This window comes from Grus americana, chromosome Z (assembly GCF_028858705.1).
Source record: "Grus americana isolate bGruAme1 chromosome Z, bGruAme1.mat, whole genome shotgun sequence".
NCBI lineage: Eukaryota > Metazoa > Chordata > Aves > Gruiformes > Gruidae > Grus > Grus americana.
This window is the reverse complement of record NC_072891.1, coordinates 65296979-65359145: the sequence shown is the minus strand read 5'-3', so window position 1 is coordinate 65359145 and position 62167 is coordinate 65296979. Positions and strand designations below refer to the sequence as shown.

At 43.4% G+C, this 62167-nt stretch overlaps 1 protein-coding gene across 2 annotated transcripts; it reads left to right on the top strand.

Moving 5' to 3' along the window:
- Positions 1-3704: 3704 nt before the first annotated feature.
- Positions 3705-36616, top strand: TRIM36 (tripartite motif containing 36). 2 transcript variants are annotated; one of them, XM_054810221.1, is made up of 10 exons: positions 3705-3767; positions 12680-12914; positions 21521-21864; positions 25082-25228; positions 26286-26381; positions 27291-27544; positions 28197-28321; positions 28894-29187; positions 29479-29776; positions 31303-36616. In XM_054810221.1, the coding sequence occupies exons 1-10, from the start codon at positions 3705-3707 to the stop codon at positions 31655-31657; spliced, it is 2211 nt and encodes a 736-aa protein (XP_054666196.1). In that variant the 3' UTR covers positions 31658-36616. The 2 variants fall into 2 exon arrangements, with proteins under 2 accessions (XP_054666196.1, XP_054666195.1); XM_054810220.1 differs by lacking the exon at positions 3705-3767 and adding an exon at positions 11536-11665.
- Positions 36617-62167: the final 25551 nt, after the last annotated feature.

The window sequence follows — 62167 nt, the reverse complement described above, 5'->3', positions numbered from 1 at the left end:
CAGGACGCAAGACGGCTGCCAAGGGTGTGTGCTTGAGTGAATTCCCTATATAATGGAAATGGGAAAATGCCTCACCATCCTAGAAGAGCAGAAAGAAAAGAGCATCTGAGTAGGCTTCACTGCTCAGATTTAGTTCAGAAGTAGAAACTAAGACAGAGAAGGAGATCAACCAGAAAATCTAGAGCTGCCACTGCTGTTCGGGGAGAATCAACGTAATTCACAGGTCAGGAAACAAAAATTTCCTATATATTTTAATTTCTATAGCAGCGTGCCAAGACAGAGCCCTGCATTGCATGACATTTCAGGATTGCAATACAGAGCCAGTTTTTCCACTGGTATAAAATTATACAAACTAGTTTATATCAGTTGATAATCTGGCTGGGATCCTTGCTTTTTTGGAGACATGCTTCAAGTTTAAGTGATAGAAAACAAATAAAATACTTCTATTGATTCATTTTAACATGCTATGACATGCTCTGAGATTGATAATTTCATGACAACCAAAGGTTTGAATTAATTTTCAGACATTCTGGTTCCACAGAAAGGAACAGACCTGAGAGACGAAACAAAAGGAGGAAAAGTGTGAAAAGCAATTGCATATCTGCAATTTATGTGGAACAGATGAGGAGCTCCCAGTTATTTCTGACACACAGCCTACCTCAGTAAAGGTTGTGTAAAACACAGCGACTGGTTACCAAGAGGGGTGAAAGTCCTTGGGCCACCAGCTGCAACATGAAGCTTCTCCATCTGTCTCTGGCCTTCCAAGTGCACATTCCCCTGTCAGCCTGCAGCCACTCAAGGCCAGCACAAACTGTCTTCCATCTGAGGGGAAGTAAACGGGATCCCTCAGAATGGCTACAGGAATCTGTATCTCCTGCAGAGAACAGTCCCAAATTCCTAGCTACTCTGGATCTATCAAGACATCTCATGCTAATGACATTGAACTGTCCACAAGGCTCTGCCCAGCCTCACAAGGCTCTGCAGAAATACACTCTTCTGCAGGACTGATGGCAGAGGCCGCTGTCATACAGGGGGCAGGATCATCCCAGCAAGAGCTGCTTGGGAGGATGCCATTGCCGAAGTAAAATCAATGCAAAAGTGGTTTGTGGCATCCTCCTGCCTGCCTATCACTTGCAGCCACCTGAACCTGGAGTGTTAACAGAGCTAATGCTGAAACAAAACCACTCCGAAAAAAGAGCATGAAAGAACCATCAGCTTCTGCTGTCTTCTCCTGTATCCTTCTTGCCCTGGTTGACTTCATGACTTGAGCTACATTTACATCTCTTACATATATGGAGCACTCTAATGAGAACCACAGCACTTCTGTGCTCTGGAGGACAGCACAACTCAGCTATGTTGTTGATCAATTTATGGAAGCAGGACATGAGGAGGTGAAGGGAGGGGAACCAGGAATCATCCTTTCTATCCCAAGTCCTTAATTTTCAGTCCAGGCTGGCAGAAAGGGAAAAAAACAAAACAACAAAACCTAATCACACTCATGCAGCAAAAAAAATAATCTTAAGACGGCAGACAGAAATTCAGAGCACATAATTCAAAACACCAGTGCGACTCATGGCCAAAGAACGCCAGACAAAAGCATTGATTCAGAGCAGGCGCATGTTGGGAAGACCCTTGTCTCACAGGCTTTGGGAGATAGTTGTTGGGGGTTGTTTTACATGAACATAACAAAGCTGCAATGAGATTCGGGTGCAGACATGCCTCCAGCTGAAAGGTTCTAGTGGAGTAAACAGCTGCATGTTGTCATCTTGCACTGTGGAGCAGAAGGGGTTGTAAATTCCTTGGCTTTTCACCCAGCCTGTCATTACTGAGCAGTAAGGTCAAAGGTATGTTTGCTGCTTGGTGCTGGTTATTGTTTGGAGATTCACACCAATATTGTGGTATAACTTTCCTCGAAGCTGGAGCACCGCTGTTGCTGAGGCTACTACCAGCGTGTTGTCCTGCAGATGACTACTGGGCTTGAGCAGCTTGGCAGAAGCAAGGCACTCCTTCAGGCTGTCCCTTGTCCCAGCCTCGGCCAGCCACACTCTCTGATGGTGCTCAACACTGACCCGAAGAAATTACAGTAGTGAATATTTCCTCTGTGAGTGCCATTTGGTGAGCTGGAATTAGATCAGAGAAGAAAAATATCTCACATTGAGTTAAATTATGTATTGAGGACCTGTCAGCTGGATGGGTGATGACAGCTGACTGTCCCCTGCGCCACTACCCATTGTTTATTCCTGAGCTGTTTGCACAAAAGCAATACGTGGAATGCTGAAAGCCTCTCCCTATCCCAATAACAAGCTATTTGATTAATGAGTCATCTGATATATATAATTGTACAGTATCTAGTAACAGAAAAGTCTGGAAGCTATTCACGAGTCCCGTTTCCTGAGCAAGAAAGGGTATATTGTTTCAGTGAGTAACCTGTAGAGAGAATCTGGGATAACATTACTACTGTATCAGTGCACTTAGGAAATACAGCCTCCGAGGGGATATGTTATACTGTTATAAAACACCCTTTGGTATGTTTTCACCACACAGGGCTGATGTGCTCCATGGGCGACCTGATAGCTCCAGCGTAAGGGTGGCTTGTCCTCTTCCACCTCTCAGTTTGGGAGAGAGCTGATGAGAGAGCAGCACATTGGCCACTCACCTGCCCCCCTCCCCCAGGTCTTGGGGGAGCCTGGGACCTTTGGGTTTGGGGCAGTTTGAGACCAGAGGAGGGAGAAAAGGGACCGCTACAGGCTGAAGTGACCTGTGGTGCCTCCAGCTATTGCAGCAGCGTGGAGACAGGCACAGAGCAGGGGTGCAATGCATGCCATGTCTCAAACACTCTTCCCCAGCCATCCTGTGGGGTCCCCTTGCCCACTGTGTCTGGGTGGAGTTTTGCAGTGCCTCTCTTGGTAGCCGTCCCTCTTGCCTGGTGTGAATGTTCCCCTGAGGGTTCCCTTCCTCAAGCAGCGCAGGGTACTTGACTTGCTAGGACCAGTTTTTCTGCCACAGTTCTATACAGGTATGTTGTATCCATTTCGAGTGGCATCATCAGGCCTGGGATGCAGGAAAATAGATGAGGGAAGTTTTCTTCCTGTTGGAATTACCCCACAGACATGCCACCAGCCAAGTGCAAGCACGAGACACAATTATGTACATTACATTAGTAGGTGCTCTTCTCTGCAGATGTGTTTAGACTCATTTTTTCATCTAAACAAAAGCTTGGATGTCCCCAGATGGAGCCTGGGGACAAAAGCATCGAGCTGTACCTCAGCATGCATCCCACTTCAAGCTGTGCTTTCAAGTCTCTTTGAAAAAAGGTGTGCCCACCTTGGGTGCTGCCCTGGGCAGACCTGGCTGTGGCATCAGCAAAGACAGTGATTTATACAGCAGCACTCAGATTTGGGGAGACCACAAGTAGGTATAACCTCACTGGCTTTAAACCAGGTCTCGCGGCCATAGCATCCGAGCAGAGATGGTGCCCTGAGAGTCCATCCACGCTGCTGCTGGGTGGGAGGTTTTCACAGGCATCCACGGTCCCGTGAGCATCCTCCACGGGGTGGAGCACAGGCGAGTAGACTACCTCTCACACAACGTCGTCTCCCCACCGGAGAGCACCGGAGGAGGCCGGGGCTGCACTGCGGGGGGCGGAGGGATCGGCGGGGCGGTGCCATCCCGCGGCACGGCTACCCCGTGTGAAGCGTGAGGCCATGGCGGTGGCCGGGGACGGCAGCCGCTTCGGCTACATCCTGGACTTGCTGAAGCGGGACACGGTAGGGGCGGCGCGGCCGTGGACCCGCCCGTGCCGGGACCCCGGCGTTGCCGGCGGGGGTCCTCAGCGGCGGCGTGTCGGCGGGGGTGCGGTAGGGCAGCCCCGGGAGACCCGTGCAGGTCCGGGGCGGTAGCAGCGCCGGGACCGGCGAGCCCCAGGGGACGTGCCTGGAGGGGAGAGTCCGTTCCCTCCTTAAGTTTTTGTGGAGTGTTTGTTTATTTGTTTGTTTGTTTGTTTTTTGGGGAGGGGAACGACCGACTCGTCTGTAGAGCTGATGTACTTTGGAGGCTCGCCAAGTATTTGCCGCACGCTTCCGAGGCTGTCGGATGAAAAAGTTAAAAAATGAAAGGCAAAGTGTCACTCAGCCGGCACAGTTGAGTATCTGGCATTTTTGCAGCCTTCTGCTCTGCGTGTGGCAGTTTGTCCTTCTGCTCATCTGTGGATGCGGCGCGCTAGCGCGGGCTGCGCCCATGGCAGCCTTTCACCGGGGGCTGCTTCTGTTACCTATAGCTGCATTGGCCGTGGGTAATGCTGGCGTGAAAAGTCTCGCCCCCAGGAAATGATTCAGAGTTTGCAAACATTTTGAGGGAAACTAGCATATGCGTTTTGTAGAAAAAGGAGCGGGGAATCCAACTTCTTGTATTTGTGAGCTGCTGATACATATAAAAACCAGGGAGCGCTTCTTCTGCCCTCTCTCCAAATACGCTGCTGTGGTGAGTTTAAAACTATGAAGTAGTCACGGTATTTTTAAACTTAAAAATAAGAATGGCATACAAGGGCGTTATTTGAAAGACTGACTATTCTGAACGCATCGTGAAGACCTTCCAGCTCATCTCCAGAGGCTGCCCTCACACCCCATTTTTTGTGCCCACCCTTCCTCCCCCACTCCCTCTTCTAAAAGTTGTGGATGAACCTTTAGAGTGGGTGAGAGAATGGTTTCCTGGGTGATTTTGTGCTTCTCCTTGCCTGTGAGTAACCATGCCTGGGGCTCAGAAGGAAAATTCAGATGGCCAAGTCTTGTTCCTCTCCATTTTATGCAGTGCACGAAATCATAGAGGGTTTCAGGCAAGAAACTTCTTTTTCCTGTGATTTCCCTGTAAGGGAGTGATACATCTGTCCCTTCTCTCACAGTTAAACAGTGTGTGTTGGTAGCTTGAATCAGACACTCTCTGCAAGAGCATATGCTTTGGTAGACAGCCGAGCTAGCACATTGGTGTGAAATATGCATGTTTATTACAAACAGTGCCATGCTTATACATACAGCTTCACATTGCCAAGTCTCATCCTCAGAGACACTTGACGTACCTGACGAAAAGATGAGCAGTAGCAGTTGTCTGACCTTCACATACTTTCCATAGTGGCAGTCACTGCTTGAGGCTCACCAAGGGCCAGCTCTGAGACCTCTCGCTCTCCAGGTTTTCCTTTTGCATTTCTTTACTTCCAGACCAGGGTTTTAGATTACAGCTCCTTTGTAATTTATTGATGTTATCCAGCAGCTTGTAGATATTCTGCTGAGATAATTAAGCTTTTTTTTTTCAGGTGACATAAATCATGCCAGCAAAAGGACTCTTTCTGCAAGGTAAACTGTATTTGCTTAGGGGCAGGGTATTACTGCTTAGACATCCCAGCCCTCCAGTTTTCCCTCTCCTGTTCTCTGACATCAATAAATCTTTTGCAACAAAGCCTGAGAGCATTAAAATGCTCTGAATTAACAAAAAACTATTGGAGAAACATAATAATACTTTACACTTGCTCACTCTCGCTGTGTAGGGCGCAAACAGGTAGGATACATCAGCTTGTAGACCCTGGGCACATGTCCTCTTTCGGCACTCATGCTGTTTTTCCACTGAGCTTGCAATCTCTGTCAGTCCTTTCAACAGGGCACATCATTATATATTGCTTTTCCCCGGGGGAATGTCACTTCAAAAACCTGTTATCTCTTTTAATGATTTGTACTAATTATTCCCCTGTGACTCTGTTTCACACACACAACTTGCACGTTGTACCTGGAACAGAAAGATCCATGTAACACTTTTAGCCCCAATAAGACAGTTCTTGTGTAATCCATATATCCATAACATCTGTTTAGGCTCACTACAATACTCTGTGAGATATTCTAGGCCTCCGAGACACCTGTCACAAACATCACAGTAGCATCTGAGCACCCCAAAATATCCCTGTGAGACAGATTAACAATTAACTGCATTTTGTAGTAGAGGCACTGAGGCAGAAGGAGATTGTATGACCTTCTTTCAGGACTCTGAAATCCCAGTTCAGATCACAGCAAGGATGGACACTCAACTGTCTCAGAATGACTTAATATTCTAGAAATGTTTTCAGGCTTCTTTTTTCTCCTCTCTCTTCTTCATTGTCTGTAAGTTTCCTTCTTCAGCAAACACATGAATATCCATACAATTATTCACCCTCACTCCATTCAAAGTTGTTTTATTTGCATATTTGTATGTTTTCTTCATTGGAATGCATCTGCTTCTCTTGTAGTATTAACTTCAAAGAATTTGTAGAAAATTCTATAAAGAAATATTTATGTCTGGTGGGGTAACTGATACCAATACTTGTCATCTATTTTGTAGAACCATTTTTGGGCATTTTCCTGTAAGTGGAATAAAATCAATAAACCAATATAAACTGATCTGAATTTCAGAGGGAGGCTAGCAACACTAACACTGTCCTTGTGCACTAGCTGTTGATTTTGTTGAAATAAGGATATGACATACTCAATTTTTTAATCAAATCCCTAGTTCTGTCTGTTTTTTCCCCTCACTCATTTGCTTTGCTTTAACATCTATTCCTGTCCTCTGGTTTGCAGAAACTGGCAGTTTGTGATTCATAAGGAACAGCTTTAAAAACATTTCTCCAGAAAAAGCATTTAGAGAAATAGTTACTACTAAAAACAAGCCCCAAACCCAGTATGATGTGAACATGAGAAATTCATAAAAATAATTTTAAGAGCAATTGAAATTCTGCATGCTCTCCACCTGGACCCTGCAAGGTGACACCAATTTCTGTCCCTCCCTTCTGCCTGGTTTCATACAGCGACTGATGTACACTTAGCTCATGGTGGCATTTCAGCTTTTCTCCAGGTGAGAGCAAGGGATAGAGCTACTACACAGGGGTACAAAAACTGAATCGCCTGAGGAACTGGAGAGAGGAAATACAGTGAAGTTTACTAGTGGCTTTGGGGGCTGGTGGGTTGCTCTGGGCTGCCTGACTCAGTTGAACTTAAGTTCTGCTCCTCATCTTTCAGAAGATAAGGCTTTACATATTTCTTGCTTATGTGTAGGAAAGCGCTAGTTTGGGGTTTGGGTCCCTATGAGGAGAATACCCCTTTACTGTAACAGCAATTTCATTCTGTTTACAGACTATCCAGAAACTGTGCCAGATTATGTCTATATTGTGAGGGGTACTTGCACAAAAAAGGTGACTTAGGTTAAAAGAGCATGTAAAGATAACTTGGACTTCAATGTCAGGTAACAGCTTAAGTTAGATGCTGCAGAGGAGTCTGAGTTTGAAATACAGCAGCTAAGAGGAGTTAAAATCCAATTTGCCTGTCTTCACAGCTTTTAATCTGAGTTACTTAGCTGGGTTAGTCAGCCTGTGTGACAAATGTTTTTTTCCGCAGCTTAGACATGTCCTCATGCTGCAGCAGTGGGTTCTCTGAAGCACCTACAGGAGCGTGGGATGTGACATGGCAAGGGCGAGCTGCCAGCCTTGCCCTCTGTGGCAGGGGTAGCTACAATCACAAGTGAACGAGAGGAGGCAGTGGGACAGAATAGTAATTCCCCGTGTGCTACATGTGTATTGCTCATAGTTTTCGTGCCATGTCTTTATGGTGTCAGAAACTGAGTCTGTGGCTGGGCTTCCTGTAAATTTGATTTGATTTTTTTAAAATGCAAACCTTTTATATTCCAAATCCTTTTAAAAGTAACCATTGCCTTTCATTTCTGCTGAACAGTAATAATTTGTTTACAGGTATGATTCTTTTCCAGTTCAGAGCTGGAGAGTATTTTGGTTTGAATGTCACATATTTTTGGGAAGCTTTTTCATTATAATTCTTTCATTTGCTTTGCAAGTGATTACAATGTGTGGGGGGAAACAGCATGCTGAGTCCTCTGTGTGGGCTGTCGTCTGTAGCTGCTGTTTGGATCCCCTGCAACTGCTGCTTTCCAGGTGTCCAGGAGTGAAGCAGAGTACTATACACGTGGCACTAAGTGAATGAGTAAAGGTATACTGAGCCAACTTATCACACTTTGAGATGTGCTAGCTACAAATGCTACCCAGAGCTGATTGCAGTCCCAATATTCTGGCAGTTTGATGAGCATAGTCTTTATTGGAATAGAGCTCGTGTGCCCTTCCAAACTTGTTTGGTCCAGCTTATCTGTGAGGAAACCCATCCAACCGTGAGGGTTATGGACCTGTAGCACATTTCCGCAGAGCAGATAAACAACCAGAATAAAAGGATTACGGTTTGATATTTTTGTTTTATGACAGGAAATCCTCAAGTCATCGTTATTTTCATTTTGAAACACCCAAGGTCTATAGGCCCTTGCTGACTGTTCAGGGTGATGCAATTGGAGGGTAACCATCAAGAAGACAAAAATGAACCTGTATTCCTGAGCCAAAACAGACACATTTCTCTCAGGCAGCATAAATTCCTGCCTTATTGCTGAGTGAACAATATATCTTTCAGCCTGCATGACTGAGAAAATCCCAGGGAAAACAGTGATCTTCAAGGTTCAAGTTTTCAGGGCTAAGTAGAGAAGTAAATTGTAGCACTGACAATTTACAGAGAGGAAGATGCAGGCTGAAAGCCCACTGCATCCATCCTGGCAGAAAAATACTTGCATTGCACAGGGAGAAAAGTTTCTCTCTGGTAACTCAGTCCCCAGGACAGTCACATTAGCACAGGAACAAATCTCACTCTTCACCCTGTGTATCTCTGCATTGGCTCTGCTTTGATGCAAGCCTAGTGCAAGGCAGGTAGCAGCAGTTCAGTCAGAGGAGTGCAGACCAGCAGGGAACTGTCTCAGGATCAAGCTATGGCTGCAAAAGCAGCGTGAAAAAGAATGTCTTGGAAAGCTTTGGTCTGAGAACTTGACTACTGAAGGCAGGGGAGGTGTTGCCAGACTGTCCTGAGTGTTTTGGGGAAGGGCTGTGTTGCTTCATGCAGGAGAAGCCCAATTGCTCTGTAAACCAAGTGTAGGATTTTTATGGCTTGTTGAAAACCAGTGCCGCATCCTTCTTTGGATTGTATTGATAGTTAATGCAAATATATGCTTGGGAACTGTTGTGTACCATTGATTAAATTAACAAGCACATCTAACCTGAGGTAGGAGGGAAAATAAGATGACACCCCCCCCCGCCCCTCTCCATTTTCTGTCTTGTGCTGCTGTCTTGGGAATGCAAGGCATGCCAGCAAAGTCCCGACAGACCCTGCCTGCTGAGGGGAAGGAGCAAATTTTGAAGGATGTGTTGAACTATCTCAACACTTTCCAGGAATTAGTTGATGTAAAAGGAGTCCCTCGTTAGCAGAACAGGTGTCCAATCCACGCACACATGTGGCTGGAAACAAAGCAGAAGTGTAGGTCTAACTTCCATGGCCACACCGATCTTAGCCTTCTGCAGAGGCCAACAAGAGGAGTCTCTTCTGACAGTGATTTGTGCTCTTACCTTTTTAATATACCAGTGGTTCCTAACCATTGGGCTTTTTTCCCTCCCAGTACCTTAAAGCTACTGCGGATTTTGGCACTGCAAATGCAGTCATCCTAGCTTGAGGACAGATCAAAAGGCTAGTAAAAAGGGATGAGTGCAGAAGTGGCAGTTTTGCCCTTTGGAGGCCTTTCAGGACCTTGTCATCCATGTAACATCTTAATGTGGTGGAGGAGGAGGTGGTAATTAAAATCCTGCTCTAAAGTACCCCGAAGCCAGAGCAACCAGGCAGACAAACAAGCTAATACCTTAATGATCTATTAAAGGATTACCAAAGAGTCACTCACAGGTCCTGGCCGTAACAGTAGTTGGCACCGTGGTCCATCTGAAGGCTGTGGGAGGACAGGAGGAAAATGTGTGCTCCAGGTTTGTCCACGCTAGCAACACCCACCTCTACTTGGCACCTACACCTCCGGCATGAAGTGCAGAACGGTTTGCCTTGCTGTGCTGCCAAAGACAAAATTTCTTCATGTTTTTTCAAAGGTGGCAGCAGAGCCAAAGGGGCTGTGTTCTGGTCTGCAGCTGATAGTTTATTTGGCCCCAAATCAACCACATCGAGTGTCAGCGATGGGTAGTGTGCTAATGTAGACAAGGGCTTATTAAAAGCTACATCCTTTAAAGCCTGCCTGTAGCATCAGGAAATTGGGGGAGAGTAGAGGTGGTTAAGGTATAATATAGTGTGCTGGTTATTCAGATGCTGGCAAATCATGACTGAAAACATGGTTGGAAGGCTGACAACTTATGTTCTTACCAACCCGTTCTCCTCCCCTGCTCGGTTAAGTGACATGTTTCAGTTTGAATATACATACTGTGCATTACTGGCATTATTGGAATCATTTCAAGCACAGTACTCTGTATTTTTATGAGAGTGATTTCTAAAGTAAATGTGAAATAACCTCTTTACATGCATTCTCTAGAAAGTTCTTTGTATTACTGGACATGCAGAAACATCACGTCTGTCTTCATAATTTCTGAGTGTAATTTGCCATTCAAATTTCATGTCCAGGCCACTGAAGCCCAGATGTAAATAATGACCAAAACCCAAATAAGACATTTCAAGTGTGTTTGTTTTATTGACTCATATGAGGGGTAATTCTGAGGGGAAAAAGGAACTTCCTATCCTGCTGTTAGTCTCTTAAATAGGTAAGTAGGTCAAATTTAGCGTTTGTCAAACTGACAGCATTTCATCATTGATGTAGTCCAGGCTCTATCTGTTTTAATTAACTAAACCTCCTTATGTTGCGTAATGTGAGGAAACTGTATGCTTTCACTCCGAGTTTCCTAACCAGTGATTTTTCTCCCTTAGCCTAATGCTGCATTAACTACAGACAGCGTTGTGCCTGCAACGGGTTCCATCTGCACCCTTGCCAAAACCTGAAGAAGCTGGAGATTTGAAAGTATTTTTTATTTGTTCTGGCTGGTGGCGAAAAGGGTATTTGCTGCACCTTTTCCAACGGAAGCATGCTGTAAGGGGAGGGTGGGAGGTGCAGGCAAGCAGAACCACTTCCCCACCTCTTTCTCATCGTAGCTGCCAAGGACCCTGCCTGGTGTATGCCTACTACGCCGGTCCGGCTCGCTTTCCCTGTGCCCGGCGTATCGTGATGTTGTGCTCTCCGGGGACAGACACACACCTGTGCGACATCTGTCACCAGGGGAGGTTATGAACGGAACGGGTTTGAGTGGGAAACTACTAAATACTCCCCGCCGCTGGGATGGGTGACATTTCCGGTGCCGCTTGGCGAAAGAAAAAAATAAAATAGTTTTTTAAAAAAGCCAAACCCCCCCCCAAAACAAAACAAACGCGCCAATTTCCCCTCGGGCGCGGCGAGGCGCGGGCTGGTGGGGGGCGGCTCCCCCCGGAAGCGGCGGCTGGACAGCTCCGGCGGGCCCGGCCCCGCGCTGCCCCCTGGCGGCCCCGCTGCCGCTGCGGGCGTGTCCGCGCCGCGCCGCCGGTGCCCGGTGCCGCGCCCGCTCGCCATTGTGCGCTGGGCGCCGTCGTTGGCCCCGCCCGGCGGACGGCACTCCCCGCATCCCCCCCGCCCCCCCCCACGCCTCTCTCGGCGGGCCGCCTCCCGCCCGGCTGGACGGCGCCCCGCCGGGTTGGCAGCCGCTGCCGCGGAGCCTGCGGGCGGACGAGGCGCGGGGATGGAGGGCGATCGGCTGGACAGCCCGGTGAGCGCGGGGGGAGGCGGGGGAACGCGGCTGCCGGGTCGGGGTTTGTCGTCCCCTCCGCTGTTGCGGCTTGTGCTGCGGTGGTGCGGCGGATTGAAGGGGCGGGGGGGAGGTGTGTCCCCTCCGGTGCACCCCGGCAGGTTTGTCCCTGCCTGGCGGGGAGCGGCACCGGCGGCAGCACGGCGGTGCTGGGGCGGCGGGCAGGGCTCGCACGGAGATCTTCCGACGGGGCTCGGTGCGCGCTGGGAAAACGCTCCCGGAGGCACATAAATGAAACCGGTCTGGTCTCGCGGCGCGCTGGTCGGTGGAAACCCCAGAGGAGACGAGCGGGCGCTGGGCAGCCGGTGTCTGCGCTCGCCACTTGATGCTTCGCTGGGTTTTCACTTGCCTTGGCTTTCCCAGCAGATACTCCGGCCTCGGAGCGCAGTGCCAGATGGCTGTGGGGTCATTAAATTGCTGAAGAGCTGCATAGATCCACGGGCTGCCCTTTGTGCAGGAAATAAATAAGCAATGTTCCTGACTCGAACTATTAGCCTAATGAAGTCAAGGCAGTTTCAGTCCTTAAATGTGAATTGCACGGCAGGAAAGACTGTTGCTTAACCAGTCTGACAATTTTTTCTTCCCCCCACCCCCTCGAAAAGCAAGCGAGCAAGCTGAGTTAAACGTATGGATTTCTATTGTTAAGAAGTATGGTTGCTTTCGTTTCAGTAGGTCCTTGACTGAAATTAAGACTACTCCCCTCCTCTCCTTTCCTCCCCTGCAATGCAGACATGACCTAAACATGAACTGAGTTTGCCTAGTGGCGGTGTTCATTTCAGTTGAAATTAATGTTGTCAGTGCTTTCATAAATGTTAATTGAGATTTGTTTGCAGTGCTAACCAAAGGAGTGCCTGAAACCAGCTAAAACTGTGTGCATTGATTTTTAGCAACATACACACATAGAGCTGTGCAGCTAGTCTTGCTGGCTCATGTTTTCTGCGCTTACACTTGTTTTTCCCTCTTTCTATTACAAAGGTTACCATTAAGGGTATAGAAAGAGAGCTCATCTGCCCAGCATGCAAGGAATTATTTACCCATCCACTGATCCTTCCTTGCCAGCACAACGTCTGTCACAAATGTGTGAAAGAAATACTCTTCGCATTTGAAGACTCTTTAGCTGATGGAGGCTCTGAATCCTCTAATCAGAGTAGCCCTCGAATTAAAGTCTCTTCTTCTAGCATGGACAGAATTGACAGGATTAGTAGATCAGGTACGTATCAGATTTTTTGCACATTTCCCTAATCTTACGTATTAGACTGACTTGAGCTGAATGGTATCTGCATTGGTAAAATGTCTTCCCAGTACTCCTGACGCAGTTAAAGAGATGACTTAGGGACAGTGCAAGTCTTGTTCATTCTGTGGCAGGAACAATGGGAATATTTTTAAGGACAATGCACTTTATTTCATATATAATAGATTTGTCTTTGTGGCATCCTGTAAATTTTTGTAACCATTGTGTTTGTTTATTCCTGTATTTCAGTTACATCGAGATGCAATAGCATCATGTTCAGTAGCGTCGAGATGTAGATTTTTAGCCTGTCAGTAGTATTGTTGAGGTGGTTCTCTCAGGTTTCGGCCAGCCTAAATTCATTAGTTCCCACTTCCTTCTGAGCCTCTGCAGACCTTGCAAATGATAGCTTTGTCCTACCCACTTCATTATGCTTACAATAAATCATTTTCCATAGATGATGATCACTGCACGGTGGCAGAATTGGAGGACAGATGACTGTAAGAAGACTGCACTAACAGTCTCCTTCAGTGTGGTCTGCTCGAAGCTTTAAGGAGCACTTAGCTGTAGGGCTTCTCATGCTCTTTGTGATATCACACCAGAAAGATTCTCACAGCCATCTGTGTAATCCACAGATGAGTTGATCTGTTTTTACACAGATACATCGAAAGTACTCTGTGCATGTTATACTTTGCGAAAGAAACCTCATCTTGGCTTTTAGCCTTCCTTCTGACATAATTATCCACTTAGAAACCACAGTCCGCAATGCTATGGAATAGCCACCCACAAGACAAACCCTAAAGCTGTATCTTGCATTTCGTATGTTACTAATGTTTCGTGGTGGGTTGACCCCGGCTGGAGGCCAGGTGCACCCCAAAGCTGCTTTATCACTGCCCTCCTCAGCTGGGCAGGGGAGAGAAAATATAACGAAAGGCTCCTGGGTCGACATCAGGACAGGGAGAGATTGTTCACTAATTACCGTCATGGGCAAAACAGACCCAACTAAGAAAAAAATTAATGCAGTTTATTACCAAGAAAACAGAGCAGAGCAATGAGAAATAAAACCAAATATTAAAACCCCTTCGCCCCCACCCCTCCCTTCTTCCCGGGCTCAACTTCACTCCCCATTTCTCTCCCTCCTCCCCTCACAGGGGGATGGGGAATGGGGGTTGTGGTCAGTTCATCACACGGTGTCTCTGCTGCTCCTTGCTCCTCAGGGGGAGGACTCCTCACACTCTGCCCCTGCTCCAGCCTGGGGTCCCTCCCACAGGAGACAGTCCTCCACCAACTGCTCCAGCGTGGGTCCCTCCCACGGGGTGCAGACCTTCAGGAACAGACTGCTCTAGCTTGGGTCCCCCACGGGGTCACAAGTCCTGCCAGCAAACCTGCTCGGGCCTGGGCTCCTCTCTCCACGGGGCCACAGGTCCTGCCAGGACTCTGCTCCACCGTGGGCTTCCCATCGGGTCACAGCCTCCTTTGGGCCTCCACCTGCTCTGGCGTGGGGTCCTCCACGGGTTGCAGGAGAATCTCTGCTCCCCATCATCCTCCATGGGCTCAGGGGTACAGCCTGCCTCACCATGGTCTTCTCCAGGGGCTGCAGGGGAATCTCTGCTCTAGTGCCTGGAGCACCTCCTCCCCCTCCTTCTGCACTGAGCTTGGTTTCTGCAGAGTTTCTCACATCTTCTCACTCTGGCTGCAAAAGCTACCGCTCCTTTTTCTTCCCCCTTCTTAACTGTGTTATCCCAGAGGCACTGCCACCATGGCTGATGGGCTCAGCCTTGGCCAGCAGCAGGTCTGTCTTGGAGCCGGCTGGCATTGGCTCTATCGTACATGGGGGAAGCTTCTAGCAGCTTCTTGCGGAAGCCACCCCTGTAGCCCCCCCATTATGAAAAACTTGTCATGCAACCCAAAACGTGTTCATTCCTCCCTTCCCAGTTGTCAAAATTCAAATGTTTTATTTCACCTGCTTCTTTTAAAGAAGTCCTGACTTGTTAGTACTGGTACTCTTTCAAATCAGTTTGATGAGCAAATGCTGTGTTTGCTGTAGCTTTGCTGATTGAGGGCTACATGATTTGAGGGAATTCTCAAACCAAATGACTAGTTATCTTCATTACAGTCCTATTTTCTGGATATGGGCTGCACAGCCGCACAGTCACTGTTTAGCTCTATGTACATACATCTCAGCCCTCTCTGACTGCAGTGTTACATGAAGTTTGAATGAAGAGAGCCCACCAGTGACTGTCCTCTCCTAAATCCAAGTCTCTTCCCTTTTTTCCTCAGCAAGCATAATGTTCTGGCATGGCATTGTACACATGGACTGAAGCAGTCACCGGTTTCTGCTGCAGCTGTCCACTTCATGTTTTTACAAGCTGGACATCAGAGTGCTAGGCTGGGTGCCTGGGTGGTGGTGGAGGCACTGTGGGCAACCTTCCCTCACAGTGAAACCTGCGGCTTGCCAAGTGTGGGAGTATTGGACAGGCTGTGCCTGGGGAGCAGCTCCCCCCTGCTGCCTTCAGCAGTGTAAGCCAGGAGGTAATCCTTTATCTCCCATCAAAAGCTGCCCTCCAGCTTGCTCTCTGTTGGGCGGTAAACAGTGATCTAGCATGACATGGCCCGCACGCCGTGCCGTGGCACAGTCCACCCTGTGCACGAAGGAGACAGAGCTCCCTTGGGAACCTGACGTTTAATTACTAATAGATTTGGAAAGCTCAGTTGGCAGTGCTGCCATAGTTGTTGGCTGCCCTTCTTGCAAGGTTTAGCATTACTGCTTCCTTATGCCCTTAAGGACAGGGCAAGAAAGACCCGTTCTTGGCACTCATGCCCCCCGACATACATGCATGCAAGTTGTTGCGGGGGTTGTAATCTTTAAATCCATAGCAGTCTGCCACCATCCCAGCAAACTGATGGGAAGTTATGTGTGTTATATCATCTGACCTGCTAGTAGAGGGAGACAAATGCTTTTCCTAAAGACTTCATACCTGTTTGATGAGTACCAAGATAGTACTGAGACTTGGAAATAATGGGCTTCCCCCCAAAGAGCGTCGGGCAGATGCACATCACAGGAAAATTATCATCTCAGACAGTTCAAATTTGCAAAATGAAAAGCATATGGAAATGGGAGCTTTAAATAATACATTTGGACATTCAGGTTATACTGTCTTTGCTTCTGATGTTACAGGCATTACAGCTCCATTGCTATGTGGGGTGTGAGATTTGTTCTCAGACGTTTGATACCAGTGATGTTCAACCAGATTGCAATTTGTATGATTCTTGTCTTGCATTTGAAATACCCCATGCTGTGCATTGCCTTGCCTAATTTGTTTTGTGATCCTTAGGGGAATCTGTAATAAAACAACTCCATAAGAGAGAAAAACATACAAGAAAACATCCAAAATGGGGCCTCACACGTATAACAAAAAACACTAGAATTTCTGGTAGCCTTGTGCAGGACATGGCACTGTGAAGACACGATTGTTATATTTGAAAATATGTATGGCACCTTCCTCCCACTGTGGATTTTTTCTTTTCTTTCTTTCACTTAAAGAATCCCTGTGATTTCCATGAGGAGTATCATCTATTTAAAATGATTTTGGCATTTAAATTCTTGAGATGCCAGAAGGAACTGGTCCATGTTCTTTATTTGTTCTGCACACAGAACTTGCACTTACAAATACAAATTATCTTAATGTAAAAAGGCTGGAACTCTCTATTTTTCAGTTGAAATGGAGGGCGGGTGCTTCTTAAAATCTAATGTCTTGGTCTAAAAAAAAACCCCACTGTTTATATTGTATATAAAATAATTTTTGATTAAAAACTATTTTGCATATAAAATGCAAGTAATGGATATTTCTTATTGCTAATCAATTTTCTGTAATGTTAGTGTAATTACAAAGTTGGTGTAATTAGAGCAAAGCATGTAATGTGGTTATGTTGACACTTGTGCAGCACTGACAGATGATGCAGAAACTGAATGTTTGAAGTATCTTTTCCTGTGTCCTCCCCCCAGCCCCAATCTCCTCTTTTTCCCTTTTTCAGTTCTGCTTAAATACTACACTTGTTTTGTGTGCTAGGAAATTAAACATTCTTGCCTTTCAGCCCTGCAGTAGTTTAACAGCCACAGGAGAGAAAACAGTTGATGCTTTTCATTTGAACCATTGTAAACCAATGGTGTATCTCATTTTTTGATTTCTAAACAGCTTTCTGTTCATTGTTCGCAGCCTCACAGAGGAGGTCTTTTGGGTGGAGAGGTAGAAATGCTTCACTTCTTGTATTTGCTAGAGATAGTTAGCATTTAGATCTCAAGTTAAATATTGTTGGTTAGCATTTAGCTTTTTGTCAGTGGTCAAGTCCACAAAATGACTTTTGCAGTGAGCAAAGGTACCGCAAAGGACTTCTATAAGGAAAGCTTTTCATTCTGTTTAACACTGACTTAAAGGTCAACTGGACTGGAATTAAGGATTGGATTATATTTTTTTTTACTTGTGTGTATGCATGACTGAACATACAATGATGGGTGCAAAAACGCACATTCTCTCTTCTCTTTAAAACAAAACCCCTAATTTTCAAGAGTTTACGTGATCAAGTTTCAGTAAAACTGCTGTCTTACTGGTAGTGAAATGTAATTATTAGATTGATCTTTGTAACATTGAGAGGTCATGGTTGGCCATTGCCCTTAAATGGAAAGTAATGCCAGTTCTTCATTGTATCTGAGCCCACTTAATTTGATAAAGAAGCAGATTGACTTTTACACCATGTTAACCTCAGTAGGTAGTTCTGGATGTCGCAATTTAGCAGGGCCCATGAATATGTGAGAAAAACTAAATATTTTAAATTGATACGCTTGTAATGTTTCATCTGCATAGTGACACAGTCAGGTTGAAGGATAGCCAGTGTCTTTTTTTTTTAAAGTATATCTCATTTCCAAAACTGAGCTAGTGTGAGCATGATGTGATCTCTGTCAAAAACGGAAAAAAAACCCCAAACCTCCATGTTGCGATAAAATTGCCAGGCACATGAGCAATCCATAGAAATACTGTGTCCCTCAGGAAAGACATGAACTAAACTAAGCACAAATCTGAATTTCACACTTGGTGGAGGACAAAGCAGCTAATCAGAAGAGGAAGTTTAAATTGCCTCAGTTGAAGACTGAAAGTGTCATAAAGATACCATAGGACACCGTCAGAGCTCTTGGAAAGCTGTCCTTATCTGCTCTTTTTGCAGAAAGCATCCTTGATTTGGGGAAGATTAAACTATCCAAAAATGACATTTTATAGATACTGAATTCTCTCACTTTTTTTTTTTTCTTCACTTTCTTCCTAAAAATCTATGTGAAAGCATTAAGTGAGTTTGGAGGGGTGGAAATATACATTTAAAAAACAAAACAAAACACCTTTTATGAGAATCCAGTTGACTTTTAAAATCTTTATTTTCTTAAATTCTCACACATTTAACTTCCATGTCTTCCATAACTACAGAATTCTGGTGATGCCGTTTACTTGGAAAACACAATTTTATCTTTAAGATGTCTTATCCCTTTGCAAACCATCAACTGCAGGTTGGGCTTTTCAACATTTTAAGTGTTGGTACATCTCCTTGGGAAGAGAACATATAAGCGTTTTCTTTAAAAGACACGCTTAAGATTGCGCTTTGACTTGAGTCTTTGCAATCTGTATCCTAATACTTGTGAGTTTGGAGTCTGAGCATAAGCGTTTGTTGTGCTAATTTTTTAGTTACTGATTGAGCTATTTGTTGCAATTGGAACAGTCTGTTTACAAACCACAGTGGAAAATTTCTTGTGATGATTCCTGATATTTCACAAAATACATACTTGTTTGTTGTAATCCGGATTGGCAAAGTGTAAAAGAGAGTATGGGAAGGACCTAAGTTTCTCTGAGCCGCATATCTAATATGACTGCAAAATCCATGGGTTTTGCTGCTTTTTGTGACTTTTTTTTTTTTAGATAAGCTGAATTCAAACTGGACACAAGAGAGATAGGAAAGATAATGCTCTAAGTAATTAATCACTTCATCAGTGCTTTCTTTTTAAAATACAAATGTAGAAATCCTATAAGCAGAAAGCAGACTAATTCTGACTGCATGTTAATATTTTAACACTCACTAGGCAAAAAGAGAATGATTCCATAATTTAAGTGTTGAAGTGTCAGAGCATGCCAAGAAGCTTAGCAAGTAAACTTCCAGAGTTTAAAACAGGGGAAAAAAACCCAGCCCTAGGCTCTTAGAGTGCTGTCAGTGAAAAGGGATGAGACATCTGAAGGCGCACAGGACTTCCTTGGTACTGGATTGCTTTCCATAAGCAGTGGTAAGCAGTGTCACCAGTCTTCGCAGAGCATGGCTCGTGATGACGGTCTCGTTTCAGTCCACCACGGGCAGAATGAAAGGCCTCCATTGGGATGCAGCTGAACTCACCTTTGAGATTAAACAAACGCCCCTTCCACATTTGACCCGCTTGGGCCACACTTCAAAAGCATGCTACTGGATACGAATTTCAACTGTATTTTTAAACTTGACCACTGCACCATGATTTTTTTTCTTGTTATCTTGCTTTGTCATTGCTTGCTCTCTGCTGTAGCATACTGCTTGTAGGCAGTACCTGTACGTATGACATTGTATCATTATTTACTTAGTTTTAGCAAATATAAGTACTCCACATCCCTTTCTGTAGCTGTTGACTGCATGGCACTGCATGTGAAGTCATCTTTTTTGTTTAGGCGATCGTAGAAGTCTGTGTAGAAGATCTGTGTTCCTGTGTGCAGTGCTAGCTTGGAGCGTACATTGGAAATACAGTTTGTGTTTCACTGCTTTTGCTGTGCATTGCATGTGTGTGTTGCTGTGTATGCCAAGTTACAGGTACTGCAGGATGTGCAGTTTGGGTAATTAATTCACTTCAAGTAAGTACTAAAAAAAAAATTTAAATAAGAAAAAAAAACCTGCTTCCCTTAGCTAGAGACTTGTATACTGGTGGCTTGTGTCACCTGTACTATTCTGTAAATGCAGTCTAGTTGTTTTGCTCAGAACCTACAGAAAGGCATGAGATCAGCTGAGTTTGAGACTGCCAGCTTGTACACACTTACTCATGTTCTGGTTGTGGCTTCTTAGCTGACAGTCATTTGTAACTACCATGGGGCACATTTCAAAGATTTTTAAAGGGACTAGTTCCTTCTGGGAGTGTTGGTTTGTCTTTTTTAAGGAGACTGGAAAGGACATGATAGGAAGGGAGGTTTTGGATTGTTGAGTGAAGGAGCCATAGGAGAGTGGCACAAGGCAAGTGTCTTTTGCATAGTATCAAAGGACACTTCAAAAAGAAATGAAGCATCAACATTTCTGATGGGAAGACAGTGACTAAATACAGATGAGAGCAAATTTTCCTTTCTGAAGAAGAACCAATTTCAACACTAAGAATTCATCTTTAAGTCACACCTCCATTTACAAATGTATTGTTACACCAACATGCAGTCCTCTCCAAGGGATCTTAAAACCACGCTCCAGCTACAGAGGATACTTTTTTGTTTCTTTCTAAGATGAAGCTGAGAGGATACATGTTAAGCCTAAACACTAGCTTCTCCTGCTTCAGAAATAAGGACTCTTTTTGAGAGTTGTGCCCTGTGGGTTCATGAGTGGGACACGGGGATTCACTCCCTGTTTAATAGCCTCAAGAACTGTAGCCTGTAAAATAGCTCTTGGGTCTGTATGAGCCACCCCCTTGAACAGGCTCCAAAGGCTCCTTAGGCTTGTGGCTTTAATTGAGCCTTTGATCACTCAGTTTTGGAGAGGAGGGGAAATTTTTGCATAGCTGTTTGGTAGGAATGCAGCTTCTCTGCTATCCCTTTTTGAAATGAAAAGACCCTGTGTAACTGTGCAGGTCTGCGGTTCCCCATTTCAGAGTAGAGGAATCGCTCAGACATAACTATTTCAGCATCCCCTTTGGTGTGCAGGGCTTACTTAGCAGCCCTCTCTTATCAAGGCCATTCAGCAAGGGCCTCTGTGTATTTTGACTAAATGATTTAGCTGAGATTTCGTACTGGTAATACCTAGTTCTTTTGTTTTCCTCTTTATTTTTTAATGATGCCTCTTCGGATGAGCCAGATAAGTTTGACTCAGTCAAAGCAAACTTCAAGGAGCTCGAAGTTGGCTATATTTGTCAGGGAATAACCAGTCTCACTCTGGGAGTAAGCATCTTTTACTTCAATATGTTACGAAGCTATTGCTGTCTATATGGGCAGCCAGTTAGCCTAAAATCAACTGGTTTCCAGAAGGTTTTGTATTTAGTGTTTCGAAAGGCTGCAGCTTAAGGGCATCCAAAACTAGATGAAGAAGATAGGATTGGAACAGCTAAATTCATCTTAACATAGCATTAAGTTTTAGAGTAGTAGTTTGTAATGTCCCCTGGACTCAGATGTTACACTACCTTGTCATGGCAAATGTATTCTCTTTGGCTTGGCAGACTGCATAAGAATTGGTATTGTACTGGTTTGGACAATGTGCTACAATAGTTTGGAACTGGATCATAAATTCCTGTGCTTCCCCTTTTAAAATCTAAACCTCTTCTGTTTATGCTCCTCCTAAATCAGGATTTGGCGTCTACACAGGCAGAAAACGCAATTCACTGACTCCTAGATCGACTCTATTTCCTTGTCCGGGTTGCCAGCGGGATATTGATCTCGGAGAACGTGGCATCAATGGCTTATTTCGCAATTTTACTTTGGAAACCATTGTGGAAAGATACAGACAAGCAGCCAGGGCAGCCATTGCTATTATGTGCGATTTCTGCAAACCTCCACCTCAAGAGTCCACGAAGAGCTGCATGGACTGCAGTGCAAGCTATTGCAATGAGTGTTTCAAAATACACCATCCTTGGGGAACTGTGAAAGCCCAGCATGAGTATGTAGGACCAACCACCAACTTCAGACCCAAGGTGAGTGTCCTGTATCTTACAGAATTTGGGTTGCAGCATTTGCATATAGCTTCAGACATATCTGTGCAATGGTGGTTGCTTTTTAGGACCACTGTTGCATTACTGACTATTTCTGTTATTTATTGAGTGAACCGTAAGCTGTTGTTGTTGTTGATGCTGAAGTGATTACCATTGAAGAGGACATTGAGAACATATTCGAAGGCAACCCTAAAAATAAGGATTTTTTACTTTGGGGAATGGATTGTGTTATTTGTGATTTTGGTCTTTTTTTTTCTTTTTTTGGAAGGCTTAATGATCTTGAACATCTAGAATGGCAGTGCTTTTCTCTCAAAGTCAGGTCAAAGAGGATGCTTGTTTGCAGTAAACTTAAAAAAACCAACACAACTGGCCTCCCCCTTGCCCCCTTAAGGCAGGTTCCCTTTGGATGTTTTGTGCCTGAACTTGATCCATCACAAAACTGTCACAAAGCACCTTCTTTCTCTCCTCCTTCTTTGCATCTAGCAATAACAAAAGGTGGAGTTCAGGTCTCCATTGGTTTTACACCCTGTTAGTTTTTAGCTATAGCAGAAGAGAAAAATGTAATGGCAAGTTTTCTACTTTACACACTGTTGCTGCTGCTGCTTCATTCAAACAAAACAGGATGACTGCAAAGCGTTGTTACCTGTGTTTCTCCTGCTAAGCATGGTGCAGAACATGGCAGTTCCTTATTGAATTTAAGTTACACAAGGGAAGGAATTGTCACAGCTGCCATCTCACTAACAAGGGACCACAATACGTCTTAATGTCCCAGCATTTGCTGCATGCCTGTGGCTGGTGACCTTGCTGGAGGCCCCACAGATCGCGGAAATGCTGATGTTGAAGGAGTTCTGATTAATTTTGATTAAATTAAGTAGATTTGATTAATGTGCAGTGCATAAGAAGCTCTTGACTGGTGGTGTACCTTCTTTCTGAGGCTGGAAAAATTTGAGCCTCAAAAGCTAGTGAGCTGGCAGATAGTGAACATCCAGAAGTCCACTTAGTGCTGTTTTTCTTGAGTCTAATACATTCATTCCAGTTAAGAACAAGCATGTGCCTGATGTGCTTTAAAATGTGCTAGCACACAGCTATCTTTGTGAAATTGGAAAAATGAGTAAGGTAAAAGTTTGCATGTTGTCTTCCAGCGCGATCTAAAATGCTGTACAGCTCCTTAAAAACTTTGCTTCTGTGGTATCGAAACCCTCACTGCTGCAAAGTTGCTACTTAAAAATACCAAAGGCGTCTTGTGATCCTTGTGTACTCTTAAATGTACCATATGCTGTTACACTACATATAGACTGAATTTGGGTTTAAAAGTCAGTAGCTGAATTCTGTTGAAGCAGAGCAAAAGGGGGAGAAGTGGTCTAGATCATCCTGACCTTGATGTATCAAGTGTGTGCACATGTGTGGGGTTTAGCTTTTTCAAATTGTATGTGAAGACAGATGTACTGTTTAAAAAAAAAAAAAAAAAAGCATAGTATAGTTAAATCAACTATATATACATCTACTTTGTGGAAAGACTTCCCAACAACAGTAAACTAATCTTTACCATGCTCTTGCAGACTTTTTTGAGGACTGTTTGAGCTTAATATAAAGAAAGAAAAGTGCATTTTTCATTGCACTGCATTGTTAAGACCTGAACTGAATGCATGGTGTATTTGCTGGTCTCCTAAACAATGTTCCCCACTCATCACTTTAATTTACAACCAGACTGGAGAGCACTTTGTAACGTGTGTGGTGGGGATGGGAGAAAAAGATACTGGGCTGATTGTTCTTGAATTTTGAGAGAAATAGGCGAGGTAATCTGCTGACCTCTTCTGTCTCTAGTTTGCAGACTGTAATTCTTGCTTATACGAGATGAATAAAAATATGTTGTTTCCGTTAGGTGTTACTTTGCACTGCTGTGGAAAAATTACTTCCACAGACTAACAGCAAGACTGCAGTTTTTGGAGATGTCTCCTTGCACAGCTGATTTTCCTGAAGTTTCCTTTCCTTTTTTTTTTTTAAATCCAGCAGTCGATGACAACGGGATAGTTTATCACATACTCTTCTTAATGACAGTCTTATGTACCAAGGCACCAGTGAGACTGGTGTCTTTGGGCTTTTCACTATAGCCTAAGGTAACATTTGGGGTTTGACAGCTGTTTTTGGAGATGGTCTGCAATTTTAGCTTAGCGTGTCCATATTTATACTACTCACAATTTTCTATGTTTGCACCCTTTCCTGTCTTTTTTTTTGGGGGGGGGGGTGTTTTAAAAGATGATACTTTCACAGCTTGACTGTTGGCACTGCTGTCTTGTTCTTCTCCTTCACATGAAACTGAAAAGCTTTCTCAACAGCTCTTCTTTGGTAACAGGGAGTACACAGACCCAAATGTTTTCTTTCAGTGCTCTGGAATGAGGCAAAGCATATTTTTTTTAACATCCACCACCACCACCTCCCCCCTCTTTAAAACAGTTTTATCTGTTGCTTGATCTTGGAGTTGAGCAGCACTTTTTTTTTTTACTCTTTGAGCAGTTATTTCAACATGTTCAGTTTTTGAAAGATGATTTTTAGCAAACACCAGCTTTTTTGCAATGCTGTTTAAGCTGATACTGGAATTGGTGCTCAGCATGAACAACTTGTAACTGGAGTCAGAAAAACTGAAACACTGGAGCCTTTTGTCTTTAAAATGACTGTGACTGGTGGTGGTGGCTGCATTTTGTTTGTTGCTCGAAGAGCAATGGCTATGTGGCTGATCACAGCCTAGCTTAGACTCAAATCATTACAGTATTATGCCAACCTTTGCTTTAGGAAACATTTCATAGCTGTTTCAAGAGATGCTGGCATGGACATGGTTAAATTTGACAGGGTGGGTGTGTTATTTATTGCATTTACAGTCCTGAACGGGAGTGTAGGGAACTCGACGCACGCAAACAACTTCAGGGATTAGGAAAACAGTTCTTTGCAGTATGGAGGCTATGTGATGTGTACACAGACATTGCTACAGATTTACTCACTGTAAACCTTGTGAAAGAAACTGTGTGTTCATCTGCTGGCTTTCGCTGGCAGAGACAAATACAAAACGTGGAAGACAAACTTATTACAACAAAATCCACCGATTAAATCAGACACTGCTGTGGAATGAGTGTGTTTTGATGGTTTGTTGAGCACCTTAGTTTTTGGAAGTACACTTGCATTCTCTTTGCTCTCTTTTTTTCAGATTTTGATGTGTCCAGAACATGAAATGGAGAGGGTAAATATGTACTGTGAAATCTGCAGAAGGCCTGTTTGTCATCTTTGTAAACTGGGTGGATGTCATGCAAACCATAGAGTAACAACCATGAGCACTGCCTACAAAACCCTTAAGGTAAAAGTAACTAGCTGGACCTGGCCTTCAGAAAGGGCAACAGTACTGAGCTTCTGGTGTAAGGGCAAACTCCCTCTGGCAGGAAACCAGGACATGTGTTCAGAGGACACTGAGCTCCTCATGAGGCAAGCTGTTGTGCAACATCTGTTAATGGATATATTAGTGTGACGTAGTGCATGTCTGAGAAAGTAAACTGTATTTTCTGTGAGGCTTGAAACATAACCCTTTAAAAGTGCTTTCACCTTATTTTAGCCAACTGTACAGCAGTACTGACTAATGCAGAAGGTTTAAGCAGTTAATGCTTTACAGTGGAGCCTTTTTAAGAGAAGTGTCCTTGTGGCTTAGGTTAGCTGATACTTTAGAAGCACTCTTGAAAAATTTGCATCTGAAGTATCTGTTGGGACCTGGTATGTTTCTGAAGTTGCATAGCTGTCAATTCCCTAAGCACAGTACAACAGGGAAACCTTGCAAACGTTGCTTTGTATTAAAGAATGATTGCTGCTACCTCTTCTTCCTTTTCTTCCTCTCTTGCTCACAAAAAAAAAAAAAAGAAAAAAAAAAAGGAAAAAAAAAAAAGAGCCCAGCCTGCCTTCTGCTCTTTGGCCTCCTTGCTTGTTTGCAAGGCTTTTCCTGTACAGCTGGTAACTCTTGCAACTAAGGAAGTGCAGAGACACTCTTAAGTTTGTACTCTGAACCACTCATTTTTCTAACAAATCTTACTACAAACGAGTTAATAGCTTACAAGGCTTTTCTGTGAGTTTTAGTAACATCATGAAGCCTCATGTTCCTAGCCTAAGAGAGGGTGACTCCAGTGGCTGGGGAGGAATGAGCCAGCTGTTACCTCTTGTCCTTGGAGGCTGTGCCCCCAGTCTTGTTCACAGCAGTGGCCTGACGTTCCTGTGCAGTCATTGCAGGTCACCGAGCAATTCTCCATGGCATTCCTGCTCATAACTGGTGGCAGGCTGTTGTCCTTGTAACTAGGTAAAGGGAGCGCTAGCTGGATGTCAGTTTGGGTGGGATAGCCTTATTCTGCCAGCTTGCTGTTTTATTTTAACAGGAGAAGCTTTCAAAAGATATCGAGTACCTCATCAGTAAGGAGAGCCAGGTGAAAGCTCACATCACACAGCTGGATCTGCTGCTGAAAGAAACAGAGGTAAGAGTGGCTCGCCGGTTGTCTGGGGATGGCCCTTGCAGGGACTCAAACTGTTTTCAGTGAAGTATTTCAAATCCTGTGGGTTTTTTCAGTTAGCCAGTAAAACAATTTCTGAACAGTTTGTGTTAGTCCTGAATCACATGCGCTAAGACCTAATCTTGACAGTGTGGGAAATGTGAGCAACACACAGAGGGAAGTTAAGTTTTGGGTGCTGCTGTAAATTTAACTGAAATAAAGCTTATTTGATACCTTCAACAAAGAGAGGTGGGTTAGACTTACAGCTCTTGTTTATTAACAATGCTGCACAATTTATGCTGTCTGTTTACCTTGAAGATGTTGCAGAAAAGTCAGAATTAAGGGCAAAATCTCCCTGCAGGAGAGTCAGAGCTGGGAGCTTACATACAAGCTGAAAAATGCGATGGCAGAAATTGCAGGAGCTCCTGGCCCTGCCTGTATCTTGATACAGATTGTGCTTTGTGGTTCCTCTTATGCAGTCAGAGGTGGCACTACAGTTCTGAGGGCATACGTGAGAACTGGGCTGGACCCCAGTTCAGGGTGACTGGGGAAGGTGAAAAGAGTACCTTGCTCGTCGTCATGAAGACTTCAGAGACTGGCCTGCTTTTACAGTGCTTGTCCATGAGCTGTTTGGAAAATGTCGTGCATAACTCAAGACATAATAAGAGGAATACTTTCCTGCTCTTCATTCTCTGTGTTAAGATAGTAAATGCTTACTGGCTTGGGTGCAGTGCTGATGGCATTTTCAATCTGAAGAGCATAACAAAGCTCATTAGTCTTGTCTGTCAAACGGATGACTAGATTGCTGTGGTATCTTGGACAATCTTAAGTATGTTTCTGTTCACAGCCACAGTGCTGTGAAGTCTGTCTAAAATGTCTTTTGTTCCCTCCTAGTGCAACAGTGAAAGAGCTAAAGAAGAAGCATCTCAGAGTTTTGAGAAATTATCTCATGTCCTGGAAGAGAAGAAGTCTGCAGCTCTTAGGGCAATTGAGGCTTCTAAGAATTTAAGGCTGGAAAAACTGCAAACGCAAGCCGAAGAATATCAAGGGCTCCTGGAAAATAATGGCCTTGTAGGATATGCTCAAGAAGTGCTTAAAGAAACTGATCCATCTTGTTTTGTTCAAACAGCAAAACAACTTCATGTCAGGTATCTTAATTGTCTTCTGTCTGAGGTGCAGGTACTGTTCCAGGATGTCTGGTCAGTCATGTTCTTTTGACACCTAACAGCAAAGTACTGAATGCAGTACCTATTGTTGCAGAGGCGCAGAGATGGTCCCGGTACCATTCAGTAGAAATTATCACATTACAGTGTGTGTTAAGAAGCAGCACACAGGAGGGGCTCTGTCCTGCGACAACGCCAAGCCTTGTTCAGTAGGACAGCAGCGGAAGGGTAGCCCGTATCAGCTCACTGGCACATTCCTTTGCTCAGAGATTGTATTGGGATTTGCAAGTTAATCTAACAGGTCTCTTCTGGCTTTAAACTCTTTGATCTTAATAGTTGTTCTCCATTAGCACTTCACGCCTATTTTCTTCTTTGAACGTAATGCCCCAGATTGTTAAAATGCTTTGCCAGCTGAACGATTACCTCCTGTTCCTTATCTTTACACTGATGTACAAAAGACCTTTAACTTTGGTATTTGAATTCTGTCTAGAGAGACAGAAATTTTTAGGAGACATCAGTAAATACATGAAAACAGAACCTTTTTTTAAAGCAAAACCTAGCATTTTTACTTTAAGGAATGCACACATATGAATTCTCTTTTCTCTCTTCTGCCATCCCTCTGCATCTCTGCTTTCAGAATCCAAAAAGCTACTGAATCTCTGAAGACCTTCAGGCCAGCAGCTGAAACTACTTTTGAGGATTTTGTGGTGGACATAGCCAAGCAAGAAGAGATCCTTGGTGACTTGTCCTTCCTTTCCAATGGTAAATCGTGAGAGCATCAGGTTTTTCTTGAGACCTTATAGCTTTAAGGGCTTCTCTGTAAAGAGGCAAAACTTGTACAGGGCTGCACTTGCAGAACTCAGTCTTGCAACTTGCATTGTTCTTTCTGTCTCCATGATCCACAAGGCATTACCTGGCAGCAGTGCTAGCTTCAGCTTTGATAAAGAAGCTAAGATGCCACTGCATTCAGTACCAGTTTACATTGGCTTCCAAAATACTACAGTTAAGTAATACTAGGTCTTCTAGAAGCATTTTGTTGCATGACAGAAAATAATAGGGTTTTATACTTTTTGCTAGCTGCTAGCAAAAATAAATAATACAACTTTCAAAGGAAAAACAGAAAGTAAGGGATTTAAGTGCATGAACAGAACCATCCTCATGTGCACTCTTTAACTGAGTCAAATATCACTCACACATGCACACACACACACCCCCCCCCCCATCCCACCCCCCCATCACCTTATAGCCATTCAACAAAGGGCTTGTATGTTTAATTTTAAAACAACATGTATCTACATTTGAGGTGTTTTTCTCCTGAATCTCTGGCATTCCAGGTCTAGAAATACCAGAAATCAATGAAGAGCAGAGCAGAATGTATGACAAAGCTCTAATCAGCTGGGAATGCCCAGGGAAGACAGACTCAGCTGATATCTATGTTCTTGAGTATCATAAGCTTAACAGAGAAGAGGAGAGTGCGACATGGCAGGAGATTGAAGTTTGCAGCAAGAGCACAGTAATACCTGATCTTGATGACGACAGCAGCTATGCCTTTAGAGTTCGAGGATATAAAGGGTCCATCTGTAGCCCTTGGAGCCAAGAAGTTATTTTGTGTACACCTCCAGCTCCAGGTATTGGGTTTTCTTATGTCCACAAGGTGCTGAATCTGTGCTGTCAGTGTTAAGAGCTGTTGGTGGTTTCCAGTAGCTCCCAGGCTTTACTGTTACCAGTTACATAAATGTGCAGAAGCACTGTTAACAAACAGGTTAAGTAGGTAGCATACTGAAACTGTTTTAGTTTGCATGATGTTCCTGGTAGTCTTTAAAAGTGATAAATTCTAATGGCAGTGTGACTTAAAATGTAGTTTGTAAGCACAGAAGGCCAAAAACTAAGAGGAAATTTTTTGGGATATTGTTTTTCAGTTTTCCGTTTTCTTTTTGATGACAAATGTGGGTACAACAGTGAACATCTGCTGCTGAACCCAAGAAGAACCTCTGTGGAAAGTAGGGCTGGATTTCCTCTACTGCTGGGATCTGAGCGCATGCAGGTCGGGTGCTACACAACCCTGGATTACATCATTGGCGACACTGGGATTGCCAAAGGGAAGCACTTCTGGGCTTTTCATGTGGAAGCCTATTCATATCTGGTGAAAGTGGGAGTTGTTTCTAGCAACAAGATACAGAAATTGTTCCATAATACCCATGATGTGACCAGCCCAAGGTAAATTGCAAACTCTTGCTTAATACATGTTTTAGATAAAGAGATGGCTTTTAAAAAAATAAATTAAGAGCGAGTTTGGTCTCAATTAGTACACAAGGTGAACCTAACCAGAGGAAAATGTCTTGAAGGATATGATGTAAGCAGGTTGTCCTGTTCATCCCCACTATTAGGAGAAAGATGTTCTAATTATACAAAGTCCTATTTTCTTTCTTTTTGGGGAAGAAATCAGGTTCCTATAGATGTTAAGATACATCAGTTAAAGCAAGAAGGTAAAAGCATCAGTTGCAAGACTGAAGCAATTCTTAATTCTTAATAGTAAGACTCTGCCTTAATTCCCTTAGTGTACTAGGTTTGGCAGCTGTTCAGAGGTACAGTGTTCACTGTGCATATCTGTGTATCTTTGTTGTAGCTTGCATCATGATGGATTCCAAATCACTGGCTTATCCCAGGCTATACGATTGCATAAGCTACTGGAGTGCTACTGAGCACAAGCCAAAGTACAGTGGACAAACCAACAAAATGATTTCCAGCTCTCAGTTACAGTTGTAGTAACCCTGGATGTGTCTAGGAATTGGAGGCTCGGAGACTTGTCTCCTGGGGACTCTTAGCTTTTTCAGGAATCAGGAAAATGTATTGGCTTCCTCCTGTATAACTTACTGAAAGTGTAAAAATGCCAGTGTGTTGAGCTGCTTAAAGTTGGATGGAGCCTTTTTGCAAAGTGAGACATTAGATCCTGATTTCTTGATTTCTTTTTCCTTATCCACACAAATATCTGGAAAACTTTAGCTGATACACATCCAACCTGCCCCCAAACACCCCAAAAACGCAAACCTAGCTAGGGATTGTCTGCACAGAAGAATGTGCTTCTCTGGTCTGTCTTCATCTGGGGACAGAAGTAGGAAAAGCATGTAGCCTGAAGAAATCTGGCTACAAACTTTCCCCAGTAACCAGCTGGGAAACAGGGGTACAGGTGAGCCTTCAGGCAGAGCTCTTTAAAAAAAACAACAACCCAAACCCACCACAAAAACCTTAAACCACCACTACTTTTTGTGTTGTGAATTTTAAAGACAATGTAATGCAGCAGTAGCATAGAAAACTCATAGGACAACAGTAATGTTAAATGTATTTACTGCTGTTGTTTAACGTTATGTAAATAAAGCTAGACATGTCTGTAATGATTAGTCATATTCACTAAATTACTTCTCAAGTTAACTAACTTTACCTGTAGGTTCATTAATGATTGCCTAGCATGAGTACATTTAGATACATCTGCTCCTTAGTAAAGCCTGCTGTGGTCTCATCCTCATTAGAGTTTAGCTATTATTAATTGTTTGAAGTGGCCCAAGTGAGTGTTCTGCACCTACTAAATGCATCTTCCCTCCAAGCTTAGGTATATTTTTACCCCACAAGGTTTTGCAGGTGATCGTGTGGTGTTACCTATCTTACAAAAAAATGTTTTCTCCAGTTCACATCAACAATCCCACATCAGAATTTGACAAAAGCAAATGGTTCTTCTTCTGTTCTAGATACGAGCAAGACAGTGGTCATGACAGTGGGAGTGAAGATGCCTTCTGTGATTCATCGCAGCCTTTCACACTGGTCACTTTAGGCATGAAGAAGTTCTTTATCCCCACAACACCTGCTGCCCCAAAGGATCCAGCGAGCCGAATCCTTCCCCTGCCATCATGCTTGGGCATTTGCCTGGACTGTGAAAAAGGCAAGGTGGGGTTTTACGATGCAGGCTGTATGAAATGCCTTTATGAGTGCGAGGTGGACTGCTCTGGCATAATGTACCCAGCGTTTGCCTTAATGGGTGGTGCAGCAGTTCATCTTGAGGAAGCTGTCACAGCAAAGTATGGGGAGTACCACGATGACATCTAGTGCAGTAATCTCTTCCCATTGCTGTTCTGAGATGGAAAATGAAAGCAGAAGAATTCTACCTTAGTTTTCAGTCCTGATTAATAACATTCTACTTACGTGTTGCTCACAAGCCTCTGGGCCATGCTTTTTTTAAACCAACGGTTCAGGCACTTCCCACACCAGTGGGAAATGTTCTTCTGGGAACTCTCCTGCCTTTCTTGTGATCTGTGCGATGCCGTTCTCCACAGACATTCTTCCCAGGACAAAGCAGAGAAGAAGTTTGACTAGCAACCAAAATTACTCTTCAGGGGTAGAAATCTGCCTTCTATGTAACTTAAATCCTTACCTAGTCAGTTTTGCTTTTTATGAAGTCAAAACTGACAGCGTGTGATTGCCATTCTCCTTTTAAGAAATCTGCCTGAATGCCTCTGAGGGGTCAAATGTTTTCCAGTTAACCCCTGAGCACCAGGGAGGGGGTTGGGCCTTTCAGCATGAAATAACATTTGCAAAAATGCAGTAAGTTGGGAGAAATCAGAACTGCAGCTGAACATTCAGGTTGTATTGAGAAAGAGGAGCGTAAACTAGAATCTGATTGCATGTCATATACCTTTAATGTGACTGTACGGTAAAACTCTAATTCTGACACCTGGTGTCGTATAGTTGGTGGCACAATGGTAAGTTTCTTTACTCTTCCAGGCTTTTACTATAGGCTATATAAAATACATAAAGTGCAATTTGACCGTAAACATCAGACTTTAGAATCCAAAATCAGAAGTGTTTGCATGTGTGAGTAATAGTACCTGGTATTTAGGCAAAAGAGTCACAGAATCATAGAATCACAGAGTAATTTGGGTTAGAAGGGATTTCAAACTCATGTAGTCCACACACCCCACCCCCACCACAGGAAGGGACACCCTCCACTAGACCAGGTTGCCCAAAGCTCCATCCAACCTGGCCTTGAACACTTCCAGGGATGGGGCCTCCACAACCTCTCTGGGCAACCTGTTCCGGTGCCTCACCACCCTCACAGTAAAGAATTTCTTCCTAACATCTCATCTAAATCGACCCTCCTTCAGCTTAAACCCATTACCCCTTGTCCTGTCACTACACTCCCTGATAAACAGTCCCTCTCCAGCTTTCCTGTAGGCCCCTTCAGGTACTGGAAGGATGCAGTTAGGTCTCCCTGGAGCTGCCTTTTCTCCAGGCTGAACAACCCCAAATGAGCAAATGAGTTATTGACATGAGTAATAATATGTGAACTTTAAAAACAAATCAGGTATTTCTTTTAATACTTGTTTCTATAAGTTAGTTTTTTTAATCTAGTAGCAGCTTGGTTTTTTAGTAAGAATGTTAAAAATGCACTGTTTTAAGTTCTGAGACCCAATTTCTGCCTTAAAGGATGTCTTCTCTCAAATTTCTGTTCCTCTCATGTTGAAAACTGTATCACATAGTAGTTTTTCACAGAATCATAGAATGACACATCCACAACTTCTCTGGGCAACCTGTTCCAGAGTTGCACCACCCTCATTATTAGAAATTTTTTCCTTACATTTAATGTAAATCTACCCTTTTTCAGTTTAAAACCGTTGCCCCTTGTCCTGTCACTACAGGCCTTAGCAAAAAGCCTCTCTCCATCTCTTTCTTAAGCCTTCTTTATATATTGAAAGGCCGCAATGAAGTCTCCCCGGAGCCTTCTCCAGGCTGAGCAACCCCAACTCTCTCAGCTGTTCTTCACAGGAGAGGTGTTCCCAGCCCTCTGATAATTTTTATGGCTGTCCTGTGGACCTGCTCTGTGCTGGAGACCCCAGAGCTGGATGCAGTACTGCAGGTGGGGTCTTGGAAGAGCCAAGTGGGAGAATCACCTCCCTTACTCTGCTGGGCACCCCTCTTTCTGTGCAGCCCAGGATACAACTGGCTTTCTGGGTTGTAAGCACACATTGCTGGGTCATGTCCAATTTTTCATCCACCAGGATCCCTAAGTCCTTCTCTGCAGGGCTGTTCTCAGTCCCTCAGTCTGTATCAACACTGGGGATTACGCGGACCCAGGTGCACGACCTTGCCCTTGGCTTTGGTGAACCTCATAACGTTCACGCGGGCCCATTCCTCAAGCCTGTCAAGGTCCCTCTGGATTGCATCACTCAGCTTGGTGTCTTCTGCAGATCTGCTGAGGGTGAACTCAATCCCACTATGTTGTTAACAAAGATACTAAATAATATTGATGCCAGTACAGACCCTTGAGATACACCACTTGTTACTGGTTTCCACTTGGACTTTGAGCCATTGACTATAACTCTTTGGATGTGGCCACCCAGCCAATTCCTTATCCATTAAACAGTCTATCCATCAAACCCATATCTGTCCAGTTTAGAGGTAAGAATGTTGTGGGGGATCGTCTTAAAGGCCTTACAGAAGTCCAGGTATATGACATCTGTAGTTCTTCCCTTGTCCACTGATGCAGTCACTCCATCACAGAAGGCCACTAGATAAGTCAGGCATGATGTGCCCTTGGTTAACCCCTGGTGGCTGTCTATAATCACCTCCATGTCTTCCATATGTTTTGACCTATCTTCCAGGAGGATCTGTTACATGATCTTACTGGGCAGAGAGGTGGACTGCATCTGTTCATGGAAATCTACGTAAAAAAAACATTTGGGTACTTGCACTGTTAACTCGTGTTGTGGAAAAATAAGGATCTAAAGTGAAGGATGTTTCTAATACATACTTGGTGCTTTCTAATTTGGGGATATGCTTTCTAATTTGGGGATAGTGTTGCGTCTTGATGAATGTGTGTGAAGTATGCTTACTAAGTACATGTATACAGCTGTAGAGCTATGAAATGGGACCTGAAAATCACAGTACACTTAAATGAATGTAGGTCATAATGCAAAGCCTTTGTGTGCTTTGCTGTCTGAACTGTCATACTGATCTGACCTGGAGTCCACCCCTCCCAGTGTCCTCTCTCCTAAGCCTCTGTCTGGTGGCCACTGTCAGAAGAAATTGGCAGAAATGTCATCTGCGCCAAAGTGAGCATGACAGCCTTTTTGGAGCTAGAAAGGTCTGGCAAGGGCAACCTCTTGTCAACCGCAAATGTTTCTGCCCTAGTAAGGCTGCGTAGAAGTATGTTGCACAGCTTCATTGTGTGCTTGCGTGGGAAGCACTTCCGTGTCCCAGACAGCAGATGGGAAGCAGTGGGTATCTTCTGGAACATTCTCCTGCAGGAGAAATGGCAAATTGTCTCTTGCTAGTTACCCTTTAGGTAATTTCTTTTTGTAAAATATGGTTATCATAGCCTTTCTTTCCCATTTTGCCCTCCCTTTCCTATTTCTTCTCACTGGATGGAAGCCATTTTGTACTGGTGAGCATCCTGTTGCCCCTCTTTCTGCTGTCATCTTCTGAGGCTGACTGAAGGAGCCCTCCATGCAGACACTCTGTTGCTGTGAAGGATGACAAAATTCTGAGTTTTCCTTCTTTACGTACTCCTAAAATCGTATTTGCCTTTTTGGTTGATACCGAATATTATGCTGACGTTTACAGTTTCTTCTGCAGTGTCTTCCACACAATCCTGATGGTTAGTTGTAAACAAGCTATGCACATACAGGGTTTCCCCACCTTGTGTGTAATTTTGCATCTGTTAATGTTGAGTTTCATCTGCTTGTTTACCTAGTCACTTAGTCCTGAGGGCCTCCTGCAGCTCTTCAGTCACTTCTAGACTTGAATGTTTCTGAGTAGCTTCATAGGTAACACAAACATGATAATTTTTTGTTTGCTTGCTTTTCCAGATCTTGGAGCAACTTAAGTTGTAGTAAGATGCAGCAAACCTCTTTCTGCTGGTAAAATTTATTGTTCCTTCCACATTTTTTTCCCCCTCAGTCATTTATTAAACCATGATTAGCTAGTCAAGCACTGAAAACTTTTACATATTAGTGCACTCTGTTGAGTAGATGGCTCATGTTCTTGTATGTGTGAGCCCAGTAGCCAAACAGACCCAGGAGACAGGATACTCTCTTCAGTAGCCGTGACTTCTCGCATTGTATAATTGCCATTTGGCCTTCATCTACCAAAGCTAGGCTTAAAGCTACAGATTATAGGTTGAACTTTCCAATTTGTTGTTCCCAGACAAATGTATAATTTTTTGTCTGTTTCAGAAACTGGTCTAAATTACAGGTTTTATGTCACAGTTAGCACTCTACAGTTCCACATTCAGATTCTTTATAAGCATCTGGACCAATATCACCAGGCTTTGGCCTTTCATTACTTTATAGAAATATTCATAAACTGAACACTCTGTCTTAGATATGAAGACAGTCCCTCAGATTCATTTATTTAAAAAAAATATTCAATTTTACTAGCTTGAAAATATAGAAGTAAGAAATTAATTTTTTTTTTTTTCTACTACAGCTTTATCTTACATTCATTTAAGATGTACTCTGCTATGCAATTACTTATTCTACTGGACAGAAACCAATACTACTTTAAACATTTATCTACCTTTTGATATGTCTGTTTGTATTTATCTCATTCTGAGTTTAAACATTGATTTGGCTTTTGGTGTTACTTGAATACGTAGGATACCTTCATTACAGTACTCTGTGGTGCTTACTCCAGCTTATTAAATAAAAAACACACTGTCGGAGGCACTGTCAACACAGTCAGATTTTTTCCATTACAATGGAAGTGTCACCTTTCAGAAATACAGTTCAGCAGTATTTGCCTATCCAAATACTTATTTTTCCAGAACAAGTTTCTTCCTGTGAAACAGCACTTTACAATGTAGACTAAGCTAAGAATGGTGTGGTATTGTGTGGATCTTCGTGCAATATAGCTGTTTGGTGACTTCTGTGTGATTTGCAAAGCTCCATGCAGGTGTGAATCTTGTAGACACTTTTTAGATATCTAAAGCTTTAACAAAATGGCCTTGTTTAAAAATATTCTGAAATGTAAATGTGATGTCTTTTTTTCTAAATAAAAGCTGAAAATACAGTAACTTTGTCATTCACATTATTGTATCCCAGCTTTGAAGTACCCCAGTTGAAATAATATTTCGTAAAACAGATGACAACAGGTGACTTGTGAGGAGATAGCATTGCTTTTGGTTCTCAAGTCTGCCCATATACCAGTACCTCTAATTTTAGGAGGACTAAAGAGGCTAGTTTGGACTCACTGCCATATCAGGCTTTTACTTAAGATGTTGATGTTAGGAACTTGGCTGCCTGAGGCTCCCTCTCCAGGCAGGGGAGGAGAAGGTGCGTCCAGAAGGAACTTGGCCCTTGGCATTTCACGGGAACCTATCCATTAACGGAGGGAGCAGATGGTGCTTAGCTGTACAACCTGAGCAGCCCCGTCAGGAGGCCTAAGTTAGGCACCTGCCTTGCTCTGCAGTTCTGAAAATTGGTGCCCCGGCTTAAATGTACATCTCTTTGGAAGTCCAGTGTTTACATTTGTCGATGCTGCTGCTTTCAGGATGTTTTAGGTTCCAGCTTCTGTTGGTTGCTGCCTTCAGGCCTGCTGTGTGTGCACCTGTGAGCACTGGAGGCTGTATTCACAGTGAATGTCCTGTGAGCTGTGCTAGTGCGGTTAAAGCAGCCATGCAGTCAATGTATGTACGTGTTCACTTTAGGAGAGAAGGAATGACAGGCCTGGGAAAGCAGGAGTTTTGAAACTAAAAGTGCAGCGTTCTGCTGAATTTTCTCAACTTTCTGATTTGACTGCCATCCTCAAGCATGTCTTTTAAAGGTATAAATGACAGGTTTGTTTATTGCTTGAAGCTGAGTAAAACCAACACTGTAGGGACAGAAGGGTGGCTGAGGAAGCACTTGGAAAGGGCTCGGGCTGAAGAATACTCTTGGCGCCACGTCAGCACATGAATGCAGAGCTGACTGGCACTTCCTGAGATGCCTGCCATCAGGGGAGGACTCTGATGGTGCATGGTCTTTGGCTAAGCTCCCATTTGGTAACAACTTTCTGAAAGCTTATTTTGAGGTTCAGAAAAACAAACTGTGCATCTGTGTCAGACAGAACTTCAGTTTGCGCTGGAGTCTCAAATTAGAAAGAAGCAGCTTTGACTTGGCCTGAAGGATATTTCTAGCTCCTTGGCAAAATAATAAGGCTTTTTGTCTATTTATTGCCCAACTATAAACATTGCACTGGGCAAATCCAACTTAGCATGAAAGGATCCATTTGTTTTAGCTAGGCTGCCTGGTTTGACAGGCTTAGTCCTTGTTCTTAACCCTTTTATTGCTCCTGCCTCCTATTTCCCATACAACATTTGCGAGGGAGAAACGGGAAGCTCAAATGCTATCAAAAAATGTTTCTCTCAAAAATTTATCTTCTCCTGCCTGTTTATTAAATTCTGCCTCTCTTGCTCCATCGCACCTATATCAGCTCAGCTTTGGTCATTTACTGGATTTCCTGCTCTTTTCTCAGACCTGGAAACAACAGCAGCAGTATCCTCTGTTCATCCATGCAGATGGATGTAGGAAGGCAGGAAAAAATAGAGGGAGCTATCCTTAAACCTTTCAGAAAGAGAGAATGCCCTAGGTAGATAGAAAACTTTCACCTTGGAAAAAAAGAAAAAAATAGTTTCAGAGGAGAGGAAAAATTATTATTTTCTTCCTCGGGGTCCATGAGCATTCTGCATAGGTGGCTGAGCAGGGCAGGGAATCATGCAGGCAGAGGAGGTTCCCACTGGTGCATATACATGTACAACCCACAGCACAAGTTGGCATGTTGTCCAGAATTGGCTGTTTCTGGGGTTGGTAACCCACTGTGACCTGGTGGGCTAAACTGGGGAAGTTCCCGGCAAATGACTCTGTTTCTGTCTGAGCTTAAGTTAGAAGATTATATTTGGCCACTGTCTGTGTCAGTTGATTTAAAAGATGTCCATCTGCAACAAAACACTGTTGTCTGAATATATATCCATCCTTTCTTAAAAAGAGAACTGCAGTATAACTTTTAAGAGTAGAATTTATATTAATGCAATTTAAATGGGTCATCATACTTAGTTATATAGCATGCCACAAAACCACTGTGACTAAACCAGTGGAATGAAAAAATTTCCTTTGAGAAACAACCTCATGAATACTCCTTCAAAACCAAGTTAAGCAATGAATGAAGATTAAAAATTAAGAATTCACTTGAAAAGTCATTTCACAAGAGAATTGTGGTGATCTGAACTAACTACTTGACTATGGAAAACAAGTAGCACTTCCATTTAATTCATCACAGAACCTACCTATATACAGACATGTGGGTATATGCATTTATATTTCTGTGTACACGCATGTCTCTTTTTTCCAGAAAGCTACTTGACTACTCCTGAAATTGTTAGGAAGGTTAGGAACCACTGAGGCTCATTTAAATAATACTGACAATTGTTCTTAGGACCATCTTATTCAGGATTTCGCATATTGCTGGGCCAAGCGTGCTCACTACATCCAGGTATTCAGACTATGCAAGGTGACAGAGGATGGTCCTTTCCTACGCACCTGGGGGTGTACGGGATGAAGGGGCTGTCTGCTGTGAGGCAGAAGGAGCTGGGGCGGTGCTGGTGGTGCATCTCCTGTACACATGAACGCCAAGCCAGAAGATGACGTGAAGGCACCCCAGTGGAGCTGATGGGATGATTTTTTTCCTCAGTTTTTCCTCGCTGAACCTGCAGACACCACAGGCACTTGCCACCTCCCTCCCTGCTGTTTCTTGGGACTTACAGGAAGACTCCAGAGCTGGGAATGATGTTGAGGGGCACCTTTCAAGCCTGATTCCTGCATCTTTGCCCTGGCAGAAATACTCTGTGGCCACAACCACAGGATCCCCACACAGGGTGTGGATCCTCACAGCATCTGCCTGCGGGGAAGGAACCTTCTCCACTGACCACCTGGGAGCTAACTGCCAAAGGAAGCTGGTTTTGCACACTCACTCCAGGCTTCAGCTGAATTTGTCACTTCTTCCCTTATTCAGAAGCACCCCTGATATTTCAGGGTATTTATGCAGGTGGGCATTCATTCATGCTGGTCTTATTACAACTTTTTCCTGCCTCACAGGGGAACAGGTAAACCCTTACACAAAGTAAATCTAGCTCAAAATGTTAATTGATTTATTTTTGTAAATGACAATAGAGTCCATTTCAGAGAACTATTGAGAAAGAAAAATAAGGATGAAGAAGTATAAGACTGGGACGTCATGAGAAAAAAATCATGTATAGTACCAGATTCGTACTATTTTATTTCAGAGCACTTTTTGTTTTTTCCAGACATAAAAAAATTATGAAAAATGCATTTTCAAGATACTAGTGAGAAAAGGCTGTACTAGTAAAATTGCTGTCCAGAAATCCTTTTTCTTCTCTAAATACGTCAATTCACTTGCTAAGTCACAATTTTTTTTTAACTTCATGCAGCTTGTATTTTGTCAGGCTCCAGGGAGGCATACTGGCATCACTCTGAGCCCCATCCAGTTCCCTATGCACCAGCCAGCAGCTGGCAGTCACAGCACCCAGCATGGTGCATTACTGCTGTAATCTAAGGACAGTAACAGACAGCATGCAGATGTGCAGTGTAAATGCATTCAAGGGTATTTAAACATGAGTTTGACTTCCAGCACCCCTTTTTTAACTTGCTGTGAGAACAACCAGTACAACAGGACACATGAGCTTGGAGGGGCCTTTCCTCAGGGCCCCTCCATCGTTTTTTGATGGGTCCCAAAGAACATGCCCTTGGAGTCCACATAATCCCTTGTACAGTTATTACAGACAGTAAGGAAAAAATACTAATATTCACTTGTTTACAGTAAACTGCCTGTTTTAGTATTTTATTATTTATAATGATTAAAAAAACCCCCCTTGAACCTAGTCTATTAGCTTAATTTTTTTTTAACTGTAAAGAAGAACAACTACTATTGTTAGAAGTGTAGTCCATATTGTTTAAGAACTACTAATTTCTTAATTGTGATTTGGTGGTTCTGGTCCAACCATTAACCATGCCTGTTTTATTTTCAAAGAGGGGGCAACAGCAAGCAGCGTTAGCACCAACGCTCAGCTGAAGCTCCAGCTGCTGTGCTGCACCTCCCCTAAACCCACCTCCTTGTCACTTTTGGTGACATCTTTCCTCACAGGACTTCTAGCTCCAGGTTCATCCCAATAACGCTATAAAGCTAGTTGCATGTGTTGGTGAGGCTGGAACATGTAGCAGGGCAGCAAGGAAGAAATGATGAAATACTTTTACGAATGCATAATCAAAGCATATTGGCTGATAAGTAGAAACTAAAATAGCTAGAAGAGATGGACTATGTGGTTTCATAGCAGCCATTGGCAGTATGTCCTGGGACAGAGGCTGAGCCTGCTTTGTTCAGCTCATGTATAGTGAGTGTGCTTTGCTTTAAACAATTAGCGGTCTCACAAATGCCCATTTACTTCTCAAGAGAGAGTTGCAAGATTTGAGATTGTGTGTCCCTCTTTGACAAGGGACCAACCCAGGCTTTAATATATTTTCCAATGCTGCTGGTAGCATTGGTCTGTCCTCCACAGAACACGTAAGAAATGCAAAGGCACAAGGGCTGGCTGCTTTGAAGTAAATATGGGAAATGGTTCTTCTCCTTTGAAATGCAAACCTGATGGCAAAGCCACTGCTCTAGTGGCTGCTGTTCCCTTTGATACGGCACATACAATGCAAATGAATGCTAGAGAATGACAATCAAAAGGCTTTGAGAAGCAAAGGACCAGAGAAAACATATTCTTATTTTCTACAGCTTTTATGCTAAGCAACACTCAGCCTGTTGAAATAGAGTTCTACAAGTAGGTCTGCAGAGACCAACTTGTTGGAAGTTAACTTAAAAGCTTGCAACTCCCCAGTGGGACTCAGTGGATGATTATACTGTTTCACTGTTGAGATCAATATTGCTCACATTAGCAATGTGTTTGTAACGAGAAATTTAGGTTTGGCTTTGCCAACTCTACACAGATTGTTGAGAAATCTGCTGGAAGCTCTTAAGTTGTCATTAGGGTGAACTCTGATTTAAGAAGAATTTTCCTTATGGATATGAAAAAGATTTCTTAGTCACTAGTTGACATTTGTTCCTGTTGTAGATTTAGCAAAATGTGAATTTTTTAAACTTGGTTAATTCTTTTTAAAATGATACAAAATGTTGGGCTTTTTTTCCCTGTGGTTCTATCATTGCTGATGATACCAAAAGGAACAGCGAGTTCTACTGAGGAAAAAAAAATAAATCAACTTTTTTAAATTTCAAAATAATATTAAATTTTATTTAAAAAAGACAAAAGCCTAAAAAGTTACAACAGTATCCTATGGGTCGCATCTTTCTGAACTGAGACATCGCTAAGAAAGTAGATGTCTGATCCAGGCATAATTATTTCTCCTTTTCAGTGCAGACAGGATTTTAACCATGTTCTTTAACACAAGATAGCTATTGTTATGATCTGGATTTATTCATTTTACAAAGAATGCTTAGGTTTCATTCATACCTGTTTACCTGATATGCAAATAAGCCAAAACATGTTGAGCCCAAATTGGCTGAAGTTATGAAGTGGGCTTTGTTCCAAGGCTTGTTGAAGCAAATAAGAAATCAGAAGAGAGCTTTAAGGCAAAATACTGGAAAAAAAGAAAGGATGTGGTCATAAACTTTGCAGAAAATTTAGGAAATGTTTTAACCTTGTCATACAGGAGCCTGCCAGTTTCTACTTCTCTCTTCCACAATTGAGTTACTGACCAGACATTTGTATCTCTTTGGCCTTGCCCTTCTTATAGTAGGTTTAGTCTAAATGCTGGCAAAATATTGTATATGTTAACATAAATAGTGGCAGAAATATATAACAGATAATTAATGTTTGGTTGTTTTGTTTAACAGCTGGGGCCTTCTATCTTATCAAAGTGGTAAGACCACAATATTGCAAGTTATCAAAATATTTGTTAAAGAGGAAAGAAAACCCTGTTCTACACCTTTATTAACAAGCTCTGATTTGATACTTGGGTAGTTATCATTTGACACAGTTAATGTTAACAAGCTTCAGATTCTTTAAATTTTGTGCTAAGTTGGCACATTTAATTATTAAAATCTATTGCTGGATTCAAAAGAAGAGAGAAAAAAATATGTGTTGAGCCTCAAAAAGAAAATATATAATCTTTCACATTCTGAAACATAGCTGGTCCCCTGCAGGAAAGCTCAACTTTCCTATTTTTAAGGAAGTGTACTCTGCTGACAAAACATCTACTGATCATTTGCTTTTGCAAAACATTTTCCATACAACAAGGTTGTCAAAGAGAAAGCCAAGCAAATGGAACAAAATCAGCTTTGAGAAGGTAATTTAAACCCATCTTGCTTGCATTAACTTCAAGACCTCATCACAGATTTCAGTACCTTTATAAATCCCAGAACAGACCCTGAAAGAAGCAAAGAATACCACACTTCAACTCCAAATCAGCTTTCTGCTGGAGGGATGCAAATGTATTCCCACATGGATGTCATGGAACAATGAAGATCTTTACTCAACAACAGCCATGATCTATAGCACATGAAAAAGGAAACCTAGATTCCTGCAAAGAAATAGACCTTTCTGTGTTCCAAAAATTGCTAAGGTTTTCCTCCTCACTCACCTGCATGTTTTACTTCTCATTGCATGACCATTTTTACACACTGGCATGTCAGGCGGCTGGACTTTTAACCTCTGAGATCATGGCTTTGGGCAATTAGCATGATCATCTCTGCTTCTACTTAAACACTCACATTCAGTTTGAAATAGGTATTTCTTCAGCTGAAAAGCCAGGTTCCTGTGGCACTATGCACTCCGCAACCTTTCAGGTCTGACAATATAATTAAGTCATGAGCTTAGTTCCATTAAGTTGCTGTCATTAAACCATGCAGCTGGCAATCACAACACCTCTTCTAAACTGCTGTGGGTACATGGCAGTCAGAACCCTTCTTAAAATGAATTTCTAGTGAAGCAAAGCATTCAATCCCTTATTCTTCAAAGCCATTATATTTTCATTAAGTACTGGAAAGCAATGGGTAGAAGCCCTAAGTTAGTGCCTTGCTATTTATCTCTTTTTAAGAGAAGCAAGCAGCAAAATTTGCTACAGGAGACCCACAGAAAGCATGAAACTACAGCACCAGAGCCCATTTTCTGGACCACTGGCATTGTTCTTGTTCATTACTAGTCACACACAAAAGTAGCAGCCCTTTGCCTGGTTTGGTTTTTACTACCATTTTTGCTACCAGCCTGAAGGTTAGTAGAGGGCAGTGCTGCCCAGGCATGCTGGGCAGCAGGGATTATACTGGGTGACCTCCCAGACTGTCTATGAGCAGATGCCTGGGGTGAATTGTTAGGGAAAAATTAAGTGAGACCACATGGGGATCGCTTCTGCAAGACTGCTGGCAGGGCCCTGCCTACGTCCTGGCCCTGGCATGGCTGGCTGGCAGCTGAGGGGCACGGCTGGGCTGGGGGTGCTGCCCCACTGCAGCTCATCCAGTGCCCCCTCTGCCCAGGGACCATTCCCTCTCTGGCACCTGGAGATCCAGCAGAAGGCTGTGGATTTACGCTGACTAGCAACCAAGGTTTAGATTTGTCTCCTTTTTGTTTGATCTGATTACAGACCATAATGTCATAAAGAAAAATCTGATTATGTAAAAGGCTAAGGAACAAGCATTTCTTCTTGGGGTGCCATGATAGGCAAGGGGGCTGGATAAGAAAAAGGAAAGTTTACAGTAGGTTCTGCTTAAATTTAAAACCTGCAGCCACAATCCATATATCACACTTCTCAAAGTCAGTTACTGAATTGCTGCAGGTGGTAGAGGTATACAGATGTATTAATTTGTGACGTATGGATAGAGGAAGCTCGCTGTTAGCGTATATTTCAATGCAAGCAAATACAAATGAGCTACTACAAAGGCAAAGCATTTCGAATTGTCAGTGAGGAAAAAAAAGAAACAAATACTTAGAAGACTGAAGACTAGCAATATCTGAATAGTCTGTTTCAAAGGGTACCTGGTCTCAAACAGCCACAGTGCCAGTCATTTATAACCTCTGTTGCTTCAAAGCGTAAGGTCTTTGCTTTAACCTAAACTTAAGTGTGCCCGGGCATCCATTTTAGATAGGTAGGGTTTTTTTTAGGTATGTGACCCTCCCAATGACTTTGACAGGAGTGATGTTGTAACCGAATGGATAATCATAGTGATGGGAAGGGAATGTTCTGAGCAGAACGGTATGGCGATGGTTGGGTGATTGTGTTTCATTTGATGTTGCTAACCAATTTGTGGCTGCCAATTATGTCCATTGTATAGCCCCAACCTGACGTGAACGACTGAATAGATAAAGCACATAGCTGGCGATGGGTACAAGTAATATTTCATCTTCTGCCAAAATCATGTCCTTTGACTGAACTGTGTTTGTTACAATCTAATACCAAAACACACCTCCATTCTAAAAGCTACCCACCTTCGAGGTACGACCACCCCTCACTGGGCATGCTCTAAATGCTTTAAATCAAAGCGAGAAAACTTTTTACCAATCACAGTAAGGTAACTATGTGATGTAAATGTAATTTTGTAGTGATTTTGTAACCTAAGGGTATAAATTATAAGGGATTAAAGGCGAGGTGTGCATGTTAGGAGGAGAGATCCCCCATGCACCCAGCGCTGAATAAACTGTTGGCTTTCTAAACTGCATTTCTGTTTGGCAAGTTTTTGTTGCCGTTTGTGCAGTAACAATGTGAATGCAGTATGTATAAATGTGGCCCAAAATGGCTTTTGCTGAGGAATACCCAAAATGAAATCCTGCCATATCCAGAGCCACCTTTTCCAAATTGTGATTGAAAGGACCCAGCCAAAGACAAGGAAAGCCCAGTGGGAGGTTTCTAAGTGTAGTAGGAGTTGTCTAGCAGCAAGGGGAAGCAGCCCTATCTATCGACTCTTAAAAAAAAAAACACAACAAAAACATACATAAAAAACTAAACTGCAACAACAACAACAACAACAAAAAATCCCACAGCACTTTGCCTCGTGTTCCCGCCTGGCTTCCCGAAAAGCACCAGCCAGGCCCACCTCCCCGCCTGGTTCCTGGTGCGCTCTGTCGCGGTGCTACCGGGAGAGGGCCGCCCTGCACCGGCACTGCCGCCGGGCCCTGCCGCGCTGCGGGGCGGGGCGGGGAGCCGAGCTGCGCAGCCCTACGCTGCGGGCGGCGGCGGCTCCCGCGGGCCGGCGGCCGCGGCCTTTGCCCAGGGGAGGGTCAGAGACTGCCCTCCCGGGATGCAGGCGTGGGGACGGCGCTGGGCAGCTACTAAAATAGCTCGATGCGTCTCGTTGCGGGAAACCAGAAGGGACCCAAAGCTGTTTTATCAGGGTTTAAATAGGTGCCTCTGTCTCCCAGGAGTAAAACTGGGGTGCCCCACGTGCTGTGCCCGAAGAACAGCTACAGGGCTAGTGAACGGCAACACAGGCAGTGGTTTGCAAAGTCTCACTTGTGTCCCTTTGCTGGGTCCCCAGGGAGGTCCCCAGCCTCATGGGGAGCAACCTGGGAGTGCTGCAGCCCCTCCAAGGGCTGACAAGTAGCAGCAAAATTGCTTTGCCAGCAGGTTCCCACCCAGAGCAGAAGACAGCAACGGCAAAGTGGCCCCTGGATTGCTGAAAAGCTGCCGAATCTTTGCTTACTCGCATCTCCCATACAGAGGGATGACAGGTGAATCTCTGAACTGCCTCGCTGACAGAACTGAGTGCATACTGGTGTGGCCATCTGCGGGCCATCTAGATGTGATAGGAGATGCAGGAGTACAAATCCTGCACCCCGTCTATTTTGTTGCACTAAGAAAATTGGTTCAAAGTGCAAGAACAAATTGCAGGATGTATGCACTAGGTATACATTAGATATTACGCAGGGTATACACATTAGGTACGCATTTTTACATTGATAAAAATGTTCCTGTACCCTAGTTGATTTAACTAAGAGAGATTTCAAAGGCCACCCAGCAGGCAAACACATAAGATGGATGCAGTGAAGGCTGGTATAATGGATGAAAAGCATATGTGTTCACTTGGCAGTGCTATGGAGAAGGCCTATTGACAGCAAAACGGATTTCTACTTGAATATAGTTAATGCATCTGCCAAACGCGCTTCAGGCCTATGGTTCAGCTCTCATTAGGAACACCTAAAGCACTCAGCTTTGTGCTTCCATATGCAGGAGCGACCAAAATGGGGTGCTGCGCTGTGCAATAGGTCTGCTTTCTCGACTGCTGGATCAGCAGGTGATCGGGGGTTGCTTGTGTGAGTACAAGAGCCAACTGAAAAGGGTACACACCTTGTCACTTTCTGAAAAGAGTATGGAGTTTTGAGCATCCTTTTGAAATACAATTTTTTTTTCACTATAAGAGTAAAGTTGAACAGATACCAACTTCCTTTCCTTCTGCATCCCTCCCACATCGGTAGTACAGAAGCAGTGTCCCGTTCACAGTGCCAACTGTTCCCGCAATGCCTACACACTGCCTTTGCTCCCCCAGCCCCGTGCTCACCGAACGCAGAGGGAACAGTATAGTCTATGAGCAGCAGCCATGCCACATGAGAGGAAGTGGAGCCTTCCTCTGGTTGAGCAAGCAGGAACTGTGCTCTGGTTGTCTCAGGTGGAGGCTGTTCTTGGTGTATGTTTGTTACATTTCCAGAAGGACATGCAGCTTGTCCTAATACTGAACACTCAGCTTGCAGTCGCTGTGTGTCTGAGACAATATATAATTGTAAACCCAAAGAACTTGCAGAAGACCACACTACCATTTCTTGAAATTCTAATGAAAACACAGGTGGAAAGGGGATATAACACTGCAGGCTTCTCAGTCAAGAGGACAATTTATAAATTTGTTGTCTACATGGGCCTGTAGCCATCTAAAGCAATTCCTTGGATATCTGAATCTCTTTGGATCTCCTACTAAACAATACCACTGTTCAGGTTTGGAAAGGAGACCTGCAGGGTGCTGCCAGCTGGCAAGTAGAGCAGCAAGAATATCTATGAATTTTTTACTTTCTTTTTCACAACACATAGAAGGTAATTTTTTTTGCCATGATCAGCTCAGTAAATGATTGCTTCATAATAAAGAGTCAAATATCAGAATAATTGACCGAGAAGGGTTCCAGCCATGCTGTGAGGTGGGACCATTAATTCACAGATTCACAGATTGGTAGGGGTTGGAAGGGTCCCTAGAGACCCTGGTCTCTCAGCCTTTCCTCATACGAGAGATGCTCCAGTCCCCTAATCATCCTCATAGCCCTCCGCTGGACTCTCTCCAGTAGTTCCCTGTCTTTCTTGAACTGGGGAGCCCAGAACTGCACACAGACCTCCAGATCTGACCTCACCAGGGCAGAGTAGAGGGGGAAGATAACCTCCCTCGACCTCCTGGTCACACGCCTTTTAATGCACCCCAGGAGACCATTGGCCTTCTTAGCCACAAGGGCATGTCACCGGCTCATGGAGAGCTTGTTGTCCACCAGGACTCCCAGGTCCTTCTCTGCAGCACAGCTTCCCAACAGGTCAACTGCTAACCTGTACAGATGCTTGGGGTTATTCCAGCTAGGTGCAGGACCCTCACTTGCCCTTACTGAATTTCATATGGTTCCTCTTTGCCCAGTTCTCTGGTCTGTCCAGGTCTCGCTGAATGGCAGCGCAGCGTTCTGGTGTGTCAGCCACTCCTCCCAGATTTGTACCATCAGCAAATTTGCTGAGGGTACACTCTGTCCCCTCATCCAGGTCATTGATGAGTATGTTGAACAAGACCAGACCAAGCACTGACCCTTGGGGCACACCACTAGATGCAGGCCTCCAAATGGACTCTGTGCCACTTACCACAACCCTCTGGGCTCTGCCATTCAGCCAGTTCTCTACCCACCTCACTGTCCTCTCATCCAACCCACACTTCCTGAGCTTGCTAACGAGGATGTTATGAGAGACAGTGTCAAAAGCTGTCAGGACATAAAAAAGTTGGTGTCAGGACATAACTATGTCCTGACAAAGGGTTACGTAACATGTCCTTAACTGTCCCCAGCATGGGAGTTTCCGCAGGCTCCCTAGACTCCTGGTAGTGTTTCCCTGTCCTGCAGCAGCATAGCTTGCTGATTAAGTTTTATGTATGATGGACTTGAACAATTCACCCCCTTTTCTATGCAGAAGTCTTCTGATCTTTTTAAGACCTTTATCACATCCCTTAATCCGTTGTAATTTCTTTTTTAAGTACACCCCCCTGCAACTTTTTTAATCTGTCTCCCAAAGTCATGCTTTCTAGCTTGATGATTGCTTCTCCCACTCTCACCCTGTTTCTAGACCCTCTCAAGTAGCTCCTATTTTTTTGGAAAGACAGCCTCAAAACTGAATCCAGAGCTGGGGAGAGCAGACAACTACTTTGCATGTGTCATACATGCAAGCCTGTGGGATAGAGTCTGAATTACCGATGTCTCTTTTCCCACACTCTTAATGACTTACTGTCTGTAAATTTCAGCAGATATATGTATTTTTTCTTAAGCAGGAAAGAATTTGAATTTAAGAAGGAAACTCAGTCTCTGTAGACACACAGAGGTTATAAAACTAGTGTCTTTGATGGAGTTGACCAGAAGACTGTTATTTCACCTGGCATTACCAAGCCAGTCTCTCAACATCTGGGACTTGATATCCCTGTTTTATAAATTGTGTGCTTGAAGAGGGCTGTAGGAGAAGAATGGACTGTTTTTGACAAGTTCAACTGTTGCAGTGTCTTTTGTGGCTCACATTTCCATGGGATCCAGCATGCTGACTCTGTATTTCCTCATGTGTTTTACCTGCTTTTCCTGTCTTTGTGCTTTTTTGGAGGCTTATTTCCTTAACCCCATTTAGGAGCATCACAAGTCTACCCTACAATTAGCACAGAAATTGTTGTAGTCATCTCTTCCTCTCTGACACATGCACACTCCTTTCTCTGAAGCATCTGTGTCTTATTTAAGGACTATGCCGTCAGCACTGTGACATGATTGAGGAAGGGATCTGTTTCAGGTCAAGGCTGCTAAGTCACATTTTCTGTAAAGAATAACGATGTAATTCTGTATTATAGATTTCAGCAGCAGAGCTGGTTTAAGATGTTTCTGGCCACACTGCTACCAGCTGCCCCTTCCTCACACCCTAACCTATTGTTTTTAAAGGGATGGTGACTGATACTGCATGGATGAGAATGAGCAGTATGCAATGGGAAAGGGGTAGCCTCTTTGGCAATAAAACCATATTATGAAAATGTAACATACAATTATGTGCTAGATACTGTAAAACCAACTACCGTGAGAGGCATACAGTGATGTCTTCTTTCTCATTTCTTTTTTCTTGTATGATTTATTTCAATCCTGATGTCTTCTGGTTGACGTAGACTATGGGCAATGTTGGCAGGTTTGTGGGCTTCTGTCAATTATTATGCTGTAATTTAACAAGATGATAAGCATTTTTGTGATAGCAACACTAAGCAGCCTACTGGGAGCCTGAGTGCTAGTGATCAGCACTGACCTCCAGAGCAGAGTCCCCCTCTAGTAGTCTGAAAGCCCAGCTTCTTATTAAAAATAGGTATATATATTGCATAATAGAATGGGAATTGATTTTACTCCCCAAGCTGTTTCTATAGGTCTTTTACAAGTCTCTTCTGGCAGTGATTTTTAGCACTGTGTTGCTTACTCTTTTGATCTGCTGGCGCTAACTCATCAAATAGTGGAGGGCTTTGTTACTATCTATGCCTGCTTCCGAATCAGGGTGCAACAGAGGATGTGCTCCACAGATGGCTGAGTATTTATTTTATGTTGGGAAGTATAACTAAAATAATCCTGACAGGGTGACAAGAGAGCACACAAGCCACTTCACAAGGAGTCCTGCCTGCCCATGTGTGTCAGGGTAAGCTGAGGCAGCCGGCTCCTGGGAATAGCGGTAGCAGGGTGGATGCATGGGTGCTGGCTGGCCAAGGGTGGCTGCAGGAGGACACCCTGTCTGGGAGCAATGCCTGGGGCACAAGGGAGTGACAGGCATGGAAAAGGGCTCTGGTGAACCTGGTAGCTGCAGTAGTACATGTCATACAGTAGAGGTTTTTCACTCTCCATAGAGGGGAAGGTTCATCTAGTGTGTGTGTATGGGATGGAGGGGTAAACAGCAGAAAACTTTAGTAAGCTTGGCCTGTAACATCTCAGTCTGGGACTTTGCATAGAAATGTGGGGATTGTTTTTCAGAACAGTTCTGAGAGCCCACATGCACAAGTCATGAGTGGGACCTTACAGCCAGATAATAGCAGGAAACAAAATATTTGCCAGCTTCCAACTTTGCCTACACAGTTGCAAACATTGTATGTAAATACAGGTGTTTAATGTGGTGTATGCTTTTGTGTGAGAACAAGTGGGTATCACATAAGAAAAGAGTTCTGTGAGATCTTTTTCTTCCTGGATGTTTATAAAGATACCCTCATAATGGTTCCTAGTTGATAAATTGCTTCCTTTAACAATTGGGGTTACTTGCTATCATTCGGTTAACATTGGAAAATTCTCTCTAATTCCAGACTGACAGGCAAAGGAGAGTTTATAAACATGACATTATTTCTCTGCTTCGTGACTTGATGTTACCACAGTTACTGTTCTGGAAAGGTAGCTGGTAAGAGGAATAAAAATGAATTTTTATTTTTTTTTTTAAATCTTGTGTCATCACGCTTTGGTTTTTGTTTTCAATTGCAATGAAGTGTCCCAATCTGTCAGTGTTGTACTACTTCCACGAAGGAAGATTACATGAAGACGTTGGTTTTTTGAAGGACAAATACACAACTGTTCCCAATCGGTTTCTTATGAGTATATTCACAGCTCACATACAAGAGGCTGTATTTCAGACTACACAAATAGTTGATTGTAGTCCCATGATCAAATACCTGTGTGTTCCAAGCACACAGAAATAGGTTGCTGCTGTGCTCCTCAGTCACTGCTTCTTAGGCACTTCATGCCTTGCTGATGAACTCAGCAAGGTATCTATTGGGGCCTTTTTAGCAAGGTGGATATTTTTTGGATAGAGCAAAATGCATGGGATGGTGAAACTTGCTTTGATGAGATGCTGTGGTGGGTTGAGCCTGGCTGGGGGCCAGGTGCCCACCAGAGCCGCTCTCTCACTCCCCTCATTCACTAAACAGGGTAGAAAAGGCATAATGAAATGCTTGTAGGTCGAGATAAGGACAGGGAGAGATCACTCACTAATTATCGTCACGAGCAAAACAGACCAAACTTAGAGAGGGAATTCATCTAATTTATTACTAGGCAAAACAGAGTAGAAGAATGAGAAAATAAAATCAACTCTTAAAACACTTTCCCCCACCCCTCCCATCTTCCCGGGCTCAACTTCACTCCCGGCTTCAACCTTCCCCCACTCAGCGGCACAGGGGGACGGGGAATGGGGGTTGCGGTCAGTTCATCTCACGGTGTTTCTGCCGCTTCTTCATCCTCAGGGGGAGGACTCCTCTCATCGTTCCCCTGCTCCAGCATGGAGTCCCTCTCATGGGGTGCAGACCTTCAGGAGCAAACTGCTCCAGTGTGGGGTCCCCCACGGGGTCACAAGTCCTGCCAGCAAACCTGCCCTGGCGTGGGCTCCCCTCTGCACGGGTCCACCGGTCCGGCCAGGAACTTGCTCCAGCGTGGGCTTCCCACGGGCCACAGCGTCCTTCAGGTGCCTCCACCTGCTCCGGCGTGGGGTCCTCCATGGGCTGCAGGTGGAATCTCTACACCCCCTCATCCTCCATGGGCTGCAGGGGAACAGCCTGCTTCACCATGGTCTTCACCACGGGCTGCAGGGGGATCTCTGCTCTGGTGCCTGGAGCACCTCCTCCCCCTCCTTCTGCACTGACCTTGGTGTCTGCAGAGTTTCTTACATCTTCTCACTCCTCTCTCCGGCTGCAAAAGCTCTCTCTCTAAGTGTTTTTCTTCTTCTTAAATATGTTATCACAGAGGTGCTGATTGGCTTGGCCTTGGCCAGCGGCGGGCCCATCTTAGAGCCAGCTGGCATTGGCTCTATCAGACACAGGGGGAGCTTCTAGCAGCTTCTCACAGAAGCCACCCCTGTAGCCCCCCCACTACCAAAACCCTGCCACGCAAACCCAACACATATGCCTTTTAAGTATTTAGTGTCCTGTGGTGATTTTTCATTCTTGTAAAAAACTGCTCTGGAGGCTGAAGTGCTTCCTCATCCTGCTATACATTCAGCTTGGATAATGAATACGTAAACTTCCTTGTTAGTCATCCTGGCCCTAACTAATGCCTTCTGCATGAGGACTGACACAAAATTTTGTTGTACTTTCATGTTCACACTTGTGCACTATTTTCTGCGCTTTGGAGGGTCCTGTGATACCATTACAAGGTAGGTTTCTCCTGGCAGTGAAGGTGATGTAGAGTCTCCCTTCCTTGTTGCTGGTACCTGTCTTATGCTGTAATGCACTGCATACTTGGTCCTTTGTGCAGCGACACTGAGGACTCCCTCAGACCTAAGGCTGATTTACAAAGCCTTCTACGAAGTTCAGAATATGCCTAAAGTTCGGTACCTGCAGTCACAATGGCCAACACAAATTCAGCTGGTGATGGAGTTGCCAGCTCTCCTAAGGTTCTTTACTGCTAGTGTGGGGTGAATCCTTGCATAGAAGTGGAGAGTACTGTGGTGAGGGTGGGGAGTGCACTCAGTTGCTCTTGAGCTAGTCCATGAGTCCCAGCGAGCTCAGGGCTTACCTGCTACAGTGATAGGCCTTTCAACCAGAGGGGGTTAGCCAAGGGGTCATACCAAAGGATTTGGGTCAACACTCCCATTAGAATAGACAGAGCTAGAGCTTTTCAGTGCACTTAGCTGTGACATCTTCTCCATTTGAGGAAAGACACCTGATTTCTTAACTTTGATTACTCTCTGACAATTGACACACACACAAAGGGTGTTGGAGGGAATGGCAGCTTTGTGAGCTGAGTATTTGTCCGTGATGCTGAGAAGAACACTGCTTTGCTGATTAAATGAGAAGTAATTCCCTGAGATGCAGAGAGCTGTGTCCACTTACATCAACAGTGCATGTGGCCCTGTTTTGTTAATGACTGCGTGCCTCTGCATGGAAGATTGTCAGTTTGGATGATGATGTCCACTTTAGATTTGGCAGTACTCTGGAGCTCCTTTTTAAGTACAGAAGAAAATGAGGCTCTGCTCTTAGTCCCAATTCTGCCTAAAGTGAAAATCTATACTGATGCCTTCTATTTCCTAAATTAGGGACTATTTCAAACCATTATCAGCAAATGTCATTTCCCTCAAATAATCTTGCTGCAACTCAGCTGGCCAAGACAAGGATGTGTGTCTGAATACCCAACCTGATCAATAGTTTTTCTCCTTAGCTTGCTTCCTGGCAAGCCTGGATATGTGAAATTCATTCTCCTGGCAGTCCGTACACTCCCTTGCTGATTGAAAACACAGGAATGAATATTAACAAAAGAAGGAGAAGGCCTCCCACAGCCAGGATCACAGCCATCAAACAAGCAGACAGAACTAGTCAGTAGCATCTTAACTTCCAACTCACCCTGTATTGTTAGGATTACTGTTGGAGCTGAATGGAAGGTGAAAATAGATCTTTTTCAAGCTGGAAAAGAAAGCTGTGCCCTTCCAGTACCCAGTCCTGCTGCACACCTGGCCACTGTCTTCCACCACTTTTGCTTTTGAATCTCCAACCTGGATGAAGGACGTAGTGGTCTATTAGATAAGGTAAAAAGAAGAAGTTAAAAATGTAAAGTGCAGGTCACTTCAAGAAAGAACCTCACCAGTCTGAAAGGCTGCCTGTGTTGTGATATTTGATTAGATATTTAGTGCAGAATACTCAATACTGTTCATGTCTTTAAATAGAGATTGGTAACTAAATAATAATAAACTCATTAAACCAGCTGCAATGGATGCCTTTGACTAAAATGCTGGAGCATGGATGAGAAAGTGCTGAGCAGGCAGCAAGCAGTGATTTACATTGTATTTGTGGTTACCAGATACTGGCAAAATAAACATAAAGTCTGGGCCTCACAGGCCTCAGCAGAGAGCTTGACTTCTGACTTTAATGTGGCTGAGATGCTCCTCACTGTTCTCCCTCTGGCCTTACAGAGTGCAATGGGTCATGTCGCACTGGGGCCTTGTGACCCTGGTGCCGGGATTCATTTATTTCTTAGCACATCTTCACTGGAAATGCTACATAACCTTGTGCATTTTTGCTTTTGTGTGACATAACAAAGTGAGCCTGACTTGTGAAAACTCCCTCTGAAGATGTCAGTAACATGCTCAGTTTGCTGGATTGTCTGAAAGTTAGAGATAAGTCTGTTACATGAAGAATCACTGTGTAAGGAAACATAGCAGTTATGCTTATCTGAGGATATCTATGTCTCTTACTTGCAGTCACTTTCGTTTAATGATTGGGACTTTCAAGCCTTCTACCTGTCTGACATGCATTTTGTTATAAGTATTAATTATTTTGTAGAGACTAATTAATCTTCCAGTCTATTCTCCCCTCCCCAATACTCTTTTCTGATACACTAGGATTGTATTATTATTATTATTATTATTATCATCATCACCACCACCACCACCACCATCAGCTCTGGAGAAAGAAGGGTTTTGATAGGTGTGGTTGTTGAGGTACTCATAATGGAGAGGGCTCTTCTGAGAGCAGTGAGATGGTGTTCAGAATGAGGAGAAGACAAAACCCAGGGTCCTGAAAGGAAAATTAAGTTATAAGAAGTCAGAAATTTAGTACCACTTCAGTCAGAAGGAAGATGTCTGGAGACGGGTAAATCCAAGAACAAAATGTCTGGTAATGCTATAAAATGTTAAGATTCAGTTATTGGTTCAGAAGATAAATATGATGTAAGCGGTGTATAAGCCAGAGTCAAGACAAATTATATTTGAGAGGGACTTGCTCATTTTACTCAATGGTCTTGCATTCCCCCTAATTTGTAGCACATCCCAAAGGGGCAAGTACTCTTCTGTCCCCTGGGTATATTGACTCATGCTGCTTTCCCAGTATCCAGGCTCTTCTTCACAGGGACAAGTGATGAGCCTGAGGAAAAGTTAAAGGAAGAAAACTCGTGGGTTGAGATAAAGACAGTTTAATAGGTAAAGCAAAAGCCACATACACAAGCAAAGCAAATCCAGGAATTCATTCCCCACTTCCCATGGGCAGGCAGGTGTTCAGCCATCTCCAGGAAAGCAGGGCTCCAGCATGTGTAATGGTGACTTGGGAAGACAAACACCATCACTCTGAACGCCGCCGCCCCCCCTCTTCTTCTTCCCCCAAGCTCCTGATAAACTGAGCATGACGTCATATGGTATGGAATATCCCTTTGGGCAGTTTGGGTCACCTGTCCTGTCTGTGTCCCCTCCCAACTTCTTGTGCACCCCCAGCCATCCCACTGGCAGAGCAGTGAGAGAAGCAGAAAAGGCCTTGGCTCTGTGTAAGCACTGCTCAACAGCAACAGGTCTATGTAACAAAAACATCTCTGTATTGTCAACACTGTTTCCAGCACAAATCCAAAACACAGCCCCATACTAGCTACTATGAAGAAAATTAACCCTCTCAGCTGAACCCAGGACAATGGCCAAGAGAGGCGTATGAGAGCAGTACGTATTGAGATACCATCTCCTGCCCTTGAGCTGGAGCAGACAGACACCTTCAGGTAAGGAAATGCACAGGTTGGAGATCCAAGTTCCTCCAGCCCGTTCCATCCTTTGGACTCCAAAAGGGTACCAAGATGACTGAAAGATGCTTGTGTTTGTAGTAGACATCTCTGGGCCATGTCTACAATTTCTTGTAAATTTAGAACTGGATATGTTCCAAGAGACTAGGGACAGTATGAAAGTCATGACAATATATTTAGAAAGGTAAGTAAAATGACCCGAGTAATTTTAGGTCAATCGTGAATTGATTTGTGGCCAAAAGACGGAATGGTTAAAAGATTGAAGTAGAATTAATGTCAGTCAATAGGGCTTAAAAGAAAAGAGGTCTTGTCAAATGTACTTAATTTGATTGCTTGAGATTACAGGTTTGGTTGATGAAAGTATAACAGTTTTCTTGGGCTTCACTTTTTTGGACACATGCCAGTCCACTGTATGACTTCCACAGCCTCGGTCGTTGTCTGCTTTAGAATTTTGAGGAGATTTCTTTTTCTTAGTTTGGTGGCCTTTATTTGCAGCTGCCTGACCTTTGGCATACAGCTGACCAGGCAGCCTTGCCTGTAAGTCACAGATACTTTCTCCGAGAACCGCAGCTAGCTGAGCGGTGTTTTGGAGTACAGCAATTCCCACCATGTCTGCAGCATAGACATGTGTTTCTTTCCTTAGAAACTGTTCTTCATGAAATTGCCACATTCTTCTGTCATCTAGTGTGGATGCAGTTACTCATCTAGGTTGTTCTGGTGACTTAGGTTACACTGAGTTTAGATGCTGTCACGTTGAAATGGATGGTGAAAATCTGTGGGGTTAGGAAAGCGCCACAAGAATGTTTTGAAGTCTGACCAATGGCCCTACAAAGGGAGATGTAGCAGCTTGGTGTCTAGCTTACTTTTATGGTAAAAAATGCTTATCTGGGGTGTTGCATCTAACTCTGTATTCTTATAATCTATTAAACAAAGCCATAATGAGAAAGCATAAAAGTCAAAATAAGAAAATATATGCCTTGAGCAATCCTATCAAGTGCTAAGATAAATGATCAGTAATTTGGGAGGCTTACGCCAGTTAACTGATGTCTTTCTTCAGGATAGCTGTAGATTGGCCCCAATTTTGAGGCTTCTGGCAGAAGGTACTTAGCGTCATTTCATAATGTCTGCTGTTTTGGCTTCAATACACTTGGGAACCAACCAAGCCTACAGCAGGAAGCACCTACCATTAATTACAGAAATACTTGTCTTCTCAGGTCTGATTCCTGACTGAAATTCCTGAGCTCATACTAAGATATACACTATGTCAGATCCTCAGCTGTTAAGGATTTGTTTAGCACCACCAACTTATCTGGGGCTACAGTCATTAACACCAGTTTAATTTTGCTTATGAGAATGCCAATCAAAGACAAGCAAGCACTTGAAATTCACTTATCTCTGATGTCTATACTGAGCATCAAATGGAAATTTTTTATCAAAGTAGACGTGTCATCTCTTGGGAACAGATTTCTTGACTTCCCTGTAACTTCAGTAAACTTTGCACTTACTGTTTCATAACATGGCTGACTAGATTAATTTGTCGTAGTGCCTCTGTAATTCAATGTCCAAATCCAAACATGACAAAAGGGAAATAAATAATGTACCCTTTCTTATGCCCTAAACCTCCAAGGCCTTTTTTTTAACCACTACTTTGACTTTATCTACTGCTTTAGTATAGAATAAAAACAAAGATATATGAACACAGTCAGCTATTCTGTCAGCTCTACAAGGCCAGTTTTGACACAGCCAGAGGAGTAGAAACATATACAAAATTCAACCAGTTGAAAGGCTAATCCTTTTGGAAGTGCAACTTGCAACATCTTTCTAGGGCATGAAAAGTGCTGTATTCCAGTGAGATTCCCACAGAGATACTGAGCTGAAATAAGGATTCACTATGGTTTTTAAAGCACTGAGAATTAAGCACAGGCTTAAAAGTTTTGCCGACTGCAAATGTACCTGAAAACTTACCTGAATAGAAATAGCCAACTAAACCAGATTTCTGCTGGTATTACATCCATAGCAAAATGCATTCTATGAAAAAACAAACAAACAAACAAACAAACAAACAAACCTACTATTCCTCTCTCTGTTCAGCATCTCTAAATCCTTAGTTATTTTTACCTCCTGTCATCTGATATTGCAGCAACAAAAAAACAGATAGACAAGTCTGTTTTTATAAATCATAGTCTGACATCTATATTGAGTAGATATGCAAAACGTCTAGTAATTTCTTTAACTAAAAGAAACTCAGATTTAGAAAATTATGTATAGTTACACTATCATAACATTTGCTAATAGTTTTATATAAAGAAGATAAAATTATATTAAGATCATCATATGTATTATAACTACTCAATCTTGCAAAATGTGTCTGCATTCACTGTACTCAGGAGAGTATCCAACTTCATTATGATAATTTTATAACTCAAACCATATTTTGTATCTGAGTATTTTTTATGAATAGTTACAGTATCTATTTATTCGCTTCAGTGGTCGTGTTTATAGAGAGAAGAGGACACCAGAGATATAAAAGATTTATCATTCTGCACCTGAAGGAGTGATTGTGCATGACTTCTCCTGTGCTCTCTTCCCTTGCAAATACACTTGCCCATTTGTCACGGCTGGCAGTTCTGGTCTTTTGGCCAGTCAGTTCAATGCTTAGTTCAGACACCTGTTTTCCTTCTCCAAAGTTAAAAGAACTTGCAGTAGTCAGTGATCTACATCTGTATCTCAGTCAGGTTCCCAATGGACAGCCCAGAGAAAACAAGCCACTGGGAAAACCTCTGCTGAACTCAGAAGGCTTTGGGTTGAGTCTTCAGTGAGAGGATAGCAAGAAAAAATAAATGGCATCTTAGTTCTAATTTTGAGTGAAGAAAGCAGGTTATTAGGTCATGCCAGTCAGCTATCTGATGGGAATTGCTTTTTCATGCTTTCTGGAGTTCCATATAGTTTTTTATCTAGGGGGCATACACAATTTATGAGCAGCTGAAACAAATGAAGACAAAAATTAACAAACACAATACAGATGACGTCAAAATATAAAAGACTATAACACAGTAATAACTGAAAAATAATAGAATAACAATATAATAGCAGAGGCAGTTGTTCCCTGCTGTTAATCATGGCTGTAGTTTTGAATATTAATAAACCCATAATAGCTGCATCTGTTAATTCAGACTCTACCTTTAAGAAAGAGATTCCTGTCATCAGAGACAAAATTGGTTTTCAGCTGTAATGCCTTGGTTGGTCTGGGGACTTATGTCAGTCCTCACTTCTGTCTTTCCTCTGTTTTGCCAGCTTGATCAGATGTGACTGACGGCTTCTGTCTGAGATTGTAGGATGGAATCGGTGAGACAATAACCAATGAACCCCACTTCAAGGTTCCTGAATTTCTGTCTGGTGGTTCTGAAACATATATCAGGTTGCCAGAACTTGGCTTATAAATGTGGTATTAGAGGAGGAAAGAGAAAAAGAAACGGCTGTGAAAATCTGAGCTTTCAAAAAACATGCTGTCGCAGCAGAGGGAGGGACGGGATGGGACTGTGGATTTTGAGAACCACCCATGTAGATTGCTGCAGAGTCCTCTGGGAGATATGATGGCCAAAAAAATTGCCCCAGTTCAGGAGAGGCCAAATAGCTCCCGAGTCTGTGCATCTGTGGGGAGCAGCTCAGGTAAGCAGGAGTCTACCTCAGTCTGTGCCTAAAACACATTTGTGATAAACAATACCAGAGCTGTGGAAACCAAACCAAACCAAACCAAAACAGCAATGCTCCACAGATAGCCCTGTTCTGCACACATATCAACCTCCGAATTTTGGTAGATCCAAAACCAGCCAGCCCCATCCCATTGCCTGCTATAGGTAGACAAGATTCATATTTATGGTTAGAGACCTATTTAATTTATAATTTGATGGGCATCAAATAGGTTCCTTGGAACAGAATTCTATTTTTCATTTCAAAGAGTGACCCTTTATAGCTGTGAAGAAAAAAAAAAAAGTCTAAAGAAAAACCACGAGCTGAAAGCAATCTTTCTAACCCTTCAGAGAACTGAAACAATTGTAGTGAAAGGTGTCAAGTGCTACATCCATCTCAACAGACCAGAACTGCAACCTAAAAATTAACATTTAAATCTCCGCAACTATAAGTCAACCACTTCAATGGGAAAGTCTCATTTGTCTCCAGGCAAAAATTTCCTAGATACTAAAACCTCCATTTCTTTCCCCAAACAACTGCTCCAGTTCAGCTGTTAAATATTAAAACAGAGATCTGCAGGGAGCTGCCTGTCAAAAATGTGGGGACAGAGCAAAGCAGCAGTAATTGAACGGGGATGTTGTGCTGTGAGCTGAGCAGCTCGGGTGATGAGCGCTGCCTGATGTCTCTGCCAGCCAAGGTTAGTTGGCGGGTGCTGTGAGAGGGCCTGTTCCTGCTGCAGTCGTCTGAGTTTACTGCATGGCCTTTGTACACAGCTTTTGATTTTTATCTTCTTGACAAGCCGGATGTGTCAGGAATATCCCTAGTGAAGGTTTGAGTGTTTACTTTGCAAAATATTACATGCAAACTATGACTGATTTTTCCAAAGTAAATTTGTTGTTTAAGTATCTTCCTCAAGCCACAAATTTGTTGTTATCATTCACATTGTTTTCCCCAAACACGGGACCCTAAAGCATGATCTAAGCATTAACATTAGCATGTAACCTGAACAATATCCTACTGTGAAAGCATAGCCAACCACAGAAACTTTTCAGGGCATGACCCCTCATTCCTGAATCACAGGGGCTATCCCTTCTCACACGAGTAATCCCACTCAGCTGGCGAAAAAGGATGCCAGATTAATACTGAATATTTGCTACTTCTTAAAGGTTTGGGGTTTTGGTTGGGGTGGGGTTTTTTTTTTGGACATAAAATCTTGCTTTATTGCCATTTTCAAAGATACTACTTCAGGAAACGGTCGAAAGCAAAATGTCACATTTTGCACTATTTTATGTGTTTATTTTTGTAACTCTGTTCTGCTGATGCTTTCTTGATTTATGCTGTAACTTAGATATAAATGTAGCAGTGCTGAGGCAGTGCAATACAGGACAAGTGATCAACAAAACTTAGAAAGATTTTAGCATATTTTTTGCGTTGTGAAACGAGATAGTGATAGCATGGGTCCTGAAAATATTTTCTGAATATCTCTGTGCTCTTTCATGTTTTAACAGCTGGTATGCTATTAAATATTTTCTAAGAATATTTTCTTAACATTCTATATTCTATATTAATATTCTATATAGGCATATTCTTAAAAATATTTTCTTAAGCCTCTCTTAGCTTTAGGTAGACAAACACAAGAGGGCACTTTAGTCCATTTATTTATTCAAGCTGGTATTGAGGAGAATCCTCTCCACTACTCTGACCCCTTAAAGAGTTAAGGAATGAAAAGGCATTTTTAGCACTTTTCTTTCTTGCCTAACAGAATGAAACCACAGAGCATTTTTTGTAAAACCACCAGAGGTGGTGAACTAGGCAAGGGAGAGAATCAGGAACAAAATTCATGCTGTGCCTCGGGGATGGAAGTTGCCTCTTGTTAAACTCCTGGTGATCACACCTATTTCAGCTGTGGTCTGAAGCACTGGGATTAATAAGCATGGGTAGTTATAGGTGACATGTAGAAAATGCCTTAGAAAAGGTTTTTGGAAAATGATGTTGCTGATTAGGTGACTTGCTTCCCTTTAGGTCAAAATCAGTCTTGGGGTACTAAACTTCTGGAAATGTAAGCACATGAAGTATAAAATCAAGACTTTTTTAGACCTTTTTAATAAAACTTTCCTTAGGCACAAAGTTGAAGTTGGAGGTCC

Coding starts and splice junctions, on each gene's coding strand:
- TRIM36 (XM_054810221.1), top strand. CDS start 3,705: ATGGCGGTGGCCGGGGACGGCAGCCGCTTCGGCTACATCCTGGACTTG. Junction 28,322..28,893: donor CTTGTCCTTCCTTTCCAATG/GTAAATCGTGAG, acceptor CTGGCATTCCAG/GTCTAGAAATACCAGAAATC. Junction 29,188..29,478: donor GTGTACACCTCCAGCTCCAG/GTATTGGGTTTT, acceptor ATTGTTTTTCAG/TTTTCCGTTTTCTTTTTGAT.